Here is a 72,089-nt window from a genome sequence, read left to right as displayed (position 1 = left end):
AACAATCAAAATAATGCATCGATAAATGTGAAAATAAATGTGTTGTACTCCTTTTGTTTCATAATAATTGCAATATTATACTTTTACGTTTGTTTCATAATAATTGAAACATTTATTATTTTTTGTTTGAAAGGACTAACTACTACTTCGCATTTTATTATACGGAGTATATCTCTCTTATCACTGAAAGGAATGGTGTCCTTCGAACAAGTGTATTATTCTGATAGCGGGTTCAGAATTATTAGAAAGCTAATATATTCAGTAAGGTCAAGTGATCGGAATGCCTGGGTGGAGGCCGCTTCCGATCAGTAATATTAATATAATTAATATTACAGCTTAATCTTGACTGAACCCTTCGGGTCACACCCAAGCAAAATATACGAACCGACTCGACGAATTAATTCGGAAGAAATTAATTCGTCGCCCGAGTGTTAAATATTTAGACGTCGGAAATTCGAGCTTAGAGCATCGAAACCGAGCGTCGGAAGTCGAGTCAAAAATAATAAAAAGACGAGACGACAAATTAGTAATAAATCAAAAATGACCAAAATACCCATAGCATCGGAATCCCGAGTGCTAGGGGATTAGCCGAGCTAGCAGCCCGCACCATGTGCGAGACATGCTAGCAAGTCGTGGCTAGCAACCCGCACCATGTGTGAGGCATGCTAGCACAGCACGGCCAGCAGCCCGCAAGCAGTGTGTGGCGTGCGCTGCTGCTAGCAGCCCGCACATGTGCGTGGCTAGCTAGCAGCGCCCTCGGCATCAGCAGCCCGCACTAATGTGCGTGGGCGTGCTGGGCCAAGCTGGCAGCAGCTAGCAACCCGCACGGTGCGAGGCTAGCTGGGCCGTGGGCCTAGGTTGGGTAGAAAGGGGAAGCTAGTAAGTATGCTTGCTTTTTGGTGTGGACACAGAGGAAGGAGTGGGGAGCAAGTATGGTCCCCTCCTTTCCAAGTGGTCCATACTCCTCTTTACATATGACTAGGACACTTGTTGATTTATTACTTGCTTATATATTTAATTTAATTTAGCTTTAAATTAATTTGTGGAATTTCATGAATCCCACACTGATGGGATAGAAATTCCCACTCACACTTTCCTCTATAAATACCAACCTTGGGATTTGGAGTAAAGTGCTTGAGTAGGAGTTAGAAAGAGCATTCCATATTTTGGAAAAACTCTTAAACTCCATTAACACTTGGGTTTTGGTCGGACCTTGCTAACTCCAAGGTAGCGGACCTAAAAAGTCGTGTTCGTCCTTTGTGGGTGGATACCGTTGGAGGCACGGCATTTGCGGTGCTCAAGGCTTTCAAGTAAGAGCCCGTTTTGAGAGAGCGAAGCTCGCTTCAAGGGTATGATTCGTTCTTCCTTTTCTTGTGCTTATTTATTTATGCTTTATGGTTTTATTAATTACAAGTGGTTCCTTGGGTCGGGGTTGTTTCCGCGGTGAGTCGGACTCACCAAACCCCAACAATCACCTCCACTTACACTAATTTTTTTTTTATTATATCTCTCTCTAACTAAAAACTAAATATATATCCCCACTAACTATAATTTTCCTATAAAAAATCCTCTTTTCCGTCTTCACCCTATAATTTTATGCATTATGAAACGGTGAGAATGTTGTTCTCTAAAAAAAAAAAAAAAAAAAAAATAGCATTACTCTCTCCGCCCATATTAATATACTAGTTTAAGTCCCGTGCAATGCACGGTTTTTACTTAGCATATTTATAAATTATAATGTTAATTTAACAATAATTAATTAAAAATAAAAATCAATATTTTTAATTGAAACAAATACTTGATTATCTTTTCCATAAAATACCTATTATAAAATATTATGTGTCAAAATATTTTCATTGAATGCATATAGAATATACTTTATATATACTTCCTCCGTTAACTATTATTTGCAACAAAGGGGGTGTTTGCGGACTCCTAGGCAAAATTTGTTTGTGAGTGTAAAATGAAGAGAGAAAAAGTTGGGTGCATGTGATGAGGAGAGAGATAGAGAGAAATGATAAACTAAAAAGGAAAGAAAACATTTGTTGCACATAATAGTTAACATCCATTTATAGTATATGTTGTAAATAATAGTTAACGGAGGAAGTAGTTGTCAAATTGAAAGTTAAATATTATAGGATATTATAAAATAATGTTCATAAATATTTGTTAAAAAAAGGAAAGTAAAAGTGGCGGGAATTTTTTTAATCAAAACCTGACAAGTGTCATATCAGATTCGCCTTTAGTATAATGTAATTGATTATACTTCATGTTTTACTTTTATGGATACCAAAAATGTTGTTCTTGTTTTTTTTTTTTTTTTTTTTTTTTTTTTTTTTTTTTTTTTTGAATAGTAAAGACCATTATACTTTTTTTTTTTTTTTACTTTCTAAACCACTTTTTTTCTCGAGATTTTTGTCTATAATACTACTCCGTAGTCCGTAGTACACAAACTGACAAACATAAATTATTACGGAGTATAAATTGGACGGAGGGTGTAGTTTAAAATTTCTGATGGAGACAAACGGCAGTAGTCAAGTTTCCCATTTCCGTCAACCAATCAACCGTTATTACATGAACAGAGTAAAAGTCTAGATATGTTCTTCAATCTTTCTTTTATTACAAACAACTGCTGTATAGTTCAGTTTACACAAACAAAAACACCAAAAACCCAGAAATAACCTTGATTTTATGGGTGTAATTCCGCCATGGTCGGACCTTCCTCAGGAACTTTTATCCGCCATTGCTGAATTCTTAATCACAAACCCAATTGACATTTTAAGCTTCAGAAGCGTCTGCAAATCATGGTGTTCTTCTTCCTTATACTCTTCGCCCACTCTCTCTCCTCCCCTGCCTCTCACCACCCCTTCTCCCCCCTATTCTCTTCGCCAAAGCTCTTACTGTCTGAACCCCGATTTTTCCGTTTTATCTGTCACTGTTATCTACGCTCTTCGTCCTCCAATTGATGAAGATTTTCCATCTTGGATGCCTAGGGTTTGGGTTCTTTTTCTCGATCAATCTGTTCCTGGAAAGGTCAGTATTCGCCAACCCTTTTCTAAGAATTCTTACTCTTTACCAATCAATTTTCCTCGAACCCTTAATTTTCTTGATTTCCATGCGTCTGAATTGGGTCGATTTTACAATTTTAGTTATCTTTCTAAAAAGGGTTGTAATCTGATTCTAGACGGTTTTCGGGTAGTTCATAAGGTGGTTTTGTTCTCAGACTGTAATGGGTTGGTTGTTGCTGTTGTTCTCTCTGAAGAGGGGAAATTGGGCTTGTTTAGGTTAGGTTCTGGGGTTAAGGTTAAGGATGTAGGTGTGCCGACACAATGGGAGATTATTCATGATGGTAAAGGTTTTCGATTTGATGACATTGTCGTATTTAAGGGCCGGGTTTTAGGGATTGATCGTCGAGGGCGGGTTTATGATATTGTGATAGGTAAGGATTCTTCTACTAAGTTGAATGTTGTTGTTCCTCCCATTGCTGGTGGTGGTGGAAGGCGGAAACGTGTTGTGGAATCGTTGGGGCGCTTGCATTTAGTTGTTCGTTGTACTGTTCGTGGGGAGAATGATGGTTTGTTTAAGGTTTTTGAGCTCAATGAGGGTACCAAGAAATGGGTTGAGGTTAAAAATATTGGTGATCAGACTTTTTTCTTTGGTACTGATTTTTCCTTTTCCGCGCCAGCTGAGTTGCTCCATGGATCCTATGGGAAAAATTGCATCCTTTTTAAACAAAATAGTTTCGTGAATTATAGTAGTGGTTATGATGACAACTCTGAAATGTTTAGGAAATCAGAATCCAGTAAACTTCGTATTGGAGTATGGCATTTGGAAGATGGTTCCCATCTTAGTTTAATTGGATCACACACTGGTTATTCTAATCTATTTTGGCCGCCTCCATCCTGGATTTGGACGAAAGACAAGTATGTTTTCAGTCATGGTTTGATTGGTTTCTGTTCTTTATTATGATTAGCTGTTTTGTGATTTATTCTTCTATTATATTTCTCATTGAAGTCTTGACTAGAATTGCTTCTGGAGTACATTCTACTCTTCATCAGGAAGATAGGAACTGGTTTTATTTTTGTAATGTGTTTGGTTTCTGGGTTTTGAGCTGTAGATTGCTCTTTTGATTGGTTAGTAAACAATAACTTTGAAGTACTTAATAAGTGTTGCCAGTTGGTTTAAGAGACCCTTCCTATATGGTATACTCCCACCATGGTTGTCATTAGTTAGAAATTTAGATATTTTCTCTGTGAGCATGTCACACAGGAGCTGAGAATTAATGTCAAGTAAGAGCCTTCTAATATTCGTCTCTCTAGTGAGACGAAGATCAATGAAAGCATAGCCTAACCAATTTTAATTGAACTAGAGAATCATATTATTTGACATACTAAGTTCCTCAAAGCAAGATTCTCTTTTCTATATTCCTTCCAAAAGTTCCAATTATCCTGAAAAGACATGTCAGTTATTAATTTTATAGAACAATGTAGCATCTCCAAAGGAATGACAACAGTATGGTTGAAATCTTGTTCTTCAGAGTAATTTATTGCTTTATATTGAAGACCTCTCATTTAACTGAAACTAGTTGATGATTAGAGTAGGTTGCCAGACAATGTTGACTAATTTTTTTCTTTTATTGTCAGGTCTGAGCGCCTTCGGAACCTCTTAACTGCACTTGATAAATTGCAATCAAGGATTCCGGGTGGTGATAAGGTGCTTCCTCACTTTTACCTTCCTCCCCCCATTTTTAATCATAGTTATGTGTAGTACAAAGTATCTTGTAGATGTTAGTTGAGTGCTTATAACAAGTAGTAGTATAGATTGTCGAATTAAGATTAAGAAGAAGAGAAAGAGATGTATTTTTTGATAATTGATACAAACTAGTTATGAAGAATAGATGTTATAACTGCTCTAATTTGTCACATCTAACCTGTAATAGATTCATCCAACTCCCAAATCGCTTAAATTGTGTTACCAGGTGTATGAGCACAAAAGACTGAACATTGTTTATTATTGACTTTTGTAAAGCTGATAATAACATTATTTAGCATGCGTTCATCTAAGTGTTTTTTCATGAACAATTGCCAGCTACTGAGATTTCTGTCTCCTGTTCGGAAGCTATGTGGGGATACATCAGCAAGCTGTAATGGTTTAGAAACTTTAGAATGTAACTTTCAATGCAGGCTTAGTTGCTACACCATGATCGTGCTCAATAAAAAGTCTCAAAATTGCTCTAATATGTCACTTCATTTTCTCATATCTATTACTTCCTCCACTTTCTTTTTCTGTTTTTTTTTTTTTTTTTTTTTTTTCTTAAATTGCAGCGTTGGGGATTCCACGGATTAAAAAAATTGTCATTTTTTTTTAGTCCATAAATGCATTTTTGTTGTTGTTGACTAAGACCCAATATATAAAAAAGCTCAAGGCGCACTGAAGCGAGAGGGGCTTGCCTCAAGCTCAATACCCAATATTTTTTAGTTCTCTTTGAAGTGAGGCGCAGTATATGGGCAGTTAAAAAATATTGGCTGAAGTTCGCCTCGGGCGCTTTTTGTGCGCCCAACCCAAAACGCCTCGCCCAAACCTAATTAAGCGCTCACCCCTTAGCTCCTTAGGCGCGTTTTTTCAAACACTGCTAAGACCTTAGTCCAAACTTTGTGAATTGACCACACACCCTGACATGCAAATCATATGCCTTCATCAAAACCCTAGATTATCTCTCCTTTTCCCTCATAACCACCATCCCATCATCAATTTGCCATTTTTCAGCTTGGGTGGTGACCTTAAAATGGGTCTGAGGAGGACAAAGATTGAGATGTAGAGGGAGAGGGAGAGAATAGAGTGTGAGAAAAAGAGAGTGGATTAAGACGAGGGGCTATGGAGTGGCGTCTTGTGCCTATGTTCATGCCTGCAAGGAGGAGAGATGAAGAGGTACGAGAAGGAGATATGCAAGATGCAAGGTTTTTTTATCAACAGGGTGGAGTTGGAGGCAGCAACGGTGATTTGTAGTAGATAGTAAAGTGCAAGTGGTGGTGGGGCAGTGGAATGGTGGTTGAGAAGGAAAAAGGGAGAAAATATAGGCTTTGGATGAAGGCATGTGCTTTGTATATGATGTTCAATGCCGGAAAGTGGTAGTCAACTTTTGGAATCCAGCAATCCAGCTGTATGTCCCGGTCAATAACAAAAAATACATTAAAAATTAAGATCTGAATTTGCTACCTTTTCAATGTTAATGTAAAAATGGTCCTTTCTCACAAAAAGTGACTACTTTGACAAATTTATTTTGCAACTATCTTTAAGAGCTCATCTCTCTTTTCCACGTGGAATTGCCTTTTTGAGTACCTTGAGATGGGAAATTTATCTTCTTGCCGTATTCATACATTCATATTTAACTTATTCACACACTTAAAAATATACTTCTAGTATCAAAAGTTTAAAAGCCTTTTAGTTTACAGGTCTTGATTTCAGATGTTGATACCTTGATTTTGTTGCTAGTTTGGCAATGTACAACTCATTTCATATTATGATGTTGCCTGTTAGGCAGTATCAATAGCATGCAACTGGTGCTAATATTGAAATGATTGGGCAATTCATAGATTCAACGTTTTGTAGTTTTGGTGTACTTTCAGACATTTGGCATCAAGATCCCATATTTTCCTCATCTCTTGATAAGTATCATATTTCGGTATTTCCTTTTTGTTATGTCGCAAAAATAAACTTCATGTTTTTACTTAAAAGTAATATTTATAATCTTGATATTATATTATTCTCGTGTTAGTTGTGTCCACATACAATAGATAGTTATGTACTCTCTACAAGTCCACACTTTATCTTACTTCGTACTTTATCTCCTATTTACTATTCACTATTCTTAATCTCCATGCAAAATCCAAATGTGAACTAAGGGGTAGAGGGAGTATAAGAAATAAACATTTGTTGTGTTTTTAGTTTTTTGCTTCCTTACTTTTTTGTCTGTGGGTTTCAAAGAAAAACAATAATGCCTTATTGCCTTCTTCTCTATTTATTTTTGCCACTTTTGTCCTTCCTGTTCTTCACTATTGTAACTTTGTAAGTGATCGTGGTTCAATGCAGGACAAGTTCAGTGAGCTTGCTTTGGTGGATCAAGTGGGTGCGCTTAAACTTATGAGAGAAGCGCTTAAATTTATGAAGGAAACTTTTAAGTTGAAGGAACTCCTGTATGGATTCAAACGATTGCAGCAACAAAAAAAATCTGTCAAATTGCACGATCAAGTAATTTCTTTATCTTGCTTTTACAATTTATAAAGTGATTCAGTTTTGCCTGTCAGTAAAGCTGATTAGATCATTTCTCAACGCTTTCTATTATATGGATTATGACACATTTCAACCTGCTACGCTAAGGAGATTACAATGAACATAAGAAAGGATGAAAGTTGAAAGTTAAAGAAAATTTATGTTGCTCTTACGCATTCCAAATACTGATTCACTTTTCACTGCTTCTCATTGTTTCTTTTCAAAATTTCTATTATCCCCTTATCCCAAATCCTGAAAACTGGATTATAAGCACCAAAAATTGCAAACTTATATGGCATGTTTATCATAAATGTACATGTTCTCTCCAGAACAATGCTCGTGGATGGTAATGAATGATAAAAACTCATTGTTATCTCTTACTGGTACATTTGACTGAGATATGGTGGCATCATGTCAGTGGTGTCATGTTTAATGGTGGTGGGTGGTGAATTGGTGATGGAGGGAGACCCAAGAGGCAGGACTAACTGTTAATGATTTGGAGACGAAACAATTTGCTGGTGGATGGTGTAGCAGGTAGAATTAACTTATCGAATTAGAATAGCAGCCGACAAAAAAAGGAAGGAAAGTCGATAACACAATTAAGTCCATTCTTTTACCTCTACTTGTCTGTTTATTGTTGCTATTCTCTTTGAGATCATGTCTTACAATGGTTTGATTGTTTGAACATGAGTGCCTTACTGTCCAGGAAGGAACTTCCACACTTGCGACTGAGGAAAGGCCTGCGTCTGCTGATTCTGATTGCGATTGGTTTTCTGTAGAGACAAATTTCAATGCTTGTATCCTTCAGTTTGAAGAAAACACCAGTAATCTGGAGGTTGCCATCAATAAGAAAAAGTATTGTGCGCCAGCTGAATAGCATACTGGTTACCTTTGCAAATTGGTTTGAATCACCGGGATAAATTGCTGTGATGTTTATTTTTCCTGTAAGTTTCTGTCTTGTAGATTAACTGGGAGGTGCCTTTTGTAACAATTGTAAGATTATCGATTTCAATCTTGATGAATTTGCAGGCAGGAAAGATGTAAGTTGTGGCAACCTCCATACTCATGTAGCTGACCCTATCTTTGGGATTAAGGCTTTGATTGTTGTTGTAACCTTCATCATACTGGTTTTTATTCAGGGTTAAATGGTAAACATGGATTAGTGTATCTGGCTGTAAGAATATTTGCTATTGTCTTTATGTGAAGTGTTGAATGTCATGTAAACTAGAATTGCAATAATCCTACATGATTCTTTCAAAAATCAATGTGATTCTCTCTCATTGAAGCTAAATGAGATATGAAGATATGTATAATTTCCAATGTTTCCACGTGTAATTTCTTGTTTACATCATGTGTAGTACTCGGGTTATTTTTTTTAGTTTGACTTTAATGTGTTTCATTGCACCACTTTAACTATAAATACTTTTGTTATTTTTAAGTAAAAAGAATGTATGGTAAAAAAATTTAAAAACATAAATTGATACTTATGACATTCTTGACTTTTTTTAAAAAGCAAAAACCTATAATTATTTGCTAAACAAAAGCTTAAAGTAATTACATAACATACTACCTTTGTTTCGTATTCATACTACCTTTGTTTTATATTATGAAACAATTTAGAGTATTCAATTAAACTGGGATAGGTTAATCATGGACTCATGATAAGATAATATGTCAGCTTTACTTAAAACATGTCAAAATAAATAAATTAATTTATAAAATAAAGATAAAATTTAGAGTCAAATCCACTAGCAACCGTAACAAGAGATCAAATCGTTGATCAATTAATAACTTTATACTAAAGGCGAGACCAAAGGTGATATATGTCATCTTCAAGTTAGAAATTTTCCCTCCAATTTTTTTTTATTTATTTATTTTTTTTATTTTTTTTTTTTTGTCAAACCTTTTTTCAACTTTACTATTTTTGTAATAAAGTTTATTTCAATTTATTAAAATTTATAATCATCTTAGTAACATATAGCATATCAATAACTTCTTTAAAAAAAAAAAATTAATATTGAAAACGAGCTAAGAATGACACATGTCATCTTCTGGTTAGAAATTCTTCCTCCATTTTGTCCTTCATTATTATTATTATTATTATTATTATTATTATTATTATTATTATTGTCAAACCTTGTTTCAACTTTACTATTCTTGTTAATATTAAGGTTTGACAATAATATACAATAACTTTGCATAGACCACCGTCTTGTCAAACCTTAATTTTGCATTGACATTCAAATTTGTTCGGTTAAGGGTCAACTAGACAGTATCCCGTATTTTTGCAATAGTTTCATAACATTATTGCATTGGACATGCTTTCTTAGCAATTAGTACAATATTAACATACAATCAAGTTCTCTCTTCAAAAATAAGATGAAGAAAATTTAATTTTTGCAAAAAAAGCAAATCAATACTGGTTTAGTGTCAAAATAGAAAGTATTACAAATATTTTGGATCAGCAAAACTATGCAATAATGTTGAATAATAGGCCATGTACTCTCCACCTTAATTTTATACTCGGTAATATTCGATCAAATATGAAGTAGTTTAATTTCATAAAAAAAATAATACAGTTACTGTTGTCATTCAAATTTGTTTAATCAAGGGACAACCAAACAATATCCCGTATTTTCTGTAACCGTTGTGTGCGTTATTGCATAACATTAATGCAATAGATATGCTTTTCTTAGCATATAATATACTATCAAGTTCTCTCTTCATTTCAATAACATTAAGATGAAGATAATTTAAGTTTAGCAAAAAGAGCATAGTCGGTAATAGTGATTTAGTGTCAAAATAGAAAGTAAAGTAAATATTAAGCTTCGATAATCTACAATAATTTGAAATAATAGACCATGTTCTCTTCACTTAAATTTTATGCTCGGTAATAATCAATAAAATTCGTAATAGTTTAAGTTCAGTAAAAATAAATACTTCATTACCGTCATTTAAATTGGTTCAGTCAGCAGTCAACCAGACAATATCCCGTGTTTCTGCAACCGTTGCTGGCATTATTACATGCCATTATTGCATTGGATATGATTTCTTAGCATATAATGCAATAAAAACACACAATCAAGTTCTCTCTTCATTTCAATTTCAATTGCTCTAAACCTAAACCCCCAAAACCAAGAAAAAAATTAAAATTTTTTATTTAAAAATACAGTAAAATTGAAACAGAGTACTTGTATACTCTGTAAAATGGGTGTAATTCCGCCATGGTCAGACCTTCCTGATGAACTTCTTTCCGACATATCTAAACGTTTATACACAAACCCACTTGACATTTTAAGCTTCCGTAGCGTATGTCATTCATGGTTGTCTTCTTCACCATTTTCTCTCTCCTCTTCGCCGCAGTCTCTGTTTTCTCCCCTGCCTCTGATCACCCCATCTCCGCCTGATCCTCTCCTTCACCGCTATGCCATTCCAAATTCCAACCCTTCCTTGTTATCGGGCACTGCTATCTTCGCTCTTCGCCCACAATTTGATCCTGATCATATCCCATCTTCAATGGCTAATGCATGGGTTCTGTTTCTTGATCAACCTCAAATTGATAAAGTGAGTATTCGTAAACCCTTTTCGGAAATTGCTTATTCTATGCCTATGAATTTCCCTGACAGTATTGATTTGTTGAAGTATCGAATTACTGAATTGGGTCGATTTTATAATCTTACTTATCTTCCTGAAGATGGGGGTGGTAAGGTTTCGAAACCTCGTGATTGGTTTGGGGAAGTTCTTAAGATTGTTTTGGTCTCAAATGGGGATGGTTTTGCTGTTGTTGTCCTTTCACATGAAGGGAAATTGGGGCTGCTTAGGTTGGGTTTTGGGGGTAGTTTTGAGAATTTGAGTGCTGGAACTAACTGGGAGATTATACATGATGGTAGACGCTTTCGTTTTGATGACATTATCGATTTTAAGGGCCAGGTTTTAGGTATTAATCGTAGGGGACGGATGTATGAAATTGAAATTGGTTGCTCTAGGAACTCATCGAAAGTGAATGTTGTTAGCCCACCCATTGCTGGAGGGGGTGGAAGGCGGAAACGTGTTGTGGAATCGATTGGGAGATTATATCTAGTCGTTCGATCTAATGTTCGTGGGAAAATTGTTAGTTTGTTTAAAGTTTATGAGCTGAATGAGAATTCAAAGAAATGGGTTGGGGTTAAAAGTATTGGTGATCAGACTTTTTTCTTTGGTACTGAATTTTCCTTCTCCGCGCCAGCTGAGTTGCTCCATGATTCCCATGGGAAAAATTGCATCCTTTTTAAAGAACAGAGTTTTAGGAATTATAGTGGAATTGATGATGAACCTCCCTTGCTTAAGTTTAAACAACATGACCTTCATGTTAGTGTATGGAATTTGGATGATGCTGCTCATCTCAGTGCTATTAGATCACACCCTGGCTATTCTAATGTACTGTGGCCACCCCCAACTTGGATCTGGCCGAATCACAAGTACGTATTTCATTGTATTTGTTTGTGATTTTTCAAGTACTGCTTAAGATGATGCTATATATTTGACTATTTGTTGCATGTTAACTAACATAAAATTGTCCTGCTTTGTCATTGAGGTTGATGTAGCCCTTTCTTTTTCTCTTTGACAAAGTTATGGATTAGAGAAAGAATACGATCTTTAGCATGATCACATTCACTTAGACAAGTTCATATCCACAATGTGACGCGGCTGGTGCCCTTATGTAAGTTATGTTTGGCTTACAAAGGGCTGGTTTTCCTATCATGACATATCTCACTTCTTGTGACTTGCCTTTGAAAGGGAAATCTTACTTTACTCAAAACCCTCTTCCCCTTTTACCTATCATGACATATCTCACTTCTTGTGACTTGTCATATAAAAGAGAATATTATGTAGTGGTTTTTATAATTTACATTTTGGAAGAGAACATTCTTTATCTTTTGCAATTTCCATATATTAAATGCAATTATTGATCTTCTTACTTCTTAAATAGAATGGCAGACAGTGTTTGACAAATTTTATTTTTTTTCCTTTTCAGGTCTGAGCGTGTTAAAACCCTCTTAACAGAACTTAATCGTTTAGACATGATGATTCCCAAGAATCCTGTGAGATTAGAGGTTCTCCCTCCTCCCCTTTTACCTCCTTTTATTCCAATGTATGTATTATCTTGTAGGTATATCTGTGTTTTCAATTGGTGAAATGGTTTCTATAAATCTTATATCAGTCGCCTTCTCAACCTGCTTCGAAATTTTCTTATGAAGTCTTCTCTATGTTTAATTTGTATATGGCCTTCAACTTTGCAAAATTATGAGTGCTATCTGTGGTGTCTTAAAATTTTGAATCAACAAATTCTGTAGTACATCATAATCATTTCTCTATTCCTTATGAGTTCTGACCCCTTTCCCCTCCTCTCTATCTCCTTCCTCTATCCCATCCTTTCTGTTCTTCACAATTGTATATTAAGTGATCCTGGTTTAATGTAGATCAAGGTCAATGCACTCCATCCACAGCGAAAAGTGGTTGCTCTTGAAAAGCTGAAAAAAGTTTGTTACGTGAACAAAATGTTGTCACAAGCCAGAGAGATTGACAAATTGTTGAAGAAGATCGAAAAGATCTCTGTGTCATGGAAGCAACACTGCATGTCTGCTAATCTGCAGAATAGAGTAATTTTCATCTTTTACTCTAAAAAAATGATACACAATTTTTGCTGTCAGTTATTGCTCAGTCCATCGCTTTATACTGATATATGAGTATATGACCTGCACACCAGTTGCTCAAGCCACACTTGCTGCACTCACAGTAGAATATCCTGATCACAATAGAATGATTGTTTGAACCTGCATTACCTTCCTGTGCAGGTAGGAACATCCGTCCTTGCAAACGAAGAAAGTTGTGCATCTCTTGAATCTTTCCGGGTAGTTCAGAACGCAATCAAGCATGGTAAAAGTAAGTTCAATTTGCTTTCGTTGGAAATGAAGATTCATACCTGCCTCCTTCAGCTCGAAGAAGACACAACTGAGGCGAAGGGCACCCTCAATCCCGCTCTATTTTTACTTTATTCCTGGCTTGGATGGGAACATAAGGTTGTTTGATGATTTGATATCCTATTGATCTTTCCTGTTAAAATAAGAACACTAGAAGTGTTACCTTAGATTTATCTGGGAGTCAAATTTGTTAAAGTACTGGTTTTAAAATGTGGCAATTTGCCGACTATTGTGACAATTTCTGAAAACTGCAATAAATATTGACTGAATTTATATTTTGCATCACCTTCCTTGTCTACCTATGCAATATTGAAGATTTTATGTTACAATTTGACACAGGTAAACAAAAGAAAATGTAATTTAGGCAAATATTGCTGATTGATTGAAATTTTATTTTTTTTTCTCTTTAAATATATGGCTTTAATTGAAATTTTATGCTACTGGAGACACTTTTGTTAGGGAAGTAACACATTTGCATGGGAAGAAACCAAGCATAATTAACTTAATATCTATACAAATTACAGTCTTATTACAACCACTCTTCATTCAGTCTCAAAGAACAAAATCTTGAATGCTTTAGTTGACATAATATTTACTCAAACCTCACAAAAAATGTTTTATTTGTCTATAGAAGTAGTTCTATTCGCAATGGGAATGAGATCCTGATTACGAATGGAACTACATACAAAATTTCTAGTCTAAATCTATACTCACAATCCATATGCTCGGTCCGGATTTAGCTGTTATATCGCTTGTTCAAATTACACTATCATAGTACAATAATTTCCAGAGTACTATTCTATTGCTTGATAACCTTGAAACTATTAACTTATGAATTCATGGACCAATCATAATTTTTGTAAATCATGTTGATCACTCCTCCATCATCTAAAAGATGGCTCAAAAGACCTGCTTTCTCTGCATCCAAATAACTCAGAATCCACTTGAAGATATCTTTTCCATTTCCGAAATCTACACTGTACCTGCATCATATTGCAAGGACATTAGTTTCAGTTCTATTCAAATGTTTATGATTAACTATTGTCTAAGTTAGAAAGATATGAAAAGATTGGTCGATGAATTACCATTTCAAGATGCAGGGGAGACAGACAGTTCTTTTTGATAAATCCACTTCTATTGGGTTGCGGCTGAAGAACTCTCTTGCTGCAGCTCTCAGCTCAGCATACACATTTTGAGGTGAGAAGAATCTAACTGATGGACTCGACTTACTACCATCGCAAAGTCCAAAATGAATCAATGGATTGACCATTGGTAGAGCTATCTGAATACATAGTAATAAGATAAATCATAAGATGGATGATTATTGCTCAAACATTCCAAGACGAAGAATATAAGAGATTTTACCTGAAGGCGGTCATCTCCTGCACTGAAAGGTTTGGTCAAAGCATAAGGAGCCCTGTGGTTGCTTCTGAGTATACCATTCCTAATAGCATTGAGAGAATATGAACTTCCTCCAACTAGGTACTGGAAGTCGGTAACAAAGGATTTCCTCTCGATCATCCCCTCTGGATATCCTCTCCTTATCACAGCATGTATGACCATAGCATTGTAAAGATTTAGGAAGAAAGCCAGTTTCTCATCAGTTGACAGAGCAGTAAGATCCACTCTCTGAAGACTTCGGGCCATAGTCAAATATCTGCGGTTCAGAACCAGCGCAAGGTAAGCATAATTCATCAACTGTGATGTACTCTTACATAATTCTATCTACGTGCCAGCAGAAACAAATAGAGAATGCTTTGAATACTAAGCAGTATACCTGCGGAATTCTTCACTGTTGCTGATAGCCAAATAATCAAGATGATGCCTGTCTTCAGATGCATAAGATTCGAGTATGGCAGACATGATCTTCATCAGTCTTTGGCCAATTCTAAAAGCAGATTCAGGCTCTCTATCATCCAAGGATCCTTGAAAATTGAAGCATTTTGGAATAAATTGCTCATGCTCAAGGAATCTGTACACTTCATTTCCATCCTCGAAATAATTTCCTCTGCAGCAAAGGAACCTCATACATTAAGTTTGCGTATTGTAACAGAGAAAAACTACAAATTTTCGACAGTGCAGGTAGCAGTCTTTGTTTACCTGGACACATGGTGTATGAAGTGCTTCCTAACAATCTCTTTTGCTATCCCAATTGCCTGAATGAGAATAAAGGTTAGATTTTTTATTTTAAACACTTGCAAGTTGTGGGAGCTTTTTAAACAAATACAAGGAATTGGAAAAGAACATCCAACAGTTTCATCTATTAGCTTAATGTCCAACTAGTTCTTGATCGATAACATAAACATCCAAAACCCAAATCATATTATCGACATTGTTAATGTACTTGTGAACTTTAGTCCTCATCATTGCCATGATTGAACAACATTTATAGACTTTGAAATCCTCATTACACCACCTATTGAGAATACTCGTAGTCATATTTACCATTCTTCATTTGCAGTTGTAGCTGTCTCTCTGGTTACATTCTAAACTCATTAATCTAAGGGGTATACAATAATAGACTCAAATATTTTAGTCATGTACACATTTTTATTGAATAGTTCTAAGTCCTAGTTGAATTTATTACACTCTTACAGATGGAAGGTCTTTTCTTAGAAGCTTAGAAAACATGTTTACCACTACTGGGTGGAATACATTATTTTGTATTGTACTGGTGTAGCTATGTTACTCGGATTCGATTACCTATGTCTGACACGGATACATGTCCAAGTGTCTACTAGGCTACTTTGTGAAAAGTTTCCATGATTTTGGTCTATAAATACTTGTTTAAGTGTCCTATGTCCGAGTGTCAAAAGTCCAACACAGGTATACTTGAGATAAAATGAAGATTCCGAGTAACATAAGTTAAAAGGTAAATTACCCAAAAGCAACAAGATGCATGTCCCATAATCTTTGGGACTTGTATTAGATGGTTGAGGCGTTGGTTGCAATTATCTTCCTCTAACCTAACAGTCTACCCCAACCCACAAGCTCTCATCATTTTCTTCCATCACATCCCTTGGTAGATGCCATCATTATCTTTGTCACACCACAAAAGTAGACTTTGTAACACACAAAATCATAATCTAAAATCATAATTTGTGCAACTTATTTTAAACGCAGTAGAAATTTCAAAAGGTAGACCAAGTCCTAACAAGAAAAGTTAGTTGCTAATCAATCCTTAATTAGTGGACCATATCCAAACAAAAAAGACTAAGTCATTAGTAAAGTGGAAAGACAACAATCTAAGCACAAGTCAGCACCACAAATAGATAAGTGCTGTTGTAAACTCATACTTTGAAGTTTTAAGTGAAAAAAAGTTTTTAAAGTAACAAGCGTGTAACAATCAACTAGCAAGTCAACTAATTATATAACATCATCCTCTTTGTCATACTAATTGGAAAAGATTTCAAGTACCAAGGATTAAACAATCCTTCTCACTATTTATGACTCTGTAACACTTGGGCTTTTCTAATACAGTATTATCAACAATTAAATAATTGTATGCATATATATTCAATACTAAGTATCAATCTTAATCATGATACACAAACAGATCTCAATGAATTTTTTTTAATAACAAATGGACCACTAATTTAATCCAAAACATATGAACACATAAAGTTGAATAATTCACGAAAAGATCATGAATTTTGCAAAGTTCTACCAAATACTACCTTATATTCGATTTGACATCCTCTTACAAATTTATAGGTCAACAAACATTTGACCAATTGTAACATAATCCGTATGTAGCACCTATCTACAAACTTTTCGATATAATTCATTTTCAAAAATAAACCAACAAGATTATCCAAAAAAACATAGTCAAATTATACAAATTTTGACCATTTATTATAGAGTTTTTTTATACCCTTCATTTGAGAAGGTCAATCTAAGACATAGAAAGAACTTAATTCTAGTTTTCCCTCCTAGTACCGATATGTTTGTATAAAATTATCTCACAAGAAAACGAGATCCACGTTACAAGTCTAGCTTACAACCAAGCATGAAGCACCCCTTACCCTTAAAATATTTCATTTGTAGAATTTATCAAATCTTAATCAATTTTCACTACAACTTATGCTCACGTACAATTTACGTTATACGCGTACTTTGTATTAGTCTCGCGTAAATTTAAATTTCAGATAAATTTAAATTTTTGCCAATGTAATTAGCAAGGAATCCATCAATCTCACAATAAATTATCGTAAGAAAAATCAAATACGAAAATTAATTATCAAAAGAGAGTGGCAGAAGAGTACCTCAGTACGTGAGGTGCCCAAGTGGTGTACAATAACATCTACTAACTCAGTACCAGTAAAACAATTCTTGATAAGCCTCATCCGAATCAACCGGTCCTGAATAGGTAATCTGAGCCGTAAAAGCTTAACTATTTCACCCATCTCATCCGTCCGTTCCTCCTCCGGTTCATCAAACCCGTACACCGGCGGGCCAGGTGCATCATCAGGACACTTACTCCCTAGCAACTCTTTAGCCCTTTGGTCCAACAAACCGCTATTCCGTAACGAGTTTAATGCCACTAAACCGCCTATTAATTTTTCATTAAAGAATATTTGCGGTACTACTGAACCGCCGGTTCGGTCTATCAGCTCCTTTTCTCGACCCGGATATACGTCTATGTTTATTTCTACGTATTTTAATCCTTTTTCTCGTAACATTTTCCTTACTGCGCCACTATCCCTGCTCAAAATATAAAAATGTTATGGTAACAAAATATTTGACTTTATATTATAATTGGAAATGTGGATTATCTTCCATATTAACTCTAACAATTATGGTAAATTATTAACACAATAATACTACATATTTGACTCAACATTGATTAACATAGCCACAGGCCCACAGAGTGTAACTCCCAACACTCGCGTGTAAAATTACGCCATTGGTCCATTTCACGTCTTTACTAGTAGTAGTCTAGTACTGTTAAGGTCGTGTTACATTAAACTATTGATCGAAAAAAAACTACTCTGTATTATCATGGAGTAATTTTAAACTTTTAATCTTTTACCGTTAAAATTGGAATTCGAAAGAACATGAATCAATAATAAAAAGATGTAATCGTTCCGATAAAATGAAAAATTGACTACGTAAAAATCAAGTGAATTGAACGGGACAACAAGAGTCAAGAGTGTCTAAGTAGTACCTGCAATTGGATTTAGAGTAAAAGGTGACTCGACCTTTAAGATTAGCCAACTCTGAACTCTCCTCATCAACCTGTTTAGCTTGCACAACAACTTGAATACCAGACATATAAAACTCAGTTACACCACCACCTCCTTTAACGTCGTCTTCAAACGACAACCGTCGCGAGATAGCAGCAGAAAGACTGTTCTTCGTTTCAAGAAGGTATTTTCCGATCGCCGGGACATCAACGGTAAAGTTATTCTCCAAAGAAGGCTTCTTCAAAACGTCACCGTTTAACCCCGGTGGTGCCTCCGGTCTCGGAAGATTCTCGAGAGGGTAAAAAACTCCATTCCTCTCATTTTCCGGCGACGTTTTTCCGGAATTTTCCGTCGCCGGAATCTTGTACTCAGCGGTTCCCGGTACGTTTTCCGACGAATTGGAGAGAGTTTCGTGACCCATTGAAAGATGGAGGAGAGAGAAAGAGATGAAAATGGCGGGGATGTAGGGATTAACGGTTTGGTAGGAGAGAGAAAGGAAGAAAGGGGGTTTAAATAGTGAAGTTTTAGGGAGAAAATGGCAAAAGAAGAAGAAAAAGTCAAGTGAAAATGTCAAAGATATTTAGGTAGGTGACAATTTAGTGCTGAGTCCGTACGTCATTGGGCTGGACTGGGCCTATAATATTGAACTAATTGGAATTGTACTGATTTTTGGAATGGTGGTTTATTGTAATTAGTGTTGTCAGCACTATCTTTATTGTCTTTGTCTTCTTTCTTTATGGTTTTAAACTACTTATTAATCATGGTTTATAGCTAGGTTAGGGTGTCATTATTGAATTGTCTAACTTATGATATTTGTGAGAAATCAAGTACGATGTAAATGTGAAAATTTGATACTCGTCTTAGAAAATTGAAGTAGGATTGTGGGATCGTTAAAAGTAAATTTTATGGTGTTAAATATGAGAAAACATACGACATTATATATATTCATGTGTGGAAGTAGCGTATAGGAGATTTAAACTCTTAAGGCTATTAACATATGAGTGAATTTTGCAAAAACATGCTTAATTTGTCCGGACTATGACCTACCTCATAAATGCTTAAATTATTTTTATGTTATAATATAACTAGTTTTTGGGCCCGGGTGATGCCCTGGGGTTATTACATGCAACTAACTGATCATTAATATACATGGTAATTTATGATTTTATTTTCTTGTAATTAAATTTGTTATTCATATTGTCATTTGCTACGTATTGATATTTTGTATTCAAAAGATTATATAAGAATCACATACCTTGGTGATAAAGAATCATAAAGAGTCACGTGAGGTTATGAGTACTTGAATGGATGACGTGGTGTAATGAGGGAGCTTATGTGACACGTAGACGTTGTTAGAAAAACCTTTTAATATATTACTAGTATAGATTGCACACAATTAGTTCAATTGGTTTAATAATAGGGGGGAAGGATACACCTCAATTAATATCATCTAGTAATATAATATGGTTTCTTCACTTCTTAAATGTTGTGACCTTATTATATATACTAGTGTTATAAACGTTCTTATCTTTTTATCTCCCTTTTATAGGCTTTGAATTTTTTAATGGTTGTTAGATTTTTTGCATTATATTTTTGAGTACATAGGTTATGACTTATTACCCGGCTCGGCTCTACTCGGCTCTGCTTCAATTTGCTCTGCTCTGTCCAAAAGCTCAAAAGAATAGGGCCTAACTTTCTATTAATATAAGCTAATTATTATCGATCACACATTATTCTTGTTATATTAACAATCAAATCTAGCTTCGTTATCCCATTCAAAAAAAAAAAAAAAAAAAAAATCTAAACTCTATACGTAGTATTCCCTCTGTTTTTTTTTTTATATATATTATTTTTTTAATATTTGCATCATTTTGAAATTCATGGAGTTTTAGGATAGTAATATAATCATGAGTGGTAAATAAATTATTATAGTAAAAGTAAGATGGAGACAATGAAAGAGAAAATTTCTTTTTTCTTTTTTGGTGTTCCACTCGATTCATCCTTTGGGCTAATCCGGATTCAAGGATCAATTGTGGGTGGTTGAGTTCTAGTCCCCTCTTAATTGTTACTGCGGGGGATCGAACATGGGTCATCCTTACCAAGTATAATCTCAATCAACAATACACCAACAATTAATTGGTGAAGGAGAAAATATGTTAAAGGTGATAATTTTTTTATTATTTAAGTGGGGACCATAAAAAAGAGAAATGATAAAATAATTAAAGTGAGATCTATAGTAAGAGAGAGAAATAATAAAATATAAAGCTACTCAATGTAAAAGTGATGCATTTAAAAAAAAAACATTTATAAAAAGAAAATGATGCAAATAAAAAAACGGAGGAATTATTATGTAATTTGTTGTACTCCCTCCGTTTTTAAATACTTGCTCCATTTCTCCATGCGCGGAGTTGTAGGAGAAATTGGAGAAAGTAATAAAATATGGAGGTAGTGGAGAATTGAGAGAATAAAAAATTGTAAAAAGCAAAAATAATGGAACAATAGAAGGAGAGAGAGTATTATTTTGGATCCATTAAGTGTGAAAAATGATTTAAATATTGTAAAAACTTTTCAGAAAAGAAAATAGAGTATTAAAAACTACTAGATTAGAAAAGTAGAGCAATCATTTAAAAATGGAGGAGTATAATTTAACTTGTAAGAAGATACGAAGTATATCATGACTTCAAGAGAATATACTATGGAGACATGGAGTACAACACTCAATTGCTTAACTTATCTAGATTCTACGAAGAAAAAAACAAAACAAAGATAATGAAATAAAAAGCTTTTTTTTAAAAAAAAAAAAATTAAAAAAAAGAAAAGGTAAACTGAAAAATAAAAAGGGTTAGGGTTTACAAATTACAACAGCCAAAACCGGTGGGAGCATTGTATTTGTTCATCCTCAGCAACCCCGGTTTTAAAGAGCGCGCCACCCCTTCCTCCTCCACCTCCACCTCCGCCATTACCGCCGCCACTTCTGCACCTTCCCTACGCTGCTCAATCCTACTGCAACCGCCGTCAAATCTTCCGCAATTTTCTCTCTCATAAGATTCAAAGAGAAAAAATGACGAAATCATCCAAAAAGAGGCAGAAGTACGGCTCATTATTCGCACCGGAGCATACTGCCGGCGTCGATGAAATTGTCCGTATTAAAATTCACAATATTCTCGAACAGTTTCGTTCTTCTCATGATCAAGGTCCTTTTTTTACCCTTTTATTTTCGCATATCTTATCTATTTTGTTATACCCATTAATGTTAATTAGTTGCTTCATTATATCTGTTGTATGTTATGTTGTTTTATATATTATGGTTTTATAAATGGATGCTGAAATGTAGGTGTTGATTTGGCTGTTTAATTGTAGACTTTGAAGCTAGTGGTTGAAATGGGGTTGTTGTAATTAACGGTTTAATTCGCATGTTCATATTGAAATGGTGTTAGCTAGGAGTAAATGAAATTGAGAACTGAGAAGTATGCTCATTACTACATTCGATCCTAATAAGCGACTTTTTCGATTTTCATGCTTGATTTTGGTGGTTATGTTGATTAAGTATATACCTGGAGGTAGGGAAAATTTACAATTTATGAGTGTACAATGAATGCTAATATATAAATTTACAGTGTTTATTGACACATTTTGAGAGATCCACAACTTGTTCTCGAAAGGAAAAAGTGATGCTCTATTATTACCTATGCAATACAGGAATTGAATTGAGAGGTTGCCGGGCTATGGTGACTTTGAAACTTCTACATAAGAAAAAGAAAGCTAGCCTGATTTTTTCTTTCCTTGGAGTTTGTGGGTTATACAATTATTATTCTGTGTTTGCCATACTAGATTGTAGGGTTTTGTTACATCAACATTTTTTATCTTATTTGCTCTTTACCCTTGTTTAAAATCTGAGTGGAAGTACATATGAGTTGATTTGGGACGTGAGGTTTGAACCTCTGTTATGTCACTCTTTAAAGTAATGTTATCAGTTATTCATTCAAGTTTGATGAACACTTAAACAGAAAACACCACCGCAGCTTTACTTTCACCTCTATTTAGGGCTCTATGCTCATGCAAACCCAATTTCTACAATATCATTTTTTACTTTCTTCATCTAAGTCATCTTTGGCCTATATTGGACTCTTTATGATCTGCATAATCCTAAATTTTAGCTACCTGATATTCATAAACTCCAACTTTCATCCTATTATCTGCATATTAAATTATTTCTTAAGGTGTTCTTACACATCCTTCTCACAATACACATCTTTGCTAGAGATATGCTATAGCTGCACACTTTGGTCAATATTCCTTATCCTTTGTTAAATCAGCTCCAGGTATTTACAACACTCACTTATGGGAAACTCCTTACCATTTAATTTCACTCATGCCAAGAGTAATGTAGTTAGTTGTTGTTCTTCTAGTTAGCATTAAGTTAAGTCATTAACCTCTCTCTAAAACAAGATACAAAAACACCTAATCTGCATACTTGACGTTGACAATTTGAATGTGAAACAAAGAGTTTGAAAGGTGGGTAAGGTAAGAAAGAGGAGTAAAAATTGGGTTTGTGTAAGAAAAAAATGGATAATATTTGGGGTAAAGGGGGGAAGATTATTAAAGGTACTTACTTATATCTAAAGTAGTAGTGAATAGAACACAAAAAAACAGTCATAAAAAAATTGGATTAAAAAAAGGAAAGTGGGTAGGGAAAAAAAAGTTAGTATAACTATCCCTCCCATTACTAACCCCATCTTTTTTCTTTCTCTTTTATCTTTACTTACCACACTCCACCACTATCACCATGGGGATTGGGGAATAAGGAAGAGGTAGCCAAAACGTGCAGATGGAGGGAGAGTGAAGCTGTGAAGGAGTGATAATATAGGAGGAGTAAAGTGGATAGGGAATAAAATAGGAAATAAACTTTATTAAGCTACGTAAAATAGAAACATGTCAACTAAAAAAAATTCTCAAAAAGGAATATTTGTCAACTAATTTGGAGTGGAGGAAGTAAATTTTTTTATGAAGGATTTTGTTAATAGCTTGTGTATTTTTACAATTCCTTGAAGAGTTACAGTTTTGAAATTTAGATGCTACCTTTGATTCTCAATAGATGCAACATTTTGATTTTTTTTATTTGTCAAAAGATAAATTTGACCTTTAACTTGTATATATATATCAATTATTAAAATATTATAGAGAAATTACTAGTATATTTTGAAAATATACATTGGAACCAATCCAAATATGATTTACTTATCATTATAAAATTTTTATAAATGAGTAAAAAAGTAGTAAAAGTTAATTAGTGAATAGTGTAAAAGTCAAAATAATGACGGAGGTAGTAGTGTCAATTATAAATATTGGTGGTTGTAATTTTGTATTGGCATTAGCATATATGTTATACTAATATTTGTGGATTATTTACAAATAAAATAGTGTTTTACTTGCAAATGTTAATTGATCATGAACTTGTCAAATAATTGACTAGATTAGAATAATCCGGACTTGTTTGGACTCTGGACCAAAATTATTTAGATCTGTTTTTTGGCTCACCAAATTGGAAATTACAGTCTTACTGGTTTTGGTCCAATATTGGATAGGTTCTGAGCCCTAATTATCATTGGTCATTATTGTGAATAATGTTGTGGATCATCATGTGCATAACATGATCATGGATGTTCGCTTTGTTTGACTTCTTTGAGGACTATGAGGAGTGACTGTCACTCTGATCGCTTGACTTAATTGTGGTTTGTGGTCACTAACTCACTACAAAGAAAACTGTAGTTTAGTTTATCTTGCTTTTACCATAAAATTTCCATACACTTGCTTTTCCCTGTGATAGTCTATCTCGAGGCATTTCATAGACTAATAATAATTTTTTGTTATCGTTATGCAGTATATACTTTTGAACCTAACATGACTAACCATGAACGTGCTGTGGTTCATCAAGAGTCCAAAAAAATGGGCATGATTTCAAAAAGTTCTGGGTGAGTTCTTTTTGAACTCTGGAACTTGTTAAATCTGAGAGGAAAAATGCTCTTTACTATGAGGATAGTCTGAATGTTTCTTAAATGCATTTTTCGCACTTATGGCTTTTGCCACTGCTCTTTTCTTATATGGGTATGATTCTTCACAGGAAAGGGAAACAGCGGCGTGTTGCAGTATTCAAAAGCAAGCCAAAGTTAGAAAGCTCGGAGCAAAGGGAAAATCCTGTGATCACATTCTCACATGAATCTAAAAGGGTTTTGAATGACCTTTTTATTCGTTATCCACCCGGTGAGGATGAAGTTGGAAAAGAATATTCTAATGGGCCTACTGATAATAATAATCCTAGGCCACGGGGTAAAAGAGAGAATATATTCTGTAAGCCTTTAATGAACAAGGATGAAATAGAAAAGCAGGTGGAGTTGCTCACGAGCAAGATACAGCAAAAACATCACTTGCAAGAGGTTCTTACATCTTGAAATTGGAGCTCTTACTTTTTGTTTATTAATCTCATGAAATAATATTGGTTCTTCACACGTTTGAAGACTTTGAACTCTTTGTGTGTTGCATAAAAGTGATTTTTTTGTTTTGTTGATTGATGAATGCAGATATCTAAGAAAAGGTCTAAGCTTCCTATTGCAACTTTCCAGGATGTTATTACGTCAACAATCTTAACTCATCAGGTTTGTTGCTGTACAATAGGCAAATTAATACGTGAATGTGGTACATATTTGCATAGTATAACAATACTAGGTAGCGGATTGCATACGTCTACCCAACCTCGTACTGGGGAATTTAGTAACATTTACAGTCTATTACATATTCTTACTGAGTGCCAAAGTTTCCTTTTGTATATCTGATGAGACAAAAGTGTAGTAAATTAGTGTTTGTGGTTTTTAATTATGTAGTCTGTTCCTGTGGTGAAAATTAAATTTGAACTTGTAAAAGTAATCTCTAGCCTTAAGACTTTGTATTCTCGAGTCATGGGTGCCATGAGTATGTTGTGTAAATTTGGTTGCAGAAAGTTGATCATTTTTACTTATTAGCAGTCATGTTTGCTATCAAATTGCTGATCACTGGCTTTATCTATGGGAATTTGTTCTGGCATGACTGTTTTAATTTATATTCTATTATAATTTTATTATTTTTACTTTTTCAGCTATGCCAGTTCTTGGTTTATCATTAAAAATTTAAAATGTCTAGCTTCCAGCTTGCAAATTGATTGGAAGTCTTACTAATGTCAATTTCTTAGAGCAGGTTGTGCTCATATCTGGAGAGACTGGTTGTGGGAAGACTACACAGGTAGCTAATTTTGCTTATTCTCACTGTAATTGTCTAAATTCAGTTATGTCCTCTCTACATTACTAGGTTGTTGTCTGCACAAATTGACACTTCGACCTCGCTTGATTTAAGTTTATGTCAAATCTGTTATTACTAATGTTACTTGGACTCAGCTAAAAGTAGTGTTTGACACGGCTATGTGCCTATGTTTCAGACACAGCCTGTTGATGAATGTTTTGCATGATTTTTGTATAAAATAAAATGTCTTAATATTTGCTATGGGTACTTAATATCCACCTATGTCTGAGTGCTGAGTATTTGCTATGGGTACTTAATATCTACCCATGTCTGAGTGTTGAGTATTTGCTATGGGTACTTGTGGTGAAATGAAGAGTTGGAGTAGAGTAACGCAAGTTATTGTTGATCTACAAATTTCATATTTGTGCTGTAGAGATTTTGTTCTTGTGTATCATGAGAGGAAATGAGGAATACATGCTTTTCCTTTTTCTAATTTGTAACTTAACTCTAGGCTTGTTTTCCTTTTCTTTATTACTATTACTTTCCTTGGCTAATATGTGATGTGTACAGATGGGATTTTAGTTCAGTGATTTTGTCCTTGATCAACAGATCAACTAACTCTACTTTTTAGGGAAGCTAATTAATTTATAAGATATGATAGATGCTTTAGGTATATGTAAATATAGCTGATCTTTGCAGAATGCATGGAAATATAGAAGATTTATAGGAACAAGTGCATAATGCACCCAAAAAGAGAAGATTGATCTTCTTGACTACTCTTGAGACACAAACCACTAGTTTTATTTTACATTCTACATGGTAGCACTTAGTTTTTTCCTACCAAACTAATTATGGTTGGAATTAAGAAAACAAAAAACAAAAAAAAAAAACAAAAAACAGAAAAACAAAAGGGGTTATCAAATACAGGTAGCAAAAACTATTTCTTAATGTAATGAATACAATTGGAAATTTACACCTTATCTAGTAGGTTTTCAGATATATTTGTCTAACTAAGATAACTTTGAATGCAATTGTAATTATCCTTAATGGTTTTACAATGACCCTCTTTTATGACGATCATTGCCAGTATATTGATTGATTAAAAAATTTAGGATTTAGAAATTTAGAATGTAGTTTGAACATAATACCCTAAAAACTTACCTTATCACATAATTCAGTGAGAAAGTAATCCGTTTCTCCACTAGGGATAATGCTATTGTAGTTTAAATGAGAAAGTGGATGCCAACTATTTCGGTTTTATTCTCTTTTTGACAAAACTTTTTTTTTTTTTTTAACACGTTTTTATTCACAATATTTACATCTTAACACCACTCAATGTCTCCAATCATTAATAAGAATGATAATAAAAAGTTTAAATTTGAAATATATACATTGAGACGAATCTAATAAGATTCCACATGTGACATGACTATATTATTTCTCAAGTATAAAATACAAAAGGAAGTCAAAATAAATTATGTGAATAGTTACCAAAGGGTCCAAAGTCAAAACTTCTCAAATAATGTGAAACAAAGGAAGTACTTTATACGGAGTAATACCTTTTTCTTACACCCACACACCTTTTTACACATCTCTTTTTATGTATCCACCTTTTTCTCATATCCATTCACTTATTTAAATTGTATTAGCACACACATTGGAGGCGAACTACTCAAGTCTTATTTAGTCAAATCGCATTATCTCCATTATTCAATACTCCTGTTACAATAATCGCAACACTTTTTTTTAATGCTCGTTTCATAATAATTGTAAACAATTTCTTATTTGGCAAGGACCCACTAACAATTAAATATATCCCTTCTAACTATACTTCATATTACGAAGTATAAACTTCCCCCTTTGATCCTTATTCTCTACTTTATAAATATTCTAAAACTTTGTGTAGTGCCTTGTGTTGCGATTATTATGAAACACAAGGAATATTAATATACTTATAGTTATCATGGATCTATCAATCATGTGTTAAAAGGTTATTATATTACCCATTACATAATTTTAGGCATTTTTAGGTAGACTAAAATTACACAAATACGATGAAAAATCTCAAGACCTTGTAAGTCTCTCTCTTTTTTAATTTGTAATAAATTAAGTCCCAATAAGGCTAGAAGACTAGGGATGAATGCTACTATTTTTTTAAAATGTCAGCAATGTTTCTCTGGATGGACAGGAAAATACTTTTGAAAAAGCAAGCACTGTTCAGCAGCTGAATAGTGGATAAGCTATTCAGCTGGATAAGTAATTGGTGGATCTTTCAATCTTGTCTATCGTATAGTGTGAAGAATTTGAATTGGGACTGTGAAGTTAATATGGGTATGTCATGGGCTTAGAAGTTGTTATTGGGGTTCCAGATCTATGTTGCATCTTTAAAATATAAATTATGGTGACGAATGTATTGACTGGTTGTGTTTCAGACAATACTTGCATTAACTGATGTGCTGTGTCTGCTTCCTGATGTTATGCTAAAAGTTGATACAACATTGATCCTCTTTCTCAAGCTGATATTTGGTGGTTATGGCATCTGTTTCTATACTTCAGGTCCCTCAATATCTTTTAGATTCCATGTGGGCTAGGGGTGAGGCTTGTAAAATAATCTGTACACAACCACGACGTATTTCAGCTATGTCAGGTCAGATTATCCTTTTATTCTTTGGTTGATTCACAAAGCTTTGGCTGACAATATCTTTTTAGCACATTTTGACTGATTGATTTCCTTGCTTGCTATCACGCATATTTTTATTAGTTGCGGACAGAATTTCTCATGAAAGAGGAGAAAATATTGGAGAAAGTGTTGGATACAAGGTAAAATCTTAGAAGCTGTGCTATACACACTCTCTCTCTCTCTCTCTTATATATATATGGAAAAAAAGGTTATGTTGACCTTTATCCCATTTATCTAAGGTTCACTTGTAAAGATAAAAGTTTGGTTTTAGTGAAAAAATAAGTTGACTTTAGTTAAGAACTTATATATTGTAGTTACAATTGCAATATCATGAATATCAGTTTTGTTGCCATCTTATGTTCTAATCTACTATTAAAGCGTTCCTACTCTAGGTTGTTTGTCACATAGAAATATAGAATCTCTCTCAGCACTCACAATTTTTCATGAGAGAATACAAAGTTAATCTTTATGATTGACAAATTTTGTCAATCTAGTGGCAATATTGTAAATAAGTGCACTTTGTTTCTACTCGTTGTCTTTTCCTTTTTGTTTTTGATGAGGCTAAAAGTTTAAGAGTGACATGGTAGAGGAAGGGGTTGGGCTGGACATCGTTTTGGCAAATGTTTGAAAGTTGAAATTGCAGAACCCACGTGATATTAAACAACTCTCTCTCCCTCACTATATTTCCCCTTTGAATATTCTTTTGCAATTATTCATTTATATTCTTTACATGTGTATAAAGTAGGAAATTGGTTAATTATGTGTATTTTAATGAAACGTTTTAATTAGCATAATCAGGATTGTATGATAAATATTCAGTTAGTAAACTGATTGAATACCAATGATGAATTATGTCTCCATATGCAGCACCTAACAAAAATCCAGTGAATTGAAATCCCGTCAACTAGGTATTTTAAAAAAAAAAAAAAATCCACCAACTAGTATATTACGATCTCATACCTGTTTAACCAAAGTGAACCACAAATTAGGTTGCACTGCAATTATGGTTGATTGTAAGCAAATCAAAGGAATAGACAAAAATGGAAACCTCATATGTTTGACTATATGCTGGATTTTTTATATTTATCTATATTCATTTTCGTGCTTAGTTTTTCATTTAAAAGGGTCATTACCTTATAATTGGCATTATGTTGTATGTTCATGCTAGTTTACTACTTACATTTGCTTCTTTCTATCCATATTAGTTTCTCTACTTACGGGAAACCTCAGCCCTGGGATTGTGTTGTTGAATGGTTTCATAAATTATTTTGAATACCTCATTATTAATGTATGGAGGAACACATTCCCGAATCTGTATGTAGCAATTTATGTGAAACTTCCATTTAAAAAAATTTAGCAATTGATATAGAACAGAGGAAGTATATGTTACGAAACTTAGAGTGGCTTCTTTATCACTATGTTAGAGATTGTCATTTTGGTGTCATTTCATAGTTGATGGTGGAAAGGATTCATGTCAACCTTTTTCTTTGAAGTAGTGTGCAGCCTTTTGTTATTTGTATGTATGCAGTGTGTAATGTACTTCCTCAATTTTCTTTTAAATGCAACATTTTTACACTATTCATGTACTCCACTTTGACTAGATTTATTGATTTATACTTTATTAATATCATTTTTTTTTAATAATTCTTATATATTTAGTAATAAAAAGCGTAAATGATTGAAATAACACATTGACAACTATGACAAGCCTGTAATGAGAAGTATTGCATTTAAAAGAAAACAGAGGAAGTTTAATTTTGTCAAACAGTGAATTGACTTTTGCCTGATAACAGAGTTTGTGCAAGTTTAATGGGGATAAATTATCATTTTATTGTAGCAGGAATCAATATACTGTTTGAAGTGAATGCGGAACACATTCTTAGTTGGAATATTTGGCTTTGATGGGGACTTTAGATCTATTATGATGATTATATCGTTTAAAAATTCTGTAATAAGAATTTGCTACTGCATATAACTGACTCATTTATCTGCATTGGTAGATAAGGATGGATACCAAAGGTGGAAGAAATTCATCTATTGTATTTTGCACAAACGGAATCATGCTGAGGGTGCTTGTTTCTGGTGGCTCTAATGGATCCCAACCAGGAGCTGTAGATCTTTCTCAGATCTCCCACATTATTGTGGTAACATTTTCTTTTTCTTTTCCATTCTGGCAAACTTTGAAGCACTTCCTTGACTTGTTTTTATTTCATGGGGTTTCCATCGTGTAGGTGGTAAATGTAAATGATATGCTGATAGCTAAGTTATGTGTCTTGTGTTGGTCCTCCGTCATACAATGTTATAAGCAGTGCTAAAAAATATGCAGTTGAGTTTTGACTAAGGCACTGAGGTGTGCTCAAAGGATGGGTGCCTTGAGGCACTTTAACACAAGGGTCATAACCCTGATTCTGTACTTGAGTAATTGTAAATGACAATATAGTTAAAGCACTGTTTTATTTCTATTTCTTTAGTCTGACTTCTGCTTCTGGAAGCACTGTTAATTAAGTCAGCAAATGGCCCTTAGCTCCATTCTTTCTTCAACATTTTGTTTGAAATTCACCTGTTTGTGTATGGTGAGTGTTGAAATGTAGTTTCTACAAATGCTGATGTGGAAATAGGTGGTTTAACAATTGATTCATATTCGTTTCTGGTTCCTAAACAGAATTAAAACTATGTGAAAACAATTCAGAATAAACCCAGCTGAAGAGTATATAATCCATTTTTTCTAAGTTGTACCAAAGTTTTTTTTTTCATCCATCTACCTTTCCTCTCTCCGTCTTTCTATTGGTCTCCCTCAAATTTTCACTTTGCCTTGATGATTTATTAATATACCCTCAATCCCCCATGAAGATGCTAATAGAAATAACTTTGCGAAATATCATTAGTTTGGCCCATTGAAGCTCATTTCATATATGAGACTACTAAACTAGGGAGACTTATATTCATTGTCCCATTAAAGGATTGAACTTAAGGGATTTAAAGAGCCAAGTAAAGACAATTGGTTAAGAATTTGATGCTAAACTACTAAACTATGCTTAATTAAAAAGCAAACAAGCCATATAAGAGTCAAATCCTAGGGCAAGGGCTAAACCACTCAAATTGATCATGATTATGATTAAACATGAGAAAATAGAGGACTGGGGATAATATTAGTGGAAGTCCACGGTAGAACCTAACTACTCCTTCAAGCTGGATGGGAAAAGTTAAATTATAAACTATAACTCTTATGATCAAGAACACAATTCAAGCAATTAAATCGATATGCATGAGGACAAAAACTAAATCCCTTGACTAGAAAAATTGGGACTAAACATGCTTTGAGAAAGTGTTAACTGAACTGATTATCTTCCTTGCTACTATAGTTCTGGTTAATTTATGATGAGTTAGTCTTGGAGTATAGATACTCTTCCAGCTATGTCCTTCACTATCAATGGATAAAAGGATTCTCCGACTTTTTTAAGCTTGATACTAGTGTGCACTTTTGAGTTGTTTTGCTGCTGTGTTCACCTGTATTTGATTTCTCTGTTGCTCTAATCCGGTTGGATGTAAGACTTTAGAAATACAGGATATCTAATCATGTGTAATTGTACCTGATATATTAAAGAATCATGCAACTGCTTAAGTGCGCTAGTTTTGATGGTAGCTAATCAACTCTTAGTATTTACTTTTATGTTTTCAGCTGATGATCTTTTTCAGCGTTTCAGTTTGGCTACTAAATCTGATTTCCCCTTTTAATATATTTTCCTTGTCTTGCTGCTTGTTTTCACACATAGGATGAGATTCATGAAAGGGATCGATACTCTGACTTTATGCTTGCAATCCTCAGGTATTATGCAATTTGAATCTTCAACCTTTTTTTTTTTTGATTGTCGTGGAGAAGTTATTCTAGTTCTATCACAACTCACAACTGGAGGTAAATAACCAGTGTGTGCATCCATATCCCACGCCCATGGCCCCTTATCCTTTTACTCTCTATCTAAAAACAATTCAAGTTAGTGGATAATTATTATTTTTTTAATTATTATATTGAAGGATTTAAGTTTGAAAGTTTGTTAACCATTGGTTTAATTGCACCGTTTTCTTTGTATTTCATGCATCTCTCTCCCTGTATATTAATTTGTTTGATCAATCTGCCTATGTTTGCCCTTGCATGCAGAGACTTGCTTCCAACCTATCCACATCTACGCATGGTAAGTAATTTTAGATGATGCTTCTAGTCTATATTAATCTCTCTCTTTCCTTTTTCTTTTTTTTTTTTTTATATTTATTTATTTCTATGTTCATATACTTTATCTGAAACTTTCAGGTACTTATGAGTGCTACACTTGATGCTGAAAGGTTTTCTAATTATTTTGGAGGCTGTCCAGTTATCCGTGTGCCGGGATTCACTCATCCTGTATGAGTTTGTTTATATATATTTCTACTGTTTCTTTTTTATATTTTCCTTCACTAACGCTGTACTATTGCTGCTTCTTTGCTTCTAAATGCCCTTTTAACCCCTTGTCACCCTGTGTATCCTTGTTTCAGGTCAAAACCTTTTACTTGGAGGAAATTCTTTCCATATTGAGAACTCCAGACAAGAACCATCTTAACTCTAGTTTGTCTAGTCAAGTGAATGAAGAGGGCAGCTTGAGTGAGCAGTCTCGTATGGCACTAGATGAGGCGATTGAGATGAGTAGTTCAAATGAAGAATTTGATACTCTCCTAGAATTGATTTCTTCAGAAGGAACATCTAAAGTTCTGAATTACCAGCATTCTTTAACTGGAGTGTCCCCGTTAATGGTATTTGCTGGTAAGGGAAGAGTTGGTGATATTTGTACACTTCTTTCCTTAGGTGCAGATTGCCATCTGCAGGCCCATGATGGGAGCACTGCTTTAGATTGGGCTAAGCGTGAAGATCAATCAGAAGCTGTAGAAATCATTATGAAACACATGGTTGATAGCTCTTCGAGCTCAGTGGAAGAACAGCAGTTGCTTGAAAAATACATGTCAACTACTAATCCTGATTTTATTGATGTCGTCTTAATTGAGAAGTTGTTGAGGAAGATATGCATGGAGTCCGAGAATGGAGCTATTCTTGTTTTTCTTCCAGGATGGGAAGATATTAATAGGACTCGGGAGACTTTATTGGCTAATCCATTTTTCAAGGACTCCCATAAGTTTGCAATTTTCTCTCTTCACTCTATGGTTCCATCAGCTGAGCAAAAGAAAGTTTTTAATCGGCCACCTGTAGGTTGTCGTAAAATTATCCTTTCGACTAATATAGCCGAGACTGCCATCACCATTGATGATGTTGTCTATGTCCTTGATAGTGGTCGAATGAAGGAGAAAAGTTATGATCCATACAGTAATGTGTCAACCCTGCAATCTTCTTGGACTTCAAAGGCAAGTGCAAAACAACGAGAGGGGCGTGCAGGCCGTTGCCAGCCTGGCGTCTGTTATCATCTCTATTCAAAACTTCGAGCAGTCTCCTTTCTGGATTTCCAGGTGCCTGAAATAAGGAGAATGCCAATAGAGGAACTATGTTTGCAGGTACATCTTTCTTTGGATAATGTGTATGATTTTTAAGAGACTCTTTTGGATTATTTGAGTCCTTCTAGCTTGCTGATAAGATGAGCAGTTAAACTGTTAAAGTATTCAACTTTGTTTTTTTAAATACGTGTGTGTGTTTGTGGGGGGGGGGGGGGGGGAGGGTTGTTAACATGTGTTACCTACTATATTTTGTTTACTTTTGACTGTAAATTCTAGACATTTTAGTATTTTGGTCACCTTATGTATTATTGTAAAAGTAGTAGAGTGAACCCTATCATATGATATTTGTAACAGGTCAAGTTGCTTGATCCGAATTGCAAAGTAGAGGATTTTTTGAAGAAAACACTAGATCCTCCAGTATCTGAGACAATAAAAAATGCTATTACTGTTCTACAAGAAATTGGCGCATTGTCACATGATGAGGGATTGACAGAATTAGGAAGGAAACTGGGTTCGTTGCCTGTGCATCCATTAACCAGCAAGATGCTATTCTTTGCTATATTGTTGAATTGCCTGGATCCTGCCTTGACGCTTGCTTGTGCAGCTGATTATAGAGACCCCTTCACTTTACCTATGTTACCCAATGAAAAGAAAAGAGCAGTTGCAGCAAAAGCAGAGCTTGCGTCATTGTATGGAGGAAATAGTGATCAATTGGCGATTGTTGCAGCATTTGACTGCTGGAGGAATGCAAGGAAAATGGGTCAAGAATCACGGTTTTGTTCTGAATATTTTGTGTCGTCGAGCATTATGCATATGCTGTCTGGTATGCGTAATCAACTTGCAAATGAGTTAAGCAGGACTGGGTGTATACCAGATGACATATCAAGCTGTAGTATGAATGCCAGGGAGCCGGGCATAATTCGTGCAGTTATTGTGGCTGGCATGTACCCGATGGTGGGAAGGTTGCATCCACCTGTTAGGAGGGGTAAAAGGCTGACTGTGGAGACTGCTAATAGTGGTTATGATAGAGTTCTATTACACCCACAATCAATGAACTCAAAGTTATTTATGAAGAATACTGATGAGCTAGCTCTACTCGTATATGATGAGGTAACTAGAGTGGATGGGTCTTTGCACACAAGGAACACTACTATTATCAGTCCAATTCCTTTATTATTACTTGCAACAGAAATTGTTGTGGCACCTGCAAGGGACACTGGTGATGATGATAGTGGAAGTGATGCTGCTGGTGATGAAGATAGTGATGAAGGTGAGATGGAATGCCTTGAAAAGAAAAATGAAAAACCGGAAGACAAGGTCATGTCATCACCTGAAAATTCTGTTACATTAATTGTTGATCGCTGGCTGCCCTTCGTATCAACAGCCCTTGAAGTTGCTCAGATTTACTGTTTGAGAGAGCGGTTGTCTGCGGCTATCCTTTTCAAAGTAAGTTGTATTACTTTTCGATTGCATCCTCGTTTAATTCTTGTGAAATTTTATTGACCACTTCACATATGCTTCAGGTAACATACCCAAAAAAGGTTCTTCCGCCAGCTCTGGGAACATCCATTTATGCAATTGCTTGTGTTCTTGCATATGATGGGATGACGGGAGTTTCAGTACTTAAGGAATCTGTGGACACTCTGACTTCAATGGTACATAATACTGGAATTGGTAATTCATCTGCAGAACAGAATAAGGCAAATCCTGCTGCAAAAAGTTTCCTCATATCTCTATTCAGCTATAGTGCTCAATACCATGAATCTTCATCGCAGCCTGTGCAAGTGCAAACTAAGAAACACTCATCAAAACGACGACGTGGCAATAAGTCCGGCCAAGGAGGGCCGTAAGGATGATGTACAATTTTTGGGGTGTAATGTTGTAATACTGATACCGCTCCTGAATCGGGTTTTGAGGAGCTGTCGGCCTTTGGCAGAATTGATGAATATCTTCTGCCTGTTTTGGTGTAGTGGCTATTGTGCTGCATTTGTTGAGCCTTATCTTACGCCTGATTGGAAGCTTATGATGGGAAGGTATATTGAGCTAGACCTTTGAATTTACAGAGGAATCTGCGCGGCCCCTATACTAGGTTTTCATACACCAAAAGTTCTGTAAATAGTTCGTTGTAGTACTGCAGGTCTGCAGTGACCCCGAATATCTTGTTATTTTTTCCTGATGTAAAGTATTGGCTTACCACAAATTAATGCGAAGGAGCTAGTGCATTTTTGAGTTTATGCAATGGCAATCAATCTCCATATTTTTCTAGCTTTCTGATTATGTTTTTAGTACTTGAATTAACTAGAGCTGTCAATTCGGGTAAATGTGTCGGGTAAGAGTGGGTTGGGTCAACTCGGGTCGGGTCAATTTGGATTAATTCCATAACCTATGCGGGTCGAGTTTAGGTTTGGTCGTGCATGAGTCGGTCACGTCGGGTCATAGTTCTTATCGGGTTTGGGTTGGGATTAGGTCGAGTTAATAACAAGTTGGGTTACATTCGGGTCGGGTGAACAATAGGTCGGGTTTACGCGTTAAAACGAGTTAGGGTAATTCTCGGGTTCGAGTCGGGTTCGGTTCAAGTCAATATTTTGCAGGTTAGAATCAGGTCGGGTCATTCTCGGGTTTGAGTCGGGTTCGGTTCAAGTCAATAATTTGCGGATTATAATCAGGTTGGGTCATTCTCGGGTTCGGTTCAAGTCAATAATTTGCGGGTTATAATCAAGTTGAGTCATTTCCTAGTCGGGTTATGTTCAAGTCAATAATTTGCAGGTTACAATCAGGTCGGGTCATTTCCAAGTCAGGTCATAATCGGGTTCAACTAACTATAAATAGATAATTATCATTTTTATCAAGTTAATTATTTCCTTTGACTATAATATATATGGCAAATTGCAATATACCAGGGAACTATAGTCTATAATTCAGGAAGATAATTATCTCCTTTGACCATACAAGAAATATATACTATATTTAACTCTTAAATTTAAGGATGATGCTCCTTTCTTTTGCTGGCATGGACCGACTTGGTCTCCCTAGACAAAATGATTTGATCAACAATAATTAGGTGGTCTAAATTGCATTTAAGGTGATTTGCAATCGGGTCAAAAGCAATTTGGGTTGAATTTAGGTTGGGTCAATAACAAGTCGTGTTGATTTCGAGTCGGGTTAGTAACAGATTCGGTTGAATTTTTTGGTTGGGTTAGTAATAGATCTGGTAAATTTCGGGTCAGGTCAATAACAAGTCGGGTTGAATTTGTGTCAAGTTAATAACAAGTCGGGTTGATTTCGAGTCGGGTTTGTAACATGTTGGGTTAAATTCGGGTCAGGTTAGGAACGAGTCGGGTTGAATTCAGGTCAGGTTAGTAACAAGTCGGGTTAAATACGAGTTTTGGCGAGCTAAAACGGGTTTAAAGGCATCCAATTGGCGAGTTTAAAGGAAAATTGAATGGTTTCACCCACCCAATTGGCCTCTCAGAGGGTATAAGGCACAATGATAAAAATTTCGGCAATTTTAATTCAAGGCGAAAAAAAGTCAAAATTTTCCAAAATTGAAGGCTTATATCCAGTAATCCACACTTTTTGAGAAATTTTTGAGGTTTCGAGGCCCAGTGTCGCAAAGTCTTTAGATTTTAAGGAATACATTTGAGGGTCATATAATACCGATTGGAAACATATATATGATTATTATATGTTGTCATAGATGTTCGTGGTAGGCTTGATTTAATGAATTCGATGAAAGTTGTAAACCGGTAAATTGACCGTTTAAAGACAAATTGGATGGTTGCATCCACCCAATTGGACTCCTGGCGGGTATTAGAAACCATGGTGAAAATTTCGGCAATTTTTATTTTTGAGAGATAAAAAGTTAAAAAAAAATACCAAAATTAAAGGCTAAGATCCACGGTTTTTGAGAAATTTTGGAGGTTTCGAGGCCTGGTGTCGAAAAGCCTTGAAATTTTAGGGGATACATCTCGGGGTCATATAATGCCGTTTGGAATCATTTATGATCATTATATGTTGTCATAAATGTTCGTGGTAGGCTTGATTTAATGAAATCGGTGCAAGTTGTAAACCGTTAAATTAGTCGTTTAAAGACAAATTGAATAGATACACCCACCCAATTGGACTCCCGGAGGTTATTAGGGACCATGGTAAAAATTTCGGCAATTTTTATTTCAGGGCGAAAAAAAGTCAAAAAATTCCAAAATTGAAGGCTTATATCCACGTTTTTTGAAAATTTTTGGAGGTTTCGGGGCACGGAGTTGAAAGCCTTGAGATTTTAGGGAATACATCTCGGGGTCATATAATGTTGTTTGGAACCATATATGATCATTATATGTTGTCATAAATGTTCGTAGAAGACTTTGAATTAATGAAATCGGTTCAAGTTGTAAACCGGTAAAAAATTAGTCGTTTAAAGGAAAATTGGATGGCTCCATCCAACCAATTGGACTCCCAGATGATATTAAGGACCATTGTAAACATTTCGACAATATTTAATTTCGTGCGAAAAAGTCAAAAAAATTCCAAAATTGAAGGCTAATATCCACGTTTTTTGAGAAATTTTGAAGGTTTCGGGACCCGGTCTTGAAAAGACTAGAGATTTTAGGGGATACATCTCGGGGTCATATAATGCCGTTTGAAAACATATATGATCAGTATATGTTTTCATAAATGTTCGTGGTAGGCTTGAAGTAATGAGATCGGTGAGAGTTGTAAATCGGTATATTGACCGTTTAAAGGCAAATTGGATGGTTCCACCTACCCAATTGAAGTCCCTGAAGGTATTAGGGACCTTGGTAAACATTTTGGCAATTTTTATTTATGGGCGAAAAAAAGTCAAGAAATTAAAAAATTGAAGGCTAAATCCACAGTTTTTGAAAAATTTTAGAGTTTTCGGGGCCCGGTGTTTAAAAGTCTTGAAATTCTAGGGAATACATCTCGGGCTCATATAATGTCGTTTGAAACCATATATAATCATTATTTGTTGTCATAAATGTTCGTGATAGGCTTGAGTTAATAAAAACGGTGCAAGTTGTAAACCGGTAAATTGGTCGTTTAAAAGCAAATTGGGTGATTCCACCCACCCAATCGGACTCCGTGGGGGTATTAGGGAACATGGTAAACATTTCGGCAATTTTTATTTCCGTGCGAAAAAGAGTCCAAAAAAATTCCAAAAATGAAGGCTAATATTCATGATTTTTGAGAAATTTCGAAGGTTTCGGTACCCGGTGTCGGCAAGAAATGTGATTTTAGGGAATACATCTCAGGGTCAAATAATGCCGTTTGGAACCATATATGATAATTATTTGTTGTCATAAATGTTCGTAGTAGGCTTGAGTTAACGAACTCGATGAAGTTGTAAACCGGTCAATTGGTCGTTTAAAGGCAAATTGGATGGTTCCATCCACCCAATTGGACTCCTGGAGGATATTAGGGACCATGGTAAGCATTTCTACAATTTTTATTTTCAGGCGAAAAAAAGTAAAAAAATTCCAAAATTGAAGACTAATATCTATCCACGCTTTTTGCGAAAATTTGAAGGTTTCGAGCTCGGTGTCGAAAAGTATTGAAATTCTAGGGAATACATCTTGGGGTCATATAATGCCGTTTTAAACCATATATGATCATTATATGTTGTCATAAATGTTTGTGGTATGCTTGAGTTAATGAAATCGGTGCAAGTTGTAAATCGGTTAATTGTCTGTTTAAAGACAAGTTGGATGGTTCCACCCACCTATTGAACTATCGGAGGGTATTAGGGCCCTTGGTAAAATTTTCGGCATTTTTATTTTTGGTTGAAAAAAAAGTCAAAAAATTCCAAAATTGAAGGCTAATATCCACGGTTGTTGAGAAATTTTTGAGTTTTCGGGGCCCGGTGTTTAAAAGTCTTTAAATTTTAGGGAATACATCTCGCGGTCATATAATGTCGTTTGGAACCATATATAATCATTATTTGTTGTCATAAATGTTCGTGGTAGACTTGAGTTAATGAAATCAGTGCAAATTGTAAACTGGTAAATTGGTCGTTTAAAGGCAAATTGGATGGTTCCACCTACCCAATTGGACTCCCGAAGAGTATTAGGGACCATGGTAAACATTTTGGCTATTTCTATTTCCGAGCGAAAAAAGTCAAAAAATTCCAAAATTGCAGACTAATTTCCATACATTATGCGAAATTTTGAAGGTTTTGAGGCTCGGTATCGAAAAGTATTGAAATTTTAGGGATACATCTCGGGGTCATTTAATGTCGTTTGGAACCATATATGATCATTATATTTTGTCAAAAATGTTCGTGGTAGGTTTGAGTTAATGAAATCGGTGTAGGTTGTAAATCGGTAAATTTATCGTTTAAAGGAACATTGGATGGTTCCACCCACCCTATGGGACTCACGGTGGGTATTAGGGACAATGGTAAAAATTTCGGCAATTTTTATTGACGGGCGAATAAAAGTCAAAAAAATTCCAAAATTGAAGGCAAATATCCATGCTCTTTGAGAAATTTTGGAGGTTTCGGGGCCCGTTCCCGAAAAGCCATGATATTTAAGGGGATATATCTCGGGGTCATATAATGCCGTTTGGAAACATATATGATCATTATATGTTTTCATAAATGTTGGTGGTAGGCTTGAGTTAATGAAATCGGTGAAAGTTGTAAATCGATAAATTGGCTGTTTAAAGGCAAATTGGATGGTTCCACCTACCCAACTGGACTCCCCGAGGGTATTAGGGATCTTGGTAAACATTTCGGTAATTTGTAATTCTGGGGGAAAAAATTCAAAAATTGAAGGCTAATATCCACGGTTTTTGAGAAATTTTTGAGTTTTCGAGGCCCGGTGTTTAAAAGTCTTGAAATTCTAGGGAATACATCTCGAAGTCATATAATGTCGTTTGGAACTATATATAATCATTATTTGTTGTCATAAATGTTCGTGGTAGGTTTGAGTTAATGAAATTGGTGCAAGTTGTAAACCAGTAAATTGGTCGTTTAATGACAAAATGGATTATTCCACCCACCCAATCGGACTCCGTGGGGGTATTAAGGAACATGGTAAACATTTCGGAAATTTTCATTTCCATGCGAAAAAGAGTCAAAAAGTTCGAAAAATAAAGGCTAATATCCATGTTTTTTGAGAAATTTCGAAAGTTGCAGACCAATTTCCATACATTTTGCGAAATTTTGAGGTTTTGGGACTCGGTGTCGAAAAGTAATTAAATTTTAGGGAATACATCTTGGGGTCATATAATGTCGTTCGGAACCATATATGATCATTATATGTTGTCATAAATGTTCTTGGTAGGCTTGAGTTAATGAAATCGATGCAAGTTGTAAATCGGTAAATTTACCGTTTGAAGGCAAATTGGATAGTTCCACCCACCCTATGGGACTCTCGGAAGGTATTAGGGACAATGGCCTGGTAAATATTTCGGCAATTTTTATTTACGGGCGTAAAAAAGTAAAAAAAAATAAAAAAAATAAAGGCTAATAGCCACGCTTTTTGAGAAACTTTGGAGGTTTCGGGGCCCGTTCCCGAAAAGCCTTTTGATTTTATGGGATATGTCTCGAGGTTATATAATGTCGTTTGGAACCATATATGATCATTATGTGTTTTCATAAATTTTCGTGGTAGGCTTGAATTAATGAAATCGGTGAGAGTTGTAAATCGGTATATTGGTCGTTTAAAAGCAAATTGGATGGTTCCACCTACCCAATTGGATCCCTAAGGGTATTAGGGACCATGGTAAACCTTTCGACAATTTTTATTTTTGGGCGAAAAAAAGTCAAAAAATTCAAAAATTAAAGGCTAATATCCACAGGTTTTGAGAAATTTTGGAGTCTTCGGGGCCCGGTGTTTAAAAAGTCCTTAAATTCTAGGGAATACATCTCGGTGTTATATTGTAGACACCCATTTGTGTCTCCCAAAATCAAACCCAGTGATGAGTACCTTTCATGTCGAATCGTAATCGAATGAAGCGAAAGTGTGGAAAAGTCTAGTGTTGCGGAAAGTTTTATTTCTTTTCTCTTCTCTCTGTTTTTGAAAACTTATTTTAAGAAAACAGTCAATCCAGTTTGGTTGGTCCATGATATGGGTCCAATAGTATTGTAGTTGGATGGGGTTTGCAAAGACCTTTCCAACGATATATTATAAGCCCAATTCCGATGAATATCGAGGAAGTTATGGCCAAAATACTAAACTGGGCCCGATTTGGTTTTTATATGCGGCCCAATGATCTAGAGGAGGGCCTATTATTAATTATCATTCCTAAAGCTATTAGGATTGATTATAGTCTTTTAGAATACTCTAGAAGGTTCTTTTAAATCCTAATGGAGTTAGGATTAATAATTATGTTTTAAAGAGTTTGAAATTGAATAAAACTACTCGTTTTAAGAATTCTTGTTTTGTACGAAGTGGAATATATTCAGATTTTATTTTCGTGCCTCATAATATTTATCCAAATTTTATATGGTTGGATAGATCTTGAAATTATCTTTCCAATGATATATTATAATATTAAATCCGAGTTATAACAAAAAAGATATGAATGAGACATGAAACTTTATCCAAAACTGACACCCTTCCACTATTTTGGCCATATATTTTGATCTACAAAATATTTTAACCTTATTCTAATTGGTTTGAAAAGTAGACTTTAAGAGCTTTCCAACGACATATTATATGCCTTATTTGGACTTTCGGATCAAAAGATATGATAAAAACAAAAACGCGTGAATTTCTGAAATCAGCGCCTGGCGCCAGCCATTGGCGCCTGGTGCTAGCCATTGGCGCCTGGCGCCAATAAGCTGGTGCTGGCGCCAGCTCTGTTTTAGGTGCGCCAATCTTGTTTTACGTGCGCCAAGTGCTCTGTTTTAATATTTTATCTTTTTGGCTGATTTCTCTATAAATAACATATTAAAAACTCCGTTTTCATTCACCAACTCTCATCAAGATTTTCCTGATTATTTTCTCTCTCTCTTTTTCTAAACTAGTCTTTTCTCAAATACAAAATTCTACATTCGCAAGATCTAGAAACACCTAGCCATATTCGAAGTTGCCTTCGCCCTAGACGTGAAAGGTTTTAATTTCTGAGGGTTTGGTCCCAAATCTCTATTTCAATTATTTAATTTAATTGTTGTTTATTATTTTCCTTGAAGTTACTAACGTGTGTATTTTGTTATTAGAAAGAGGTACGAGGCATCAAAGTAAGTACTTTATTTATTTATTGATATTATGATGTAGAAATCATGTTTACATTGTTGTTATGATATTCCTAGTATCATGTCTAGGTTAACTTTAATATTAAATATGATTGTTACAATGCTTCCTATGTTCTTCCTAATATTTATGATTGTTAGTATCATGTTAGGGTTAAAGATTTGATTTTTATTGCTTAGTGACATGCTAGGGTTTGTTATTAATCTTGTTAGTATCATGCTTAAGATATTGCTATTTTTATTATGCTTTAACATGATTATGATTATAATTGTTATAATCCATGATGATTATGAATATTATTATTATTTTGATTATGATTATTTTATTATTGTGATTATAATTCAAGTGATCGCCAATGATAGTTTATTTGTGCATTAATATTCAACCAACATAGATTAAACAGGTTTAGGGTTAATCCTATTGATTGCATGTTAATCAGAAAGCGCACATGAATACGATCAGAATAAAGTAGAGACCTATTATTAGGGCAGGTTCAATCACTTTTAGGTTGGATTTGTACCTTCATCCCTGAACCCTTATTTGGTTCTAGACCTTATGGAGTTGACGATCTCTTCACTAGTAGAAAAAACATTATGGGAAGCGGTTCAAATCCCCAAATGGGAAGCGGTTTTGAACCGCATGCTCTTGGGGGGCTTGCCAATTGCCTTTTAAATGGCAAGCGGTTCAGAACCGCTTGCCATTTGTAGAGAAAGGGCAGCGGTTTGGCGCCAAAACCGCTGCCCATTATGCCTATAAAATTTTTTATTTTTTTTATTTTTTTTTTGTTTTCTTCACTTAAATTGTAACACAAACAAAATATAAGTAAAAACATTAATATATTCATTAATTAATTGTTGTAATATTACAATTTCATAAAAAAAAAAATACAAAAAATTAATAATCATGTAACCAATCCCTTGCTCCCCTCGTACTGCCTAACTCAGCCCAACACCAACACCAACTCGTCACTGCCCAGCCGCAATTGACGCAGCTCTCACCGCCATCTCTGCCCACCAATTTCAGCATCCCCTGCTCCCACCGCAATCACCGCCAGTCGCTGGCTTTCACACCTCCACCGCAACTAGCAGCCCACACCCACGAGCACCACCAGCCGCGTTAATCTTCCTCTTTTACTCTTCTTCTTCCTTTTATCACTGCAACTCCAAAAATTCCCAGAAACTCAATCAAAAACGAACCAAACAATTTAAAAAACTCTTCAAACCCAGAAAATAAACCCCATGAAAATTTTAAATAAAATCTCAAAAAACAAAATAAATGAAAGAAAAAGGGAAAATACCTTGAAATCAACCAAAGCTCCGATTTTGGCTTGAAATTATGGTTTCAATGGTCAAATTCGACCATGAAAACTCTAGATCTAGAGTTTTCATGGTCGAATTTGACCTAAAAAACTCTAAAATCCACACGCATGCTAGGCGATTTTGCTAGAATTCGATCAGATTTTTGGATTTTTGGTTTGTTTTTTTGCACGAAAATGAGGGGAGGATTGAGATTGAGAGAGGAAAGGAGATAGAAAATAGAGTGAGAAATGGATAGAAAATAGAGGAAAGGTGCGTGAAAATGAGAGAGGAGAGAGAGTGGCTGCTTGAAAATGTGAAATGAGAGGAGCTAGAGAGAGGTGCTGCTTCAAAGAGGAGAGAGAGTGGAGGTAATGAGAGGAGGAAAGAGGCGTGAAATAATATGATGGGTTGGTAGGTTTTTTTTTTTTTTACCAATGGCAAGCGGTTTGAGCTATGAACTGCTTGCCATTTACATTTTGGCAAGCGGTTCAGGATGAACCGCTTGTCATTTGCATTTTGGCAAGCGGTTAATCCAAAACCGCTTGTCATTTGCATTTTGGCAAGCGGAATTCAATAACCGCTTGCCATTTGTGGCTGCCCATTCAGTTTATTCTACTAGTGCTTGGATCGTTAAGGGGTGTAACCTTCACCTCGTGAACGGTTTACAAGTTCCTTAAAAACTTGTTGGCGACTCTTTTGCTCTATCTTCTTCCCTTTTGGACGCCACCGTACTTTAGTGTATGATCACAGTGGGGTTCAAGCTAGTGGGATTTAAAGGCTTGAAATCATTCCCTACACATATCATGTCGTATGAAACCATATATGATCATTATTTGCTGTCATAAATGTTCGTGGTAGGCTTGAGTTAATGGAATCGGTGCAAGTTGTAAACCGGTAAATTGGTCGTTTAAAGGAAAATTGGATGGTTCATTCCACCTACCCAATTGGACTCCGTGGGGGTATTAGGTAACTTGGTAAACATTTCGGCATTTTTATTTCCGTGTGAAAAAGAGTAAAAAAACATTCCAAAAATGAAGGCTAATATCCATGCTTTTTGAGAAATTTCGTAGATTTCGGGGCTCGGTGTCGACAAGAAATGAGATTTTAGGGGATATATCTCGGAGTCATATAATGCCATTTGGAACCATAAATGATCATTATTTGTTGTCATAAATGTTCGTGGTAGGCTTTGAGTTAATGAAATCGGTGCAAGTTGTAAACTGGTAAATTGGTCGTTTAAAGGCAAATTGAATGGTTCCACCCACCCAATTGGACTCCCGGAGGGTATTAGGGACCAGAGCAAACATTTAGACAATTTTTATTTCCGGGCTAAAAAAAGTAAAAAATAAAAAAAAAAAAAAAAAAAAAAAAACCAAAATTGAAGGCTAATTATCCACGATTTTTGAGAAATTTTAGAGGTTTCGGGCCCGGTGTCGAAAAGGTTTGAGATTTTATGGGATACATGTCGGGGTCATATAATGTCGTTTGGAACCATATATGATCATTATATGTTGTCATAAATGTTCATGATAGGCTTGAATTAACGAAATCAATGGAAGTTGTAAATCGGTAAATTGGTTGTTTAAAGGAAAATTGGATGGTTCCACCTATCCAATTAGACTCCTAGAGGGTTTAGGGTCCGTGGTAAACATTTCCACAATTTTTATTTTTAGGCGAAAAAGTCAAAAAAAAAAATCCAAAATTGAAGGCTAATATCCACACTTTTTGAGTAAATTTTTTGTTCGATAATTGTAGAGTCAATTTTGCAACATTTTTTCTCAATCTTACAAATTAATACTCAAATTCTATGCATTTCACTTCTTTTTTTCCTACTCTTTTTTTTTATTTAAAAAAAATAATAAAATAATAATAATAATACCAATAACTACCCATTCTACAATTTTTTTTTTTCTTTTCAGTATATTTTTCAAGGAACTCTAATAACTACTAATATTTCACTTTGAGTTATTTTCTTTTGTGTGATAAAACCCATGCATTCGCAGGAGTATGCTCTAGGTATTCTTAAGCTATAAGCCAAATGTTATTAGAGGACCTTGAAGAAAATGCGCCTACATATATACTTAGGGCATGTTCACTTCAGCTCCTATAATTTCCTTCTCTCATAAAATATTCATTCCAGTTCCGTTTCAATCACTTCAGTTCAGCTCAGTAAATGTGAACAGACCCTTAGTTTAGGCCATTTGGGCTTGAAATGTGGATGTAACACAGGCTTAATCTTACCTAGCACAAATTAATTTCACTTTGAAGGAGGAATGGATGAGATACAAACCCGTGACCTCTATATCACCAATATTCAGGAATATGTTTTATACTCTTTCATATATTTTATAGTGTATCAACAGATTTATCTTAACAAAAGTCAGAATCATAAAAATATAAAAACAATAATTAAAAAAAATTAAAGAAAAACTTCAACTTTAGTGCTTAATACATTGAAGTGAAAATTGGTACTGTAATAGAGTAAATTAGATACACTCAGATTGAAAAGAAACCAATAATAATAAGCAATAATCTTTATTAATCGATGGTGCATTGGTACTAAATTATTTCAATTGATAACTTGTAAAAGTAACCAATAAACGTACTTGTTAGAGATATGATATATCGAAAATTATATGTGATATATTTTTCGTATATATATTGTTATGAGAATAATATATTTAGTATTATCTTATGTTAAGATATTATTTAGAAAATTTTTTTTTAGGGTTTATGATTATGCTAGTATATCTTTTAAAAAGATTGTTTCCTATCTTATTGAGTGTTTTGTATATAAATACTCTACCCATTGATTTATAATAAACAAGTCATTATTTCTCTCTAATTTAGCAGTACTTAATATAACTAATAATATAAAACATCAAAGAATTGAATGAAGAATTGAATGATGAGTTGAATGAAGAATTGAATGATGAGTACTACTATACAATTAATCTTGGAAAGAGTATGTGTGCCCTATTGCAATTCCAAATACCATGACTGGTTTTCCTTTGATGATGACAAAGTGAAGAGCGTTGTTGTGTCGACACGTTGCAACAAGTATGTTATCATCTTCTTGTAGTCCATTCTCCTTCTTCAGTTTAGGCCACACCCGTCCTTTCCCGGACTTCAAAACATACTTAAATCCGGGATCATCCTCGTTGTTGTTGTTGTCGTTGTTGTTCTTCTTCTTATTTTTATCAAAATAATTCCATCTACCAAGAGGCATCACGTACACGAACGATCCCATGACGACCTTGACGTTGATATCCGCTTGTTTAAGAAGCTCTTTCTCTTGATTTGTTAGAAACGACGCGTCTAGCTTTTTTTCTGAACCTGCCGGGAGGGCTAGTCGTGCCTGTTGAGGTGCCATGTCAGATGGAGTCATTCTCTTTTCCATTATTACTTTGACTTCGCTGATATCTTCTTTATTGCATCCCAAATTACGCGTCACATGCTCGATAATTGAGGCTTTAGTAGCATCATTATTATGATCAACAAAAGATAATTTATTAGCAGGCTTCTTCATCTTCTTCACTTTAGGTTTGTTGATCACTTGCACGGGGGGTTTCGAGGCCTCGGGTTGTTGTTGTTGTTGTTGTTGTTGTTGTTGTTGTGGTGAAGGTGGTTTGGCAAAGGTAATCTTTAAGTTGAAATTAGGGTTTCTCATAATGTAACATTCTCTTTGTATCTTGGATTTTGGTTCATCATCATCTTCGGTGTTTGGATTTGTTGGTAAGGAAGACGAGGTTGTAGCATCATTGTTTCGTTTCTTGTTGAAGATGGTGGTGGTGTTTTCTTGGGTTTCATCTGATTTCTCCATCGAAATCGATCGAGAAATTAAGAAGAAGGATGAACAATTAAGGGAGAAAGATTTCAAGGAAATTGAATGAAGGTATCTATGGTACGTAGAACTGAAATAAATAAACAAGTATATATAAGAAAATGTACGTGAATCAACAGTTTGGGATGATTTAGGAGTGATGAGCAAACTTTGTGAGCAAGTTACCTAATATATTTGTTTTAGTAGTAATAGGATAGTTTTTAGGAAATAAAATCCAAAGATTTTGTTTAATAACATGATAATCTTATTTTCTTAGGAAATAATATCTAAAATCCTCGATTATGATAGCAGATACTCGAACATTTTAGGAAACTTTTTAGTTTGGAAGCTAATAGACAACGAGTATTACTTACAATGGGTTTTGTTGATATAACATCTGATCTTTTACAAATTTATGATATAATCTCAATTTTTTAATAATAATATTAATAACTCCTCACAATTGTAGTCCAAGGATGATAATTTAAGAATTTGGCGCCAAAACTATATACTAAGGGCCTGTTCATATTTACTTATTTTCATTTCAGTTCAGTTCAGCTCCAATCAGTTCAGTTGAGTAAATATGAACAGGCCCTAACTCCGTTAACTATATTATTTGCAACAAGGAATCTTTTATATTCTCACAAATGATCTTTACATTGATATCATTAGCAATTATTTTCCAGACTTTATAATGTGGGCAACCAAAAAGATATAAAGCTTATTATAATCCGAATCAAACTTGACCTGAAATCTGGCATGACCCAACCTAAACCCGTCTTTAATATCCAATTTGACACCTGCGTCTAGCCACAAGTATTGTAATTAATGGTATTCTAATACTAGTAGTAGTACAAATGAAATTGTAGGAGATAGCTAGGGTCCATTTAATTAGCTTAGTAAGATACAGAGTAATATATAGCTAGTCATTAGAGCTTAAGGTAGATAAAATAATAATAATTAGTTTAAAAGTTATGTGACATGTCAAGCTAATTTGACCATTAGCTTGTCATTGGAGTTGTTGCTCTAAAGAGTCACGATCCTAGTTGATTGAGTACCTCTTAGCTCTCAAGGATTAGCATTTCTGCAGTGCTTTTGCAATTAAGTTTGCTAAATTCAATAAAGCTTATGTTGCTTAATTTAATTTGTCTATGAAACAGTAATCACCATGCATGTATGCTCATTCAAATCAACAACATTACAAAGTATTAATACAAATGAATTGTTACAGAATATAAGCCACCAATTAGTCAATTACTATACATTAGAATTCTTTAATTTCTATCAATAAAAGCTTGCAACATAATGTATCAATTACGAAGTATTAATCTTTATATAAGTTCTGAGGTTAACATTATGTATCAATTACGAAGTATTAATCTTTAAATATAGGTTTAGTTATATTATCACGGATTCACAGTGCTTGACGGCTTGTTACCTCAATCGAGTGAAGCCCAAATCGGCACGTGCTGCCGCCAATTCATGTGTATATAATTATGTACACGTGACATTTCTTTACTTCACCTTATTTATTTCACATTGTTATTGTACGTAGTGGTTGTTACTGATTTTTTTATAAATCAGATTAAAAAAAAATAATAATAAATCAGAAAAATCTAGATGGACTCAATCATATCATTTTATATTAGACTAAGAAATAATAATAATAATAATAATAATAATAATAATAATAATAATAATAATAATAATAATAATAATAATAAACCAAATATATTTAGATCCACTTAAAAAAAAGTTAGACCAAATTACCTTTTAAAGATTAAGACAACATACCCTTAGGACTTCAAATATCGTTACCTACTTTTATTTACCACTCTTTAATTTTTATCACATCATAGTTAATTAGCAATAATGTCAAAAAAAATTGTGATTTTGAAACTATATATATCACTAACTCAAATGAAGAGAAAAAACAATTTTCATGCAATTTAAATAAGAAATTTTTTTAAAAAAAACTTAATGCAAAAGCTCTTAATTTTTAGAGTACTGTAAAATCATAAAGAAACAATTACAAATCAAATTCGTGTATGATACTCCGAATATAAGAGTATTATTGAACCATTTACTTTTAGTACTCTATATATTATGATTATTGAAATCCGTCACGGACACAAATACATCTATCAATTATCAATAGATAACTTTAAAATGGTTATAATGGTATTATATTGAGTTGGATTCCAATCCGTTATGAGTGGTACTATGTATGTAGTATGTATTCTATTTAGATAATGAATAATTTACTCCATTTTGGTAAATTTTATTTGTTTATTTTTTTCATGTCACTAATCTAATACTAGGTAAATCATATTTTTTTCCATCTGTAGAACTAATCAAATATTCATCAACATTTTAACAGTGAGCTACTTATTTAATAATTTCTTTTAGTTAATTTACCACTAATAAAATATGAATTCAGTGTTAAGTTGCCAATGAAAGGATAGTATAGTACACTAGTAATGATAACAGATTCAGATTCAAGGAAGTAGAAAGTAAGTGAAGTTCAAATAAATAAAATAAAATAAAAATTAAACTGAATAACAAACTTGATTCATAATACCATCATATCATAAATATCAAAACTAGGGTGTACTGTACTACAAGATTAAGAGATCAGATAATAACCCTCTTAATTGAACTAGATATATAGTCATTATTACACATCAAAATAAGCTAAAAACCAATAACAAAACAGATTAAACTAGATGTTTAGCATCTATTTAATTAATTTAAACTAACAGAATCACCTTTAATCAAGTTAATAATAATGATTCATGCATAATTAGTAACTTAGCTTGAAACTAAACCATTTTTTGCAATGCAATAATCCCATGCATAATAATACTGATTAATTAAGGAGCCACCAACAAGATTAAAGAGACAGTGAGAGGTCTATACTTTTTCCTCCTGAACGCTGGTGTTGCTGGTGGTGATTCTCCAGGGGAAAAGGACTCAGCATGACCGCGGCCGGTGGCGGCGGAGTGTGCACCATACCACCCATACCCATACCCATTGTATTACAAAACCCGCCACCGCTACCGGTATCATCAAAGTAACCACCATGAGGCGGCGCCACCACTGGACCACCGCACCCACAACCGCAAGTAGTACCAGAAACAGTATTAGGATAGAAAAAACCAGCTGCATCAGAATGTAGAGGTGCTGAACCATACACCGCCTCCATTAATCCATTATTATTAGTATTAATAGCATGATTATTATTATTAGTGGTAGTAGTAGAATGATTAACCTCAAAATTAGTACAACCTCCTCCTGCTGCTGCATTCCCATACCCAAACCCGTATCCGTATCCGTACCCGAATGAATACGAACACCCATCTCCATACCCAGAATTCACCGGAAAATCAGCAGCGGCGGTGTTGGTGGCGGCGGTAGGATTAACGACGGCGGCGGCTAGCTGTTGGTGGGAAAACAGAGTAGCAGGAAAGTAAAGAGACCCAACTCCTCCGGTTCCTCCGCCTTGAACGACGTCGTCTTCAATGGAATAATAGGTGTTATTGGGGGTGTTAGAGGCGGCGGAGGTGGGAGATTCCGACGACAAAAGACGGCGAGCGGCGGCTCTTTGTGCTTTATGGGCATTTTGATGGCCACCCAAAGCTTGAGAAGAAGTGAAGGTTCTAGAACAATAATTGCAGCTAAATACTCTGTTATTATTATCACTGCAACACTTCTTCGTTTTGGGCTCTTTTCTGGGTTTTTTTTCGTAAATCGAGAGAGTTGAAGAGTTGTTAGTGTAGTACGAAGGGTATTTTAGGAATTCATACAAGCTTCCATGGATAATAATACTGTTATTGTTATTATTATTATTATTATTATTATCTGATTTATCCCCCATTTTTGGAGTTGAGTTTGAGATGAAACTCTGATAAAATGATTAGGAAGAAGATGAAGAAGAAGAAGAGAGAGAAAATATAAGAGTTTTGGATTTGTTAAGAGGGGTTTTATAGAGAGAGAAAGCTAGGAGGGGGTTTAGCTGTCCTTGATTTTGTAGTGCTGCAGTGATTCCAACAAATTCCAATTATTCCCAAATTCCGTTATCCAATTTTGTCTTTACCTTGATTGTGTAGAGGAAACTGTTCTTGATTTTTGATACTATTATACTTCATATATATGACCATTTTAACCTTCTCCGATATTCTTGTGATAATGATTATTCATGTATAGTACTCCGTTATAATTTTTAAATGTCCGTGTGTAATTTTTTCGTGTCATTTTGTCCGAAATCATAGCATGAGTAGAGATACATAATAGATAGAGTACGAATGGAAGTATTATGTATCAACGTAGCTATTAATGACGGATATTTTTAAAATAGAGTGAAATGAAATGATGGGGGGAGGTAGGTAGGAGATTGTGCATGCACAATTGTACATATACTAGACCACCTGATGATGAATAATAGAGTACTAAAAAGTTGAAAGATATGAAAAGAAAAGGACAAATAAAAGGTGAGTAGTACTAGTACAAATTAAAAAGCACGTCGTCAAGTGAAATTGGAGGGCGCCCCTCCCCCCCACTCCAAGTTTCTGTAATTTTTGCAGATTGTCAGTTTTCATCTTATTCTCTCTCTGTCCGTACCAATTGGAATGTAAGCAAATCAAAGGAGAGATCACCACGTGGCCCAATCACAATGAGGATGGTTGTTTTTATTACAACCATAAATCTTTTTATTCAAAAAAAAATTATCTAAAGTCGAATTGTTAATCTAGCCCCATGAAGTTGTGAAATTAAACGGTTAGAATACGACTTACTTTACATTTATATGAGAAGTTTCGGAATAAGCAATTATTGTTGATATACTATGGTGAAATTTGGCAAATGTAAACAAAAGAGTCATTATAAAAATGTGTTAAATAAAAGTTGTTTTTGTGCTGATATAGTTCTTTCGAGAAGATAATATTGCTACGATTGTATGGAGGGGTTTAAAGGAGGTGATAGATGTCGGGTCATGTTTTATATTGTATGTTGTACATTTGCATGAGAGTGGAAGGAGATACATATGTCATGCATACAAGGTATGGGTAAGGGGGGGTCTTATACGTTATACTCTAAGCTCTTGTAATTTCACTAGATATTAATTGAAATTGACTATTCATCTTTATTACTCACATTATTACTTCCCAAAATCATTGTCCGTACTTGTAAAACATATATTTTGAAGAAGAAGAAAATATCGTATTATTGTATACTGCCAAGATTTTTTTTATTTTATTCAACACGGTTACTATATTGAAATTGATACATAAATTTAAAAAATAAAAAAGGTGAATTAAGTAAGAAAGATTGTGAGTGAAAAATACAAGTACTATATTAAATGGACAATAACATGTTTATTTACATTATTGTTTTATTTCTTTCTAAGTAATGTACAAATAATAAACACTATTTGTACGTAGTATTTGATTTCCTGAAGTTGCATTACAGGCCTTCCTCTTCTCTTTAGTTTGCCTTTAGGACTTTAGGTGATGGGCCTGTCATGTTTGGGCCTTTCTTATTGGGCCGATCATTCAAGGTTAGTGCAACAGGCCAAAAAGTACAAGTACAAGCATATAGCTTATGCTAGCAGTCCATAGCACACAACAATCTATCAGAAAATAAAATAAAATAAAATTTATTTAAGTAATAGTCAGCTGTACAGATGAAAGTAAACTTAATAAGACTCCCAAGTTGGAATCATTATGATGAATGTAGATTTACAATATGTACAGAGTCAGAATAAGGAGATCAATCGCCGAAGTCGTAATACTTTGGATCTGCTGGGAAATGGTATTCCACATTCAACTGCAACCACAACATCAATAAGTTCACTATCAGAAGAAGCTCAGTGCATAACAAAGACATTCAAACTTAGCAACCAAAACATCAATTACTAATGGGAAGAAGCTCAACTCATTGCAAAGACATTATCACAGTAAACCTTATAATGACAAATGGAAGTAGGTTCCCTTCCAGATCATTTTTACTCGGAAAAACTATAGCCATTGCCATTTCTAAGTAGTGCTTTGGAGCAAACATCTAACTGTAACATTTCTACATTCAGAAGTCAGAACTAAGCCACTAGCAAACTTAGCCATTCGGATTTGAGCAAAGTAGATGGTTAATGCATTGGGCAAATATTTGTGCATGATCAGCCATTAAACATTGCAAATGCAATAGTTGGAATTTTGGAAATATCAGGGAAAAAAGTTGGACATAAAAGGAGACTTTTGTTGAAGTTAGTGATGTCTCTTTTATAGAAGTTTAAAATATTCGCACGATTTGGAAAAAAAAAAAAAAAAAAAAATCTAACTAGAAGCAAAATACTTCGTATTTAATAAGCTTAGTTTGAAGCTTTATTGTACAGAAATAGTATAGGTGAAGCAAAAAAGTTCAAATCATACTATCATATAGTAAGGACACATACCTTGCCTTCATCGGAATCAGTATGCCTCTGAGGGAATACAACTCTCAGGTCATTGTACAAGTAAAATCTCCTTTCCCGTTCATTTTCTCCAGAATTACCTCTTGGAGAACATTTCTTTAGTGGAGGACACATAAAACGAAGATGCAGAGCATATCGTAGGGTTCCAGAACCGTTAACGTTCTCTTTAACCTTAAATGAACCAATTGAAGCTTTCTTCCCACTTGCATTGCTCACACCCTGGTAGAAATTTTCATGGCAAGTGTTTTGACATTCACTTTTGTAGCCACTACAAGCAATTCTCATTTCTCTTAAATTATTATTACACACACTGTGTCGTTCTTTCCCCGTAGAATCTGCTAAATTAGATAATCCATGACCTTTGACTGGAAAAGAGGATCTTGTATTACTGTTCGTATACCTTGGGTTCTCGTCACATGCAATTCTTGATGGTGTGTCCAGTCCCGCTGAAGAAATCTTATTTGAAGCTCCTGTGATCCTTTCCCTCACCGTCCTCTCACAAGATTTATGTTGTTCAGGTTCCGTAGAAATTTTAGTAGATTCAAGCGTGATCCTTTGGCGCATGAATGTCTGTGTCAATGAGAAACAAAATAAGGAATATGATCTAACCAAACTACAAAACAAGAATGGCTCCAAATATTAATTATAATCTCAATCATTGGCTCATTGCCTAGATCAAAATTGAGAATTGTCAGGCTCAATTCTATTAAAAAAAAAAAAAAAAGGAAGCAGTTGCTCCAGTTACATCCAGCAGTATACAAAACAGCAATTGTCAACACATATTGTTAAAGAAGATAATGGATCTAATTTACAAAGAGAAATCACCGAAACAAGCAAAATAGCCCCATACTCTGTCCATACTACTTTGCTAGCCAGATAAGTAAGCAGTGGAACAAGATGCAGATAATAAAAGCAAATGTTCAGAAATTCACTCATAATTCTCCATCCAACTATTTTTAAAAACGAGATCCAACATTTACAAAAACAAAAGGATAAACACGCGGAATTGATGTGGAAACAGAACAGGGGATAAACTACAATTTATCAGTATCATAAATGAACCCTAATTTACTGATAAAACCACAACCTCATATTGTGGATCTTCAAACCATATATACCTCCATTATTGCACATCTAACATACATGTCTCCCCCTAGAGCCACCCCCAACAGCTTGAAGGCACTAAAACTCGCAACTCCTATTCAAAATATATGCACTAACATCCAAAAATCCCTCAACCTACAAACTTTTAATAATAACCTCCTTTTCACACAATTTGTGTCTTCCTAGCTCTACAACTCTTGCAATGCACTATGCCTGCCTCTGACTAACCAATTTCTTCACAAACCAAAATAAGATGTTATATGGCCCCTCATATTACCACCTAATCCAAGCACATATCTGCTTGCGCATGTTTCTTAGCAAGATGTTATAGTGCCATATAGGCTCTAACCAGTAATAAGCAGAATTAGAACATAAATTTCACCTTGGTACCAGAGGGCATGTCACTCAGATCATAGTTGCAAAAGAAGGTATGAATAGGGGTTTTTTCCGGATTGCTGAGGACCTGCAGAGTGAAGTCAAATACAATATTCAGAAAATCAGAACAAAATTGCTATACAATTTCTTTTAGAAAACAAAAGTATATATCCAAGAACAGCACAGCACAGACTTGTAATAAAAGTTATCACAGAAAGATGAGAGTGCAAATCCAAATACCAGCTGTATCCGTCCTTTCATGGGAATGCGCAATCGATTTTTGTCAACTCGCGCATCGTTATTGCTAAGACTTCTTTGGAACTTGTGGCCATAAATCCCACCGGAAGCAGCTCTACTGGGAAGATCTATGGATGCATAGTAGAGTAAGTAGCTATCTCCATCCACACTGGTAACAGAGAATGGAAGTTTCTGCGACTTAGGTGAGAAATTTCCCCCGGTAACACTTAGAACAGCTAGGAAGCCATCAAGTTTCTAAGGAAAGACAAATATAACTGTAAGCTTAATAAAATATTAGAAGCCATTACTTTCTAAAAAAGACAATAGGCAGAAACCTGAAGATCAAAGTAGTGCACCAACCTGATAGACACTATCAATGGGGAATCTACCAGACAAAAGAGATTCCTCAAATGAGCCAACCAAGGACCTCCGCACACAATGTCTACTCAAAGTTCTAATTGGCTTTCTGCTTTGAAGATTAGGGGCCAAGTCAGGAAAAAATGGCCAGATAAACCCCCCCGAAGAATCCAATGATGACGGCCGAAAGTCTTCTTTCGGTAACCTAGTGACATTGCACCCCTCTTTTTCAGCAGAAACGGGTGTGCCAGCATCAGGTCCATCAGGTGACAGTCTAATACTACTAATTGCAGTATATTCACTCTCTAACTGTCTTCTAATAGCCCTAAACCCATCTGCAGCTTCCATCCTATCACAAGATTTCCGACCAAGTGGAGAAGATGGAAGGGAATGGGAGGTCATTTTTTCCATGCATAAAAAGTTACCCCCAGCATGACTTCTTACTATGCTAGGTTTTTCCAGTTTGCTAAGTCCATTAGAGGATAAAAAAACATCAGATGATTCCTGCTCTAGTGGTGATGGGCCATCAACCAAAATGTATGAGGCCTTTCTACCACCTACATAAGATGTATTTATCTGCTCTTTGCAGTAAGAGTACGCCGAGATTGGGGTACTCATTTGATCCTTCAATCTAGAATCATCTACTTTACGGTCTTGTGTCTCTGCACTACATGTTTTCTCAGTACTGACAGGAGAAAGCATCCCATATCCCAGGTTTAAAACATCACGTTTGCAGTTATCAGGGATCATCAATTGGCTCAAGGGTGACAACATTCTATTTCGAAGTGTTACACCACATGATCCAGTAACATTCACTGCACGATTAAATTCATCTGAAGAACTACTGTCACTCAATTCATCACATCGTACAGTTTCATTTGCTTGAAATCCTACAATCCTAGAAACAGGAGTAACATCCACCTCCTGCTTAGCATTGCAGCAACCAACACCCTCTTGCCCAAATTTCACTCTGGGAACATAAAGCACAATATCTCTATTCCTTCTTAGCATTAAGGAGTCATCAGAAGTACCTACACCCTTGTCTCCATTCTTCGAGAATTCACCTCTTGGAGATATTGACGAATTCCCACACAATGAGCTTACATGTTCCCCACACAATCCATCCCGGTCGTGTGAGCTCACACTACTATAATGGGTAAGCTGGCTCAATTGTGCCAGACGTTCCTCATTAGACCCACCAGAGGATACTTGAGGCAAACCCATTGTGAAGCTTACTAATACTACTATAAAAAAAATTGAAAAAAATCCAAATTGAAGGTTGAATCTTCAAGTTCCTCTACCTATCTATTGCAATGGTCCATTAATTCAATCATCGCTTAATTTTCCAAATGAGCAACCCTTTAGATACCTCAAGCCGCCCTAAAGAATTGAATTCCATTTTATTGGTTATCCAAAAACTAAACATTCATACAATTACCACCCTTAAGTCTTCAACCATAAATCAACAAACAACGGCACATAGAAGTCCAATGCAACCTAACCATCCGACCATACATTAAAGTCCAAATCATTATCACCTCAAAGACCTTAAGCAATGGAGCTTACACAAGCCATTGTCATTTGTACCTGCAAATGTATCACAATACTTTAAAAATCGCGCATAATAGTGGACCGTCAAATTCAATGAAAGTTCAAGTAACCCCAATAAACCAAACATTATACAGAAGCTACAAAAGTTAAAACCGCATACACCTCAGAAATTAGGCTCTTACAGTCTATAACATAACTACGAATTCACCAAATAATCAAGAATCAAATGCAATAAAATCCAATAAACTCCAATTTCATATATTATTAACAAGAAGACAATATTATTACATACAAACAACCCCATCAATAATGTAACATTAAAAGATAACAATAACAACAACAAAAATAACATGGTAATAATTTGCAAGACTAACTTAAACAAGACAGCAATTATTCAAAGCTTATTACAGCTCCTGTCAATCTTTTCAAAAAAATAAAAAAAAATCTCAAATTAAATTCCCAAAAACAATCAACCCAATTTAAAGTGATAAATTGATCAAACAAATCAAAATAATCACATAAAAAGTAAACAACCCGTTTTAAAAAATCAAAGAACAGAAGAAACCCAAATACATACGCACCAAATAGGGAGCCATTTTCAATCAAACTAATAAAAATCCATGAAAATCAGCAAAAAAAAATTAAAAAATAAATTTGAATTGAAATGAAAGAAAAGATGAAATAAAAAAGAAAGAGATAGAAGTAAGAACTGGTAAAGTGAAATGGGTTGAATTTTCAGCTTTTTCTTGCGTCGCTTTGAAGAGGCAGAAGGTTGAAAATTTGGGATTGCGGTTTTCGACATAACCATTACTTCTTCTTCTTGTATGTTCTCTCTCTCTTTTATCCTCTGTATTTTTTTAATGTTGTTTATCTGTAAATTGTGTTTCACTTTGCCCATAGATTTTAATTGCCTTTTCTTTTTCTCTTTTCCTTTCTTTTTACTCTTTCTTTTCGTTATTTATTATTACCTCCATTTTATAATGTTTTAACATATAATATATTTCATTTTTGTTCAATTCATATAGACTCCATATTATAATGTTCTAGTTTAATTAAGTCCGTTTTATAATGTTTTCAACATATTTGTTTTATTACATTTTTAACAAGTTAAACTAACTTTAAATTCTTTGTGTAAAAAAAAAAAAAAAAAACTAACTTTAAAATCTTATCAGACAGTTCTTACTCTGCAATATTTATTTTTGATGATTAATTTCTTTATATTGATTTTATTTACACTCTCGTTCTTACTTTATTGAACCTATTTCACATTATTTTGTATTAAGTGAATCTTCCGATAACCATATTATCATAGATTCATAGGGGTCTAATAAGATGAGATAAAACTGGTGTATTTCAAATGAAACAACTCACCACTTGACTTCTTCAATTGGTCATCAATTCTAAAGTTTAAGGCATGGAACACCATCTTTTACTATTGTCAAACTTAAACTTAAATTAAAGGTTCTTCAAAATCAACACCATCTTGCCCATATTGGAATCAATAGTTCGTATGGCTAGGTTATTTTATTACTCCGTATTGATGAAATACATTGTTTTGATTTATTTTTCTGCATTATTTTTCCGAAAATAGATTTAATATACTTCCTTCGTTCTTGAATAATCGAGTATTCTAAAATTATTTTTAATTACATGTATGGGCCATGTGGCATATTAAATTGACATGAATAATAAAAATACCCATTAGTATCCATGGCCCAATACCTTATTAAGCTATAAACTAGCCATATTCGGACGACACGTGGCATACGATGTGGCTAGGTAGCAAACTACGTTGACACGAGAAGATGAAGAAGAAGCAGCAAACGACACGAGTGTGGCTAATTCCAAGCATATTTGGATAACATAACATGATTGCACACCTTATTTTGTACTATACTCGTTTAGTTTAATCATAGGGAATTTATAGATATTGTAAAATTGAAACTCTAGAATATGGTGTGTGCCATTGGAACATTTTGTTTGCCTAATTGCATTTTATAGAATTCCTAAGTACGGAGTATTATTATTCTTTTCTTTCTAATAATGGTGATTATGATTTTACAATTGATATAGTAAGGAATCATAAATCATAATAATGAGTTTTCATATATACTTTTGAAGAAAATCTTATGTCATGATTTATAGTAATGTGAGTGCATACTTATTATCTCATTTTATTCGCTAATTTTCATTACATTCCATTATCACATATCACTTGAGAAGTTGAGAGGCGGTATTGAATGATAATGAAATGTTTTGAAGGAAAACACTTGTTTGACTATAAAGATTAATAGCCTTGTTGGTAATGAACCTGTCATTTTTTACTAATCAACACACAAATTTGTTATCGTTCTATACCCACAATATATGATTACTTACTAAAGTGTCGTTTGTATTTTAGCTAACATGTTTGTTTTCAAGGGATTTTAGAATCCAATTATTTGTGTTTTATCTAACATACTTGTTTTTATGTCCGTTTGATTCCGTATGTATGAAATTAAGTATGAGGATAAAATAATAATTTGATTCAAGATGAGCTAGGTTACTAGGAGGCTTGGATTAGACTAGATGTACGTTTCGTGATTGCAAACAAACAACCACTTACCTTGATAATAAGCTTGAATAAACTCTATCTGATTCTTGAATCACTTGCCTTGAAGGCTTGAAATGATATTTTCATATGGTTGCTATTGGTTTCGAAATGGAGCTACTTTGAGCTTTGGACAAACTCTTTAGTTCAAGCGTTGGGCCGGCCCATGACTCCCTATCTTTGGAGTTATTAGCCCAATTCAGTTCCTCACTCAAACTTTCTCGATGATATTCAAACTTAGTAAAAACATTAACGAATAGTTATGCTTACCATTAGGTTAACTCCCCTTGTTCATATGTAATAGACTATCTAAAAGTATTGTAATACATACTTTGAATAATTCCTATTCCAAAACTTTATGTTCTAACCAGTCAGATTAATTTGACATCCATAAGTTGGATATTCATCATAAAATCATATGTTGGGATATTCATCATAAAACTTCACATCAATGTGATATTATCAACTACGAGTATCAATTAATCGTACTTGTATGTATATCTTTCCTTTCACATTCATAAACTTAGAGATGATTGCATCAAAATTAAAAATTACTACTATGAGATGAGTACTTTGGTAGTATTGGTACCATAGAAAAGATAGCAAACCACCCATGGAGCCGTCATCTTTAGATTTCATACAATAAGATAAGGACCAATTCTATTGTGTGGCCCATGACATGAAATGGGCGTTAAACAATCTGGAGCCATCTTTTCAAATTCAAACACTCCCTCATTTTGAAGTTAAAAATGCAACAATGTGGATTTCATCTAGTATTTTAATTAATTAAAGTTTTAAAGGTGATATTTAAAACTTAAAATCTAAACTTTAATTTTTTTACATTTCTCTCAATATATTATTATCAACATAAAGTATAAGAGTATCAATTAAGTGTTGACATATCAGTACCAAATAAACCTTCCAACCTTAAATTTGTGGAATGGGAATCGACCCTTACTAAGGACAGTCTGAGGGTGATAAACCTTTTTTTAAGTAAGCCGATTCTTTTTACCTTAACAAAAATATAATATTAACGGAATTTTAAATTTTATAAACTCTTACTAATAAAATTCTTAAATTTTCAAAATTGTATATCGGCAAGCTTGACCATCAAACCGTTGCATTTAATCTGAAGCAGTCCGCCCAATTATTATCCCAATCTACAAGCATCTAGATCACTACATAGTACATACGCAACGAAGCAAAATTGATTTCTGATCCAATTGTGATATGTGGTTGATATGACACGGTATTACGTGTTTACGTTTTATTTGAATTTTCAAACTAAAAACCAATTCATTTGATATTTTTGTGTTATAAAAATCAGAATCTAAAGATAGGGATCTTTTCATACCATCTGTGGTGGGTCTTCCAAGTGGCTTTTCTATGTGATGTCATTTGTTGTTGATAATTCATATCAATTGGAATCTTTTAATAAGAGGATGATAATAATTCAAATAGATTCTTATTGTGTTATCTCAATTCACAAATTTAGATAAAAAGGCATGACAATTGTTACGGAGTAAGTTGTACGGGTACTACTTTGAAAGGGAAATACTAGTAGATTATATTTGTAGCATTAATCACTTCCTAAAGTATTAATTAAGTATAACATTATTATTCGAATTAGGCCTTTATCCCAAATAATTATGTTTTTAGCTAAAGGAGGTCTGTGGTTGTCTATTGATCGGGTCAATCTGAACCCACACAACCTTAATTTAGTTATCAGATGAATCATTGAATTCAAATAGAACTTGGACCCATAATTTTAGCCAATAAAAACATGAGAAATTAAGGTTGTATGTATAGACCACATAAAACAATTGTATGTGTAGCCTTTACCCACTGATCATGCACGTTTTATTAACATCTTATTTCGATATCTTTAATGACACGCAGTTTGAATCATCGGATATTAAAGTATAGCAATAGTCTTTATTGTCTTACATTGATTACAAGCAACTAGTTCCTTCAATCACAAGCACATGGATAATTAGACTCCACTTCAACTAAAAATGAAGATGTGTTACATTCCAAAACATCATGTACACAGGTTGGCAATCACAAGTTTAAAGACTTTAAACAGCAAACTAACAAAGTACAAACATTATCGCATATAAAAGAACCTTCAAAATCTGATCAATCTGTATTCTATAGTATGTACAAATTAAGTACAATAATATTGCATCTATTTATTTAGCTTTATTATAAGCAGTCAATTCATTAACATAGATTAATCAGGCTAGCTAAGTCACCATCTAAGTGACTTAAATTATTATAGCATGTAGGAGTTGTTAAAGTAGCATTGGAATCTATATGCACTAGTCCGGTTTGTGTAAAAAAAAAAAAAAAAAAAAAGTAGCATTGGAATCTTTTTAACAACACCCCCTCCAATCGGCTTCACTAAGAGCAATCAGATTAATAAGATGCTGAATTATTGATCAACCCCATCCATAATTGATTATAGTATATATTCTATACTTGCTCCGGGAACTATATTGTACAACAAATGCACTTTCTCGGTTTCTTTTTGTTTAAAAGCTTTAATTTGATGTTAAAAGGATCAAACAAATTCATATAAAATTTTTTATTTTTTTTTAACGGGAAGTAATAATATCATTAAATAATAGTCATACGACATCTACAATAATAAAGATCTGTAAACCATAAATTTAGAGAAAATATCATAACTTTTACAATCAAAGTCATAAACTCATAACTAATTTGCATATTTGGCATAGCTCATACTCCACCACTTCAAGCTTGACGCGAGCAATAATTTTCGATGTCTTTGCATCTTTCCAAATTGAGACCTCCGCAACCTGCGCTGATGTTTTAATCGACCAGTTGATGACAAATCCCATACCCATAGGAATCCAAATCACCTTCCCAATTATTATAAGAACCCTAAATATAATTCTCATCCATAGATGAGAATCAAAATCCCAAAAAATTAAGAAAAACCCTGAAAATTGGGACAGACTTCACATATGGGGAGAACAAAACAAAACAAAACGTAAAGCAAACAAAAAACTAAATTGAATTAAAGAAAAAAGGTCGGAAATAGTCTAATTTATTCTATTTCCGGCCTAAACGGCCAAGAAAATTAAAACCCTAGAGGAGAGAAAAAAGAAAAAAGGGGCGCTTACGGTTAAATTCATATGAGATTTTATTTTATATTATTGTGTAATTTCAAATCATAGTCTTTTACTCTTTTTATATAGTGGAGTAACACTCTTTATAACGTGTTACTCGTATGTGTAGTAATGTAGTTGAAGATATTGTTGATCAAATATAAGTAGTATTGAATGAAAATTGTGCATAAATGTTTTAAATATACATTGAAGGCCAGAGATATTAATTCATATTATTTAGGTGCATAATATATGCATTTAAATATTAGGTCTTATTCATGGGGTGAATTCATGTTCATGTTTATATGTAGGGATATAATTGAATTGACAAGGCTAATCCAACTATGCAAGTATCTAATACTAAAAAGGGACTATATTCTTCAAGAATTCATTCAAAAAAGTTCCTCAGGGAATTTTCCATTTCAAAGGTGTCAATTTTTGAGTTTTCAAAATTTTGAGTAAACAAGGACGTAAAAAATGCAAGATAAGACTTGATTCCCAAAGCTAAGGAGTAAAATTCGACCCTCAAGCTAAATTTCATCCATTAAAAGCAAGGTACAACCACGTTTATAATAAGTTGCTAGATGTTTCAAATAAGCTATTTAAAAGGAATGCCAAGACTATCCGATTTTCTCTTACATATTATCACAACTTATTTAAATACGTAGTTGTAAATTGAACTAATTTTTGTTTTTTGTTTTTTTGTTTTTTTTTTTTTTTTTTTTTTTTTTTTTTTTGAGGGGTAATTTTTGTTATTTTTAGAGGAAATGTAAATTGAACTTAATTAACTCCCATTAGTCATTAATCAAAACATATTCTTTCAAAAAAAAAAAAAAAGTCACAACATATTTAAGTATGTATGTGCACATAGCTGTAAATAGAACTTGATTAACCATCATTAATCAATATGAAGATGTTCTCTCAAAAAAAAAAAAAAAATCAATATGACAATGAACACAATCAAAACTTATAAAGCAAATAATAAACTACTTCCGTTTCATATTAATTGTAACAATGGGGCATTATTTGTGGGATATAAAAAATTATTTTGTTGCAATTAATTGGTAACGGAGGTTGTAATTAATAAACATATGAGTGCCTAATTCAATTTAATCAAAGCAAGTTTTCCTATAATTCATCTTTTTGCAATTCAACATGCAATGTTAGGCCCTATTCTTTTGAGCTTCTGGGCAGAGGAGAGCAAAACAGAGCAGAGTAGAGCAGAATAGATTTCAGCAGAGCAGAGCAGAGCCGAGCCGAGCAGAGCAGAGCATATTTTATTATTATTATTATTATTATTATTATTATTATTATTATTATTATTATTATTATTATTATTATTATTATTATTATTATTATTATCTCAAAAACAAAAAGTCATACAACCTACAATAAATTATTATTATTATTATTATTATTATTATTATTATTATTATTATTATTATTATTATTATTATTATTATATCTCAAAAACAAAAGTCATACAACCTACAATAAATTAGTGGGAAGCCGAGATACAATCTGGGCCCCCACTCCTCTAGCTATTGCAAATCCTACCCTAGTGAAGATATGAGCTGCAGCACGAGCATTATTATTATTATTATTATTATTATTATTATTATTATTATTATTATTATTATTATTATTATTATTTTTATTATTATTATTATTATTATTATTATTATTACTATTATTATTACTATTATTATTATTATTACTACTACTACTACAACTACTACTACTAATATTATCGCATTATTATTATAATCTTTAAATTTTTAAATTTAAATATTAATTATTATTATTATATAAATTATGATTATTATTATTAAATATTATTTAATTATTATTATTATTAAAAATTAATAATAAGTATTATCTTTAAATATTAGTTAGAGCAACTCCAATGGTTGCTTTTAGGGACTAGCTTGCAATTTTAATAATTTTCAAGCTAATAGCCAAACCATTGGAGGATAGTTTAATAATTAGCTTGGCCAAGCTAATGCCAAGCAAATTAGCTTAGCTAAGCTAATTAGCTTAGAAATTAATTATCTCTAATAAAATACTAAATATTTAAAAAATAAAGCTGAAAAATCTAAAGGCTAGTTAGCTTAACCATTGTGACATAAATTAGCTAGAAGGAAGAATAGCTTTGCAATCCTAGGTGGCATGGCAAGCTAATTTGGTAATTAGCTTGCCGTTGGAGTTGCTCTTATTATCTTAATATTAATTGTTATTATAAAAATCAATTATTGTTATTATAATTAATATTATTAGTTATAAGTATTATTATTACTATTAGTATAATTACTATTATTATTATTAAATATAAATTATTATTATTATTATTATTATTATTATTATTAAATATTAATAATTAATTATTTTTATTTTTATTTTTATTTTTATTTTTATTAAATATCAATAATTAATTATTGTAATTATATTATTAAGTATTAATTATTATTATTATTAAATATTATTTATTTATTATTATTAAATATTAATTATTTATTATTATCCTTATTAAATATTAAATATTAAATATTATTATTATTATTAAATATTAATTATTATTATAATAATTCAATATTAAGTATTAATTTTAAGTAGAGCAGAGCATATTTCAGCAAAGTAGAGCAGAGAAGAACAAAACAAATTTCAGCAGAGCAAAGCAGCTCTAAAGAACGGGGCCTTAATGTATCAGAAATCAGTACTCCGTAAAATTTATTTCCTTCTTTTGGTAATATTTGAGAATAAACTTATATACAAGAATATATATCTATATATATACTAAAATAACAACCGCTGATATCATCATTGCTTATGTGTCACTATCTCATCATTTAATTTTTCCTTTATAAGCTACCCTATACATTTAACATTGCTTTGAAAATTAAATTTCATTTGAATTTTAAATTTTGGGTTTTCTACACATAGTATGTTATATATTTAGTTATTTAAGAGTTGTTAATAATAGTTAATAATATAATTTAATTGAAATTTCCTAATTAAATATGAAAATTATGCACTTTTGGGAATTGTATATTCATATTTAATCAAAAATTAATTAGGAAAACGGAGGAAGTAGTTATTTTCTTTCAATGTGTGTTAAAATCCTATAATTAAATTCTTATTATAAAATCGTGCATCGCACGGGGTTAACCTAGTTATATATTACGGAAGTACGGAGTACTCCCTAACTTTGAAATAAAATAAACTCATTCAAATTACAAAAATATTATTGTTAGATTTTTATCCCGTATTAAATACAATTAATAAATAGCAATACTTTTATAATCTTGCTAACAAATGTGCCCGGGGTGTTGGAAAACCATTTAAAATATAACCAAAAATGGTATAAATTTCAGAAAACAATACAAAATTACGCATCGATCAGTTTAATTAATGTTCATTTTAATTCAATATTTCTACTTTTAGCTGGCTTGGGGGCGTTCGTTAGCTTTTGGCATACTTTTATAATACGAGTATATACTCAATTTGTATTTATTTATTTTCGATGACGGTACGTAGGAGTTATATATACGGTAATATTATGAATATATACAAACTAAAAATAGGATTGGCTGCACCCAAAAAAAGAAAGAACAGGATAGGTATAGAAGAAAGAAAAAAATACAAGTACATGTGAAGGCGTGGTCCAAAAGGGTTGAAAATTAGAGATCGAAAGGCATCCAGATCTAGTGAAAAGTCACTATTATCATTATTCATGAATAAATACTACACTACAATTATACTAGAATTAATTAAGTTTTTTGTGGTGGAGGGTGGTGTAAGAGTCACTCTACATATAATACTCCGTATCTAAGAAGTAGCTTAATTAATTACTGTATACAGCACTTATTATTAATTTTATTGACAAAAAGACATAACAATTAATTTTGAATAATATTTGTATTTTTATTTGGCTATTATATTATTTACATCAACTATATAACTATTAATTTTGAATAATATTTGTATTTTTATTTGGCTATTATATTATTTACATCAACTATATAACTATGGAATTGAACCCCTTAGCTTGTGTCGTCGTCCTTCTTCTATAAACGACATTATTGTCCCACACCTAGTTGTACACCACTTCTTCTCCCTACCTTTCACAACTTATCCTCTTTTCTTTCTTTTACATTATAATAACTAAGTTATTTTCGGAAAAATACTCATAATATATATTACGAATTATATGTATTTATTCATCTCTTGTGAAAAATCAAACCCTAGCTTTTAACAATAGTTCTTCTAAGACCAATAATATCATATGTTATGGATCATGTCGTGTTGTACTGTTGTGTTTTTGAGTCGGACAATACACACGGTCAGTAGTTGAATTAGACATGCGAGCATGTTTAGAGAACCGCCCCATATTGATTGGCCACATATAATGTATGCCCATGAGTCCATGATAGGCCCAGTCGGCTAGCATTAATTATGTGCAACTTAAGCTCTAAGTTAACCTAGTACAGTCCTACTAGCTAAAATTGAGTAACAATTAAGCGATAGAGTTAGGCATATTTTTAAATGCATTTTCGTGGATGATTTTTCATATAATTGTGTCGGTGATTCAACTTTTTAAAATCTCAATTGCTTGAGGTACAGACCAGAGCCGCACTATAAATGGTAGGGTCCATCTTTAGATGCTACAATTAGCATTGACAAGAGCAAGTGAGTGATTATTCCTTAGATTTTTCATTCTTTCAATGCTTAAAAACAAAGGTACATTATTGTTAATTACATATCACATATTCAAACAATAATCGACGATTCAATCACCTCTTTTACCGATAACGGATATCTCTCACGCTTAGCTTTCAGGCTTAGCTCTTATAGATTTTCATAGTTAAATTATTCTTTTGAAATTTTTAACTTTCAAGCTTAGCTTACTTCTCATAAATTGATAAATATGCAAACAATTATCGGCAACACATACATCTTTCACTGATAACGGACATCTCACATTCTTAGCTTACAGGCTTAGCTCTCATAATTTTCATCATTAGATTTTTCTTTTGAGATTTTTAGCTTTCAGGCTTAGCTCTTATAAATATATAAACACTAATCGACAACAATCACATCTCTCGGTCCACACGACTCTAGAAGAGTATTCGAGTAGGTCAAGATGTGCCACAGAGTGAGCCGCTTCATTTAATAAAATACGAGTAATAATATGCTACATTAATTCTTATAGAATTTTGAACATTTTCCAGACAAACTCTCATGCATACTCAACCTACAATGTTCTTAATCCTTAATTCCATCACTTGAGGTGGAAAACTTACCACCAATTCCTGTCCCCTCTTATGCATCACGGTCCCATAAATACATATTATGGGTTTCTAAAGATATGGCCTAAATACTTAACAAATTAATCTTTGGATTAATCCAAGTAATCAAATAAAAAAGCAGGGATTATTGCCGATAATAACGATGGTAATGGTACGAAATTAATGGATTAGTTGACACAACGCACTAGTACGTACAACATAGAAAAAAAAAGGTTGATTAAGCTGTCATTTGATCTAATATATATGATAACATTGTGAACTAATCATGATTAATATATTTTGATTTTCTTTGGTTAAAGTTTAACCTAATAAAAGGCTAAAAGGTTCCTTTTTGGGGGCCAAAACCCACCATTTATGTTAAAGGATTTGGATAGTGATTAATGAAACAATGGGGATCCACCCAACATTGCTTATTTAATTTGCTTTTGCATGAAAATCTAGCAATGAAATATTCGGTGCAATCATTATACTATTTACGCAACTCTATCAATTAGATTTTAATCAACCTCTTTAAATATGTGTCGTATATTTCAAAAGTTGTAAGAAGATTACGATAGTCATAAATTACATGCGTGGTGTTATTGTTGCATAAGAAAGCTTACCTATGAACCAATGAAATCATACAATATATACAACTTATTAAGTAGAAGGATGAATTGAGTCAAAAGGGTATGTATTAGTGATTTAGTGGGGTAGTTCTATTGATAAAGAATATTATTCCTAGTGTAGTTAGTTAAATTTGAAACCAATGGAATAGAAGACTAAAAACATAAAAAATATAATTAAAAAAGACTATATATTATGTTGCATTCTCACTTGTGGTACCTAAAGTTGAAGGGAACAACAAAGGTCAAAAAGATGCCTAAAAACATGAAACTTAAAATAGGCCAAGTGTGTGAAAAGGTTATTAAAGCAAAATCCAAATTCCAAAGTAGCCATTACTATATTCCTTCACTTCTTCCATTTTTTGCTTACACTATGCTTAACTTTTAGAATTGATTCAATCAAATCAAAGATCTAATTAGGGTTTTCTAATTAAAGTCTCAATAATTGGTATTATTAGATCAATATTTATTCTTTTATTATTTCTTGATTAATAGTTTCTAGGATCCAATATTACAGACCATTAATTTGGGTGGATATCTTTATATGATTTAAACATTACTTCTAAGTTTTGTATTTCAATCTTTTCTTAACTTTTAGACTTTCAAATACATGTATCAATATATGGGATCTGATTCCCTTATTATTGGGTGCATTGTTGGAGCTTGTTTTCTATAAGTGGACATTGTCCTTTTTTTTAATACCTTGGTCAATGGGGTGTACTTAAGTTTCAACGAAAGAATCAATATGATAAATTGACTTGTGTGTTTTGATCCTCTCCTTCAATTACTCTTTTGTTAATACTCCATTTAAAATAGATGGTCTAAACTTTCACATGACTTTTACTAATGGATCAACTAAGTATAACGATGTTGAAAAAAAAAGATATATAAATTAACAAATACGAAGTAATAGCTAGTTATTCTTCAACTCTATTAAGACTATAAAAGTTAAATATATATAGTGGTATCACTGTTATGGTTTGAGATAAAATAATTTTAGTTTTATAATTTAAAGGACAAGTTTAGACTAGTGAATGTTTAGTTTGTCTATGATTATTATAAAGACAAATTTTTGAATTTTGTAATTGTAAGTTCAAAAATTAACCTGGCCCAACAATATAAAGCAGTACAGTAACATGGAGTACAGAGTAAGATGACAAGGTTGCATACAAAACTAAATTGGTGCTCAATAATTCCACAATGATATAGATCCATAGACACTTCGTAGTACGTTTTAAGAAGAAGTACATAAACTATAAAAGGTTTTACACTTAAAATTGACTATTCTATGTTTATATAGTGAAATTGTCATTCTGGGAAGTGAGATGCAGAGATTGTAAGGTGTTAGGCTCTTTGGGTGAGTATGACAATGAGACTTTTAATTTGAACTTGAGTTTTCTCGATTAAATTTTGTCAATGAGACACAGTATACCATGCAAAATGATTTTCTAATTAAATTAGGTCTTAATCGACACCCCATAAATCTCAATGGCTCTGTCAACCGTATAATAGGAAGCAATTTAATTCATGTCAGTGAACTAGTTTGAGCTTAGTTATTAAGTGAAATTAATTGAGAGAGTGAGGGATAGCTCAAGTGGTTAGAGCTTCCCCCCCGGTTTCAGGAGATCTTAGGATCGATTTTCACCCCCGCCCTTGTGGCTCTCTAAACACTAAAAAAAAAAATTAAAAAAAAATTAAGTGAAATTAACAATTACATTAATATTCTAAGAAAATTAAACACCCAATGCATTATCTCTAACAATACATATATAGAGTAAAGTAGATGTATCATACATTCGTAACAACAGTTCAATGACTGATACCCTAAGCGATACATAAAAGTCAACTATATAGATAATTGACTTTTATTATAAGGAAAATGTGTCTTATCAGACTGAAACCTCTCAATGGTCAAACTAGTCCGGTTTAGCGGGCACAACCTCTTGAGAAGGGGAAGGGAGAGAGATGGGAAAATATGGAAATCCCCACCCAAATTAACCTAGCTTAGTGGCCCGAAGATTAGTCTCAAGCCAGGTTTCAAGATACAATCTTTATCAGTAAAGCAAATACAGAAAACGTAGTATTAGTTGACATTTTGTCATCCAACATAAATAAATGATGTTGTATGGTACACCATACACTTTGTATATATATACTGGTTGACATAATTTGTTATACATGGATTAATTAATCAAGAG

At 33.6% G+C, this 72,089-nt stretch overlaps 4 protein-coding genes across 6 annotated transcripts; 2 read left to right on the top strand and 2 right to left on the bottom strand.

The window, feature by feature from the left end:
* The first annotated feature begins 2,518 nt into the window (after window positions 1-2,518).
* Window positions 2,519-8,506, top strand: LOC145560963 (F-box protein SKIP23-like). Of its 2 annotated transcripts, XR_014093565.1 has the most exons (5): window positions 2,519-3,923; window positions 4,644-4,713; window positions 7,090-7,248; window positions 7,976-8,213; window positions 8,299-8,506. XR_014093565.1 is itself a non-coding variant. In XM_081621822.1 (4 exons), exons 1-4 carry the CDS (start codon window positions 2,692-2,694, stop codon window positions 8,144-8,146), a joined length of 1,632 nt encoding a protein of 543 aa, XP_081477948.1. In that variant the 5' UTR covers window positions 2,519-2,691; the 3' UTR covers window positions 8,147-8,506. The 2 variants fall into 2 exon arrangements, 1 of the variants encoding a protein (XP_081477948.1); XM_081621822.1 differs by having other exon boundaries at window positions 7,976-8,506.
* A 5,154-nt stretch (window positions 8,507-13,660) lies between these two features.
* LOC145624966 (uncharacterized) lies at window positions 13,661-18,841 on the bottom strand. The gene is made up of 7 exons (XM_081678054.1): window positions 18,397-18,841; window positions 17,495-17,933; window positions 15,330-15,385; window positions 15,007-15,237; window positions 14,595-14,886; window positions 14,315-14,511; window positions 13,661-14,212 (listed from the first exon to the last, which is right to left on the bottom strand). Exons 1-7 carry the CDS (start codon window positions 18,834-18,836, stop codon window positions 14,059-14,061), a joined length of 1,809 nt encoding a protein of 602 aa, XP_081534180.1. The 5' UTR covers window positions 18,837-18,841; the 3' UTR covers window positions 13,661-14,058.
* Window positions 18,842-21,192: 2,351 nt separating this feature from the next.
* On the top strand, window positions 21,193-36,070 carry LOC145560947 (DExH-box ATP-dependent RNA helicase DExH6-like). The gene is made up of 14 exons (XM_081621821.1): window positions 21,193-21,609; window positions 24,297-24,387; window positions 24,537-24,849; window positions 24,994-25,068; window positions 25,643-25,687; window positions 28,241-28,331; window positions 28,446-28,504; window positions 30,365-30,508; window positions 32,138-32,190; window positions 32,521-32,554; window positions 32,671-32,760; window positions 32,892-33,896; window positions 34,191-35,282; window positions 35,360-36,070. Exons 1-14 carry the CDS (start codon window positions 21,477-21,479, stop codon window positions 35,684-35,686), a joined length of 3,552 nt encoding a protein of 1,183 aa, XP_081477947.1. The 5' UTR covers window positions 21,193-21,476; the 3' UTR covers window positions 35,687-36,070.
* A 17,736-nt stretch (window positions 36,071-53,806) lies between these two features.
* LOC145560921 (uncharacterized) lies at window positions 53,807-59,150 on the bottom strand. 2 transcript variants are annotated; one of them, XM_081621819.1, is made up of 6 exons: window positions 58,967-59,150; window positions 56,709-58,292; window positions 56,352-56,603; window positions 56,119-56,199; window positions 54,615-55,202; window positions 53,807-53,992 (listed from the first exon to the last, which is right to left on the bottom strand). In XM_081621819.1, the coding sequence occupies exons 2-6, from the start codon at window positions 57,927-57,929 to the stop codon at window positions 53,936-53,938; spliced, it is 2,199 nt and encodes a 732-aa protein (XP_081477945.1). In that variant the 5' UTR covers window positions 57,930-58,292; window positions 58,967-59,150; the 3' UTR covers window positions 53,807-53,935. The 2 variants fall into 2 exon arrangements, with proteins under 2 accessions (XP_081477945.1, XP_081477946.1); XM_081621820.1 differs by lacking the exon at window positions 58,967-59,150 and adding an exon at window positions 58,838-58,908.
* Between the last annotated feature and the right edge of the window lie 12,939 nt (window positions 59,151-72,089).

This window comes from Chenopodium album, chromosome 1, assembly GCF_948465745.1.
Source record: "Chenopodium album chromosome 1, dcCheAlbu1.1, whole genome shotgun sequence".
NCBI lineage: Eukaryota > Viridiplantae > Streptophyta > Magnoliopsida > Caryophyllales > Amaranthaceae > Chenopodium > Chenopodium album.
This window is presented reverse-complemented; position numbering and strand designations above follow the sequence as displayed.

What these genes read in the sequence shown, in the direction of transcription:
- LOC145560963 (XM_081621822.1), top strand. Translation starts at nt 2,692, where the DNA reads ATGGGTGTAATTCCGCCATGGTCGGACCTTCCTCAGGAACTTTTATCC. An exon ending in GGATTCCGGGTGGTGATAAG is followed by an intron (nt 4,714 to 7,089) that starts GTGCTTCCTCAC and finishes GGTTCAATGCAG; the next exon opens with GACAAGTTCAGTGAGCTTGC. An exon ending in CTGTCAAATTGCACGATCAA is followed by an intron (nt 7,249 to 7,975) that starts GTAATTTCTTTA and finishes CTTACTGTCCAG; the next exon opens with GAAGGAACTTCCACACTTGC.
- LOC145624966 (XM_081678054.1), bottom strand. Translation starts at nt 18,836, where the DNA reads ATGGGTCACGAAACTCTCTCCAATTCGTCGGAAAACGTACCGGGAACC. An exon ending in TTCATACACCATGTGTCCAG is followed by an intron (nt 15,238 to 15,329) that starts GTAAACAAAGAC and finishes CCTTTGCTGCAG; the next exon opens with AGGAAATTATTTCGAGGATG. An exon ending in AACAGTGAAGAATTCCGCAG is followed by an intron (nt 14,887 to 15,006) that starts GTATACTGCTTA and finishes TCTGAACCGCAG; the next exon opens with ATATTTGACTATGGCCCGAA.
- LOC145560947 (XM_081621821.1), top strand. Translation starts at nt 21,477, where the DNA reads ATGACGAAATCATCCAAAAAGAGGCAGAAGTACGGCTCATTATTCGCA. An exon ending in TCGTTCTTCTCATGATCAAG is followed by an intron (nt 21,610 to 24,296) that starts GTCCTTTTTTTA and finishes ATCGTTATGCAG; the next exon opens with TATATACTTTTGAACCTAAC. An exon ending in CTGCGGCTATCCTTTTCAAA is followed by an intron (nt 35,283 to 35,359) that starts GTAAGTTGTATT and finishes CATATGCTTCAG; the next exon opens with GTAACATACCCAAAAAAGGT.
- LOC145560921 (XM_081621819.1), bottom strand. Translation starts at nt 57,929, where the DNA reads ATGGGTTTGCCTCAAGTATCCTCTGGTGGGTCTAATGAGGAACGTCTG. An exon ending in TGAAAGGACGGATACAGCTG is followed by an intron (nt 56,200 to 56,351) that starts GTATTTGGATTT and finishes TTCACTCTGCAG; the next exon opens with GTCCTCAGCAATCCGGAAAA. An exon ending in ACATGCCCTCTGGTACCAAG is followed by an intron (nt 55,203 to 56,118) that starts GTGAAATTTATG and finishes TCATTGACACAG; the next exon opens with ACATTCATGCGCCAAAGGAT.